This window comes from Leptosomus discolor, chromosome 2 (assembly GCF_034619465.1).
Source record: "Leptosomus discolor isolate bLepDis1 chromosome 2, bLepDis1.hap2, whole genome shotgun sequence".
Taxonomy (NCBI): Eukaryota; Metazoa; Chordata; class Aves; order Leptosomiformes; family Leptosomidae; genus Leptosomus; species Leptosomus discolor.
In genome coordinates, this window is record NC_141392.1 from 111,568,758 (window position 1) to 111,629,705 (window position 60,948).

At 42.7% G+C, this 60,948-nt stretch overlaps 2 protein-coding genes across 3 annotated transcripts; both read left to right on the forward strand.

The window, feature by feature from the left end:
* Positions 1-26,941: 26,941 nt before the first annotated feature.
* On the forward strand, positions 26,942-39,703 carry CIMIP5 (ciliary microtubule inner protein 5). Of its 2 annotated transcripts, XM_086461581.1 has the most exons (4): positions 26,942-27,000; positions 36,409-36,552; positions 38,862-38,901; positions 39,512-39,703. In XM_086461581.1, the coding sequence occupies exons 1-4, from the start codon at positions 26,942-26,944 to the stop codon at positions 39,701-39,703; spliced, it is 435 nt and encodes a 144-aa protein (XP_086317707.1). The 2 variants fall into 2 exon arrangements, with proteins under 2 accessions (XP_086317707.1, XP_009949302.1); XM_009951000.2 differs by lacking the exon at positions 26,942-27,000 and having other exon boundaries at positions 36,293-36,552.
* A 12,248-nt stretch (positions 39,704-51,951) lies between these two features.
* Positions 51,952-60,249, forward strand: SLC66A3 (solute carrier family 66 member 3). The gene is made up of 7 exons (XM_086460474.1): positions 51,952-52,097; positions 54,386-54,468; positions 54,950-55,019; positions 55,624-55,681; positions 56,904-57,024; positions 58,175-58,216; positions 60,161-60,249. Exons 1-7 carry the CDS (start codon positions 51,952-51,954, stop codon positions 60,247-60,249), a joined length of 609 nt encoding a protein of 202 aa, XP_086316600.1.
* The last annotated feature ends 699 nt before the right edge of the window (positions 60,250-60,948 follow it).

Here is a 60,948-nt window from a genome sequence, read left to right on the forward strand (position 1 = left end):
CCTTTAGTGAGAGATTAGTTGGCCAAAATAATTTTAACTTTCCCCGTACCACTAATACTGATACTGTATTATTACATTTCAAAATCACACTTAACTTCTTGCACAGCATCCAGAAGAAGTGAGATAAGAATGTAAATTACTGTGTTGAATGATCTAAAACACGGAAATATGTTTTAACTCTGCAGCATCAGGGTCTAGAGAGGTATGACTTGAAGTAGTGTGTGAAATCTCCTCTAGTGCTCATGAGGGCTTAATGACGGCTGCCCAGTTTACACATTTATCCTCTTCCAGTCTTTGTTATTCTGCACTAAATGTGTCACAGTCTCGTGCTCCTCTGGATGGCCTTTCTCATCAACATTTTTTCTACATTTCTAATAAACAGACACACCTGGAACTTGTGTAGTGGAGGGGCCTTCTGCAAAGAAAGAGTGTGGCCAGAGGCTTTAACCCTTTGTGCAAGATATATAGCATGTACAGCAGAGCTGAAAACATTTTGGAGCACAGGCCATACAGACTGCCCACACCTAGCTTAAGGCTCCCTTGAGATCAGCTGAGTGCAGACAAGAGAGTTCATACTAGCTCAGGATCTGCCCTTTCTTTCTTCTCATTCTCTTATCAATATTTTAAGCTTACTAAATTTGGTACCTGGATGCTTCACAAGTAGCTAAAATAATGATGACATTTGATCCTGCATTCACTGATATCAGTGCTAAAACTGTGCCTAACAGACATGTAATGGAAATTTGGCTTAATTGGATCAGCCACAAACTGGTGGTTTTCTGGTGGTTAAAAAATATGAATATTGTCTCTCTCTGACTGTATATGGAGTAGTTTGCACATTTTTCTTTGTCTTTTCTATGCTTAAATTTAGAATTGAGCTTGATATGGTTGGGGGGGAAGCACAGAGGAGAGTGTTCATTTTATTCAACTATTATTCAGTGACTCCTCAGGCTAGTGTCTGCAGCGTCCCACCCCAGGTGCACACAGGATGCTACTGAGCCCACCTCTGTATAGAAGGGGATGACTGAAATAACAGCAGTTCTGAAATGCAGCTACACAAATGCCTAAAACAAGGGCACGTGTTCATCTGTGCTCCACCTCCCACCGTGGGCACAGAGTGGCTGTGCTAGGGAACAGGATGAGAAGTACAAAATGGCTCCATAAAAGAGAACAAATAGACTTGGACTCTGCAGCCTGAAAAAGTCACAACTGAGGGCAGCTACACCAGGAGTGTAGAAAGCCAAGTGCGGAGAAAGGGAACAAAGAGTGCTTGTTAATTACGTGTTGTAAAACGGAATTGAGATGACAGTCTAAGAAACAGGCAGGTGGGGGTTTCAAACAAACTCCAGCTGAAACCATAGGCATGGGGTCCTTGAGGGCAATACCAGGCAGTATCAACGGGTATCATTGGCATCCTTTTTCACAGTAAGTGGTACTATACCCACCTTGTGTGCTTTCTCCCTGATGTAGCAAGGGCTGTTTATGAAGTCCTGCCCAAGCAGTTATTCCTGTAGGTACAGCCTAGGAGAGCGAGCACCTCTCTGGGCTCAGATGTGGTGACGCCTCCCAGCGTGTCAATTCTCAGCAGGGTGAGAATTCACCAGGAAAAGAGCCAATAAAGTCTCTAAAGTGACGGTCTTACAAGGTGGCAATTTGTAAGCAATTTGAAAGAAACAAATGCAGATCATTGGATCTTGTCAAGTAATTAACATCCTCCTAATGAGAACTGTCTGTAACAAATTACTTGAAAAAATGATCTGATGATTTATGTCAGAATCATTCCAACTTGCTGGGGAGTGTTTTCCTCCTGCACACAATAAACACCAAAAAGAAAGGAAAAACTTACAGAACAAAAAGCTTTGTTTTACAGCAGCTGTAGCCCTTCCCTATGTTCACAAAGCATTTATTCCATTAGCAGGAGAAAGTAAAGATTATAAATATTTTCCCGATCACTGTTATTTGGCTCATGTGAAGGCAGGAGACTTGGGTTGTCAGTCACAAATCAGCAAAAATCAAATAATAGATGACCAACCGAAGGGGACCAAGACTCCTCCATGTGTAGCAACAGATTTCAGTGCGTGCCTTAGGTGTTAATGGAAGTAAATTGGGGCAGTTTGCATTCTGATCCAGAAAGGATCTTGGTGCATTGCTGATAATCTGTAAATTACCTATTGACACTAATATGTTTGCACTTCCTCTGTGAAACTTTATACATGTCACTGAATGCCAGTGGGCCGCAGGTCACTGTTGGAATCCCCATTTCATCCTTATTTAGTGTGTTGAAGTTACATCACTGTGTTGATGAGCCCATGAATATTGTCTGGAAAACAGTAACAACTACACATGTATAGCGGTGTACCTTTAATTCCCAGTTGGAAAATATCCCTTATTTCAAGTTCTGTTGCTCTGTCTAATTTTGATTATACATGTGGATTTAAGTCCAAGAGATTAGGTCTGGAATATAAATTCCAAATGTCATGCCTAGGTGACGAGCTGCCACGAGTATTGTATCCCAGCCACATCTGTTTATTTGCATGTTCTCATCTCCTGCTTATAATCAATGGCTGGTCATGAGATTCCTCCTTGTGAAATGGATACCAAAATTTATTACAATACTCAGCTTCCGTTTGATATCAATGTTCCTTTAAGTACAATGAATTGCACTACATTTTTAACTGAAAATCACAAAATACAAAATCTTATAATGTGTTCCACTGGCGATATAGCATCAGAAGCACGTAAAGTTCTTGCAACTGTATGTATGAATAAGCAGCTTTTCTAATCAAAGTTCTGGAAATAAAAAAAAAGTTTGTAATGTCATAGTATCATGGGCATTGTGAAAATTGTGAATACTGAAATGCTGGGAAAAATAAAACCACTTTCCTATATATTTTTCAGGCCTCAAGAAGGATGGGTGAATAGTTATAACTTCTTTTAAGAAGTTAACCATACACAGAAAATGGTATCACCTATTGGAGAAGAATAAGTGCACAAAGTAGGACATAACAATTTGTGTGTATACAACAGTTTTCAAAGAAATACGTAATTTTTTTCTGTTTGTGGGTTGTTGGTGGTTTTTTCCCAAGGGATGGATTTGACTGAGATGCCATCTCCAGCAGAGGACATTTCTATGGGGATTTTTATTACAAGAAATTAAGGGGGGAAAAAAGTATCTTTTTAAGGCATCTTTTTTACCTAGCTGAAAGCCATACAAAATGACCAAAGAGAACAAGTACCATCTTTATGTTATAGGCAGCAAAGAACCATTCTGTAAACAGAGTTAGCCTTTCCACTGCTGTTCTGATACACAGAAATGAGAATTAATTTTTTTTGCCCAAATATGCTACGCGCACATTAGTGAATAACCCATTCCATGTCCAGAACATTGTCTACTTTGGAGGGTGAATGGCACAGTTTGGCTTGCACCCATAAGGCTAAACTCTGCTATCCCCAGCACCCACACTGACTAGAGGGACAGACCCTGCTCACCCAGGCATCGTGCTCAGGTGCTGCGTGGCAGAGCCAGAACTGCCCCAAGGCTGTTCCAGGGATGTGCCAGCAATCTCATAGTATGGACAGCCATGTGCCAGCACTGCCCCATGTCCTCATCTTCTTTAGTTTACTGGTAAGGACATAACTTGTGTGGCTCAGAGGGAGCTTACTTTTTCACAGCAGCTGCTCATCTGAAGGTTGGCAAAGAGCTCTCACTGTCACATTGATGTTAGGAGTTAATCCATCATGCATTGTTTGCAATTGATCTAAATCAGTGGTGTAACTGGAAGAGGCAGTGATGGAAGCAAAAGGGAAGGACTGCTGGCTGATGTCTACTCCAAAAAGATATGCCTCTGGATTCCAAGGACGTTTGCATTATAAATCTGTTTTCCTCAATATCTGTCACATTTATCAACATCAGCCTGTACTATCTCTAAAGCCCCTTGCAAAACTTGTCACTGTGTTCCTTTCACTTAGTGTTCCTGCAGCCTCTGCCTCTTTTCCACCACTGCCTTCTCATGCATTTTTAGCCCTAGTGCTCGTCTCCCTGGTCAGCTATCCTTCTTTTCCTCTGCCAAAACCAACCACATTCACATTAGTAAATTGAACAGTGTTAGGAAGGTCACCTTGATAGGAGGGTCCCAGGTGTAGTTTTGGCCAGGCCACCTACCATCACCCCAAGCAATTCCTAAGAAGGGTTCAGGGGTCGACACAGAGATATCTCCATGAGTTACTCCCAGCAGGCAATTTCAGTGCAGCTTCTGTTTCAATGCAGTGCCTATTTTGAAGCAGAAGAGAGCATGGCATTACTGACATGTCCAGGCCATGTTGTGCTATTGCACTCCCATGCTCCAAGACTGGCTCTCCTCCTCACCAAACTCAGGGTTATTCTGTGCCAGTTTTGCACAGAGCGCTGATCGTGGCACTGTTTAGCCTCTCAGATATGAGCTAACAAGCAGATGTAGCAAATGCCATCTCAACATAATGCTAGTTATGGCATTTAATTCCTTGCTGCAAAATTTTAAGGCATCAGTTATTGCCGATCTACTCTCCTAACACACTTATTCACTGTTTGGACACACTGACAAAAACCCTCTTATTCCACTACAATAGAAGGGAAATGTTTTCTTATCCACACTGGAAACTGGAAACGCTGTGGGTATGGGGGAGGAACAAGCTGAACATGTGACCATGAGCAGAGACGAGTGATGCTGAGTGCAAAAAGAGCTGCCAGGGATGACGGCATCGCCATCAGGACAGCGGCTGCATGGTGCAGAAATGGGTCCCGCTGCACGTCCCGCACTGCCATAGCAGTGCTGATGGAAAACCTGACGCCTGCCCCAGCAGAAGCTCTCCCACGCACACCGGGGAGCCGCTCTCTCACCCAGCTCCAGCAAAGCACATGTTAGGGACAACACATCAGGGAAATTACTGGGTTTTGCCTACAGAAAGAATGGTGGCAGAAATAAATATGTTCTCATTATTGTCAAATATTTTCTTTGACATCTTTCAATTTTTCTTCAGAACAACAAAACCAAGGAAAAAATTGCCCAGAAGCAGTTTCTGAAATTTCCTTCTATGTATTTTCATTAATGAATATTGTTTTTATCCCAGTTTTCCCTGAACAAAATAAAACATATTGCTACAGAAAAAAATGTGATAATAGGGATCTTCTGTCTGTTACAACAGCGAAGGGCTGTGGTTTAGTGGGACAGTATGGGATGCGGCAGAGCTATGCTTGCACAGCCCTGTGATGGGATTGCAAAAGTTTTAATCTTGGTTTTTGAAGCTGAATCCTTTCCTGTACAGCACAGGTGAGCTGGCATGTGAGAGCAAGGGTAATCCACCCATAAGCCACTGTAGTGTTGGGAGGATTAATAGTCCCAGGCAGTTTGGAAGCAGTTTGTGAAGCACCCACCATTTTTACACAGTGGAGCTCTGACAAACGACATTTGCAAGGACAGTTCATTTTCAGAGGCCCTATTTTTAAAACCAATTCCAAATTTTTCCTGTTCGAAGCCTGTCCTAGGCTTGCTGGTGTTAAAACCCTTTCCTCCCAGCACAGCACTGGCACAGATAACTGGGCATGATAGGAAGCAAAGCTGCTGATGGTTTCAGAGACCTGGGGTCATAATCATAAGTGAAATGAAGTATTTCAGAGACAGCAACAACAGGGCAATACAGAATCTGGCAATTCACACTTATATCTAATGCTATGGCATCTGATTGAGCTGACAGGGTCAGAAAGACATGTGGCTTTTACACGAGACATATTTACATTGACTGCCTCCAGAAAGAGACACCGTTTGGGGCTGGGGGGAGTATAATGTTGGGGTTGCTTTTAAAGAGATCCCACATAACTTCTGAGTGCAAGAAGACTGCATTACTAATTCCTAAAAGAAATATGTTACTGATTTTTTTTTAAAAAAAGTTTTTCAGGCTTCCATAAAATGGTTAGTAATGTCATAATCTGAATAAATATTAATTTCCTGGGAATATCTTTCTTAGGGTGCAATTTTTCTTTTGTACAGGATGTAAGAGTAACTATTCCTTTCCACAAAAACATTATTACTGTAGCTGAACAAATGACTGCAATACATAATTTATGTTGTGTATTTATTTGTTTCCATTTGTGAACCATCTAGCTATAAACTTTGCCGTTCACTCTTTGCAATTGTTTTAGAATATTTAAATTATTACAATTCACCTTGTGGATGAATAAGCAGTTGCTTATGGTAAGAAGTGAATATGTGAATTCAGTGAGTAGGCACTTAAGTCACCCAGTATCTGTTCTGCTCCCAGACCTGAAAATCGCACTTTCAGTAGGGTCTGAACTCAAATAAATCATGGGTTAGGTACCTTCAAGGTCGCCCAGTTTGGGAGGATGAGGTGTGGCAGGTTTGGGATACTTTAAAACCTTTCTCTTTCCCATGGACTTGATGTATTTTTGAGCATAGTAGAGAGACCAGGGTGACAACTCATAGGCAGCAAAGTATTCAGATCAAAGTAAAGGAGATGCGGGAGACCTCAACATACAGATTTCAGTTTTGGAAAACACTGGTGGCCACCCTCTCCCCAGACCACTTTGGCGTTACTGTGCCGTCACCATTACCCTGAAGACTGTGGATGAGACCAGGGCCCATTGGGTGCTGTATAGACACAAAGCTTGCATACCCAAGGCTGTGAATCCTAAGGAGCTTATGGCTAACCCAGAAAAAAAACAAACCACCAAATACATGAAAAGAGCCAGAGGCACAGCAGGATGAATGATTCAGCCACAGATATGTGGTGAGCTGGAAACAGAGGTATAGAGAGTCCAGGTCTCACATGTGCTACCCTCGTGGACCATGCCATGTTGCCTTTTAGGGACTGAAAGAAGTCAATTGTGCCACATCAAGTTATTTTTTTCCAGTAGAAAGGCTGGAAAGAACCCATCTGGAATCAATAATATGGGCAGAACAGTAATATAACTCGTCACCACCACCACCTATAGAAACAGGGACATCTCAAGAGCCTTCTCAGGATTATCACATTCTCACAATTTCTGTGCATGCCTTCAGACATCAGCTCCTCTCCTTGCCCACTTGTTCTGGCTGGTTTTGATCCTGAACAAGACCTTAGATCATACCTGCTACTTGAAATAAACTTAACCAAAAATGTATGTAGGATGGCTGTCAAGACAGTTTCTCAAAAAAATGTGAGCTCTTTGCAACCTCTTCCTTATGAAACCATTTCCTCTAACAAAAAAGAAGTGGGACAGGTTTCACTCTAAACCTCCAGCTAGCTACAGACAGGTTTAATGTTGCAGTGTTGCAACTATTCAGACAGCTCAGAGCCATGGGATAAGGTATAGGAAGAGCTTTGTGCTGCCTGAGAGCACAGGACTGAGCGATGTGCAGCCCCAGGGAAGGTGGCTCTGTTTCTATGACAGCACTTACTGCAACGAGCTGTGGGGTTTTTTTCTCCTCGTGTTTTCCCCTTGCAATAGTTTCCTCAGCCAGTGCTTGTTCCATGTCCTCAGTCTTTCCTGCAGGTCAGGGACCACATGCTGAACAATTTGTCAAGGTCTCCACTGGGGCACTCTCTTTGTAATCTCCCCTTTGCTCTTTCAAACCCTGGGAATCATTCCAGACCCAAGGGACCATCAACACGATACTGAGGATTCTCCCTCTAATCACAGCTTCAGAAAATAAGCCTTTTCTAATACTCTTCTGTACAGAAATGATAAACCCTGGTAAATCTTTTCCCGGTCTTATACACCCATCAGCAGTGTCTGTGCTGTTTTTCTCTAAGCTCTTTGCTGACCATTTTCCTTCTGTACTCACTGCTGTCTCAGGTATGCCTCTTCCCCATAGGCAACAGCTGTACTTGGAGAAGGACCCTTCTCCCACCTCCCACCCCACACCTCGCCCTGGGACCCTGCCATGAGCAGACTGCTCCAGCCCCACAGTCAGATGCTGTCTCAGGAAACGTTCAAAGAGAAACGCGAAATGCTCCCCCAGCCCTTGTGGGCACCTCAGAAATGGAAAGCTTGCTGCAGCCTCCAGCTACCAGCTTCTACTGGGAGCTTATTGGGAACCCGGAGTTTAGAAACCTTGGTATGTCTATAGATGTTTTCACAGAAAAGCACAAGGAATCCCTGCCCTAAGATCTGTAACTTCATCCAGAGACACAACTGTCTTGTTCTGCCATCGCTGCTAACTGTACTGCATCCAGTAAAGATGGGAAGGTCTTTGAGACCCTCTGAAGGAAGGCATAGTGCCTCTAAAATTATAACTTCAAAGCTGCTACACCAGAAGGCTGCCAATGGATCTCTTCCTTTCAGAGAGACCATTCCAGGAGGGTGGTGACATGCCATACTGTGCATGTAGGAAGGTCTCCAGGATTTGAGGTTTTCCAGAGTATGCTGCAGGTTTAAAGCAATACCATCAGATTTTAACAGTCTCCAGATTATCTGAAACATGGTAAGTCATATTACAGTTTTTGCCTCTGTTTAGTAAATTATGATGGACATTGCAAAGCAAGCCTGATTCCACAAGACTCCGGTGAAGCTACACCAGCAAAATCCCAAACTACCTATTAAATAGATCAACTCAAGTTTGGCTTTCTCCAGCTTCTGTACAATATACCTTTTCAGGCTTTCACAAAGACAGTAACATTTTATCTAAAGATCCAAGGCAGAATTTAAAGAATCACCAGCTATCCAATGTTTAAGGATAAGCATTTAAATGATGCCAATGAATAGTACTGTACATATCAATTATTGTTTTAAAAAGCATCCATTCAGCCTCAGCAGTCACAGTAGAAGAACTGGTGCTCACTATTAGGAAAATTAAACAGGAACATACTCTCTAATGTAGATCATAATTGTACTAATTGTAGAACATGACAGGACTCCTTGAGCTTGTACTGGTGGAGGACACTATTAATTATCACAGTGGAAGCAGGAATGATTTCCCACAAAAACAAACCTCACCACTTGTGAACTCACCAAAATAAAAAGTACTGAGATGTGTCATGTGTCATATTGGAAGGAATCTGGAAGGTCAGAAGAGTGTTTTGATATTTAGGAAATAAGAAAGATTAGATTATTTGTGAGATTAGATTGGTCTGACACTGAGGACGTTGATATTAATCTGCATCTCTGTAGTGCTAAAGAAATGTGTTAGAAACCACCCTCAATGATCCAAATGTTTTACAGAATCATTTATTATGGTTATTTGCATGTTACAGGCACACAGAGACCTTTTTTAAAAAGGTTTCTAGATTAATTTAATATTTCACTTTTAGATTTGGTCTCCTGCGGGTCACAAAATACAAAAAATAGCAGGACCCAGCAACATTTTGTGGGTGTTTCTGAGTGGCCAAACCTGTTTCAGCATGTACACTCTGTGCACTGGGCACAGGCATCCCATGCACAAGCAGATATATAACCAGAGGGGTTAATCTATAGCGCTGGAGCCATCACAGCCAGATTGCTGCAGAGCCGCCCTTGCAAGCAAGCTGTCAGTCACAGGTTGAGCACACACAAGTAAACTGATCTACTTGTACACCAACACCAGTCAGAACACTGGGTTTTGTTCGGAAGTGCTACTCTTTCACCCACACTGAATCGTCCATGAAAAATAAACCCAGAAAACACAAGAAAATGGAAAAGTAAATTACCAGCTGACCGCTGAAATTAAAATTCTGAAAGGAACCTGCCTTCTATCCTATCATCCTTTCTAATCATTCTCAAGACTGCAAAACAAACAAGATAAGCAATAAAATTTGCATTGTACCTCTCCACATGCTGAACTTCAGGAAGGAAGTTCTCTGCTCATCCAGCTATGGGGTGACACGATTTGTTTCCATTATTTTCTTTTGGGTTTATATTTTCTCTACCTGTTCCATGATTGGCTATAAAGTGGGGATTTGAAGGCTGAATGTTGATATAGCACTCCTTGGAAACTCAAGTGATCAAGGTGCTCTGGCAAGATCTCAAATTGCACGAGGCTGAATCAGGACAATAGCACTTGGAACTTCCATCCAACTGCTGCTGTTGTTGCTGGGAGCATTTAGGAGTTGTTTGGTTAGAAGACAACTATTTTTAGTAAAGCTTTCCTCTATTTCTGCAGGTTTTGAGGGTTTCCCACGTGGCAGAATTCACAACAGGGAAAGAAAACTGTTTCAGGGATTTCTGTGTAGGATGGTGGCCAGTGGCATGAGGTTGGGAATGCAAAAGTCATTGCATCTACACTCTTTGTAATGTGTAGAACTACGTTAGTTAAGATATATAGGGACTTAGTTAAAACTAGCTTAATTCATCTATTGCTCAGCAAATTACTTACAAGTCCATTTAGAGAGACTACCACAGTCAGAAAAGTACGTGAAATACAAAGGGCTGAAGAAGAGTAGAGGTAAGATAAAGGCTTGGTGGACTCACAAAACAAACTATCTCCCAAATGAAAACTGAGACTTGATATGACACAACAAAAAATTCTGTAGGTTACCAAGTCACCTATGCACCCAAAGAATTCACATCAATTTGATCTCTGGTTTGTCTGTTAGCTCCAAAATGCAACCATGCGCTGAGACCCCTTGATCTCCAATCAAATAAAACTAAATTTGCACAATCCTCAGCAGTGTTTGGAGAGACGACTCCATAGAAGATATGCAAGAGGAATTTTAACCCAGATAAAATGGAACTAGTCCCATTGCAGAGTTGGAGTGCTTGATAGTCTGTGGCTGGATAACAAGGATACACCAAGCTGAGTCAAAATTGTGTTGGTATGCTAACTTTAACTGCACCTACACGCCTAATAAAATTTTAGTGCTTCTTTAACTTGGAGAAACACTCTGAGCTTTTAAGCTCAATAATTTGCACTTACTTTAAATTGCATGACTTAGTTTCCATAATTAAAAGAGCCTTACAAGGTGGAACGCTAAATATTTGAACTCCTAGCATCAAGCCAAGACACAGAATCAATAAACAGTTGTCTTTTAACCTGATACTGATTATTCTGGGAAATGTAGCTCGTTCCCATATAGCTTAGTCCAGAGTGATGGGACTGGGAGATTTTCAAATATTCCTAAAGTAATGAGTCATCCCAGATGCTAGAATAACATATAACTATTGTTAGATGGCTGGCAGCAGAGACATGGCCAAACTGCCAGGGATATTCCTCCGAGAGTTTATTACAGCTACAGTGCAAAAAAAAAGCCACACGTGAAGACACATGGAGCACGAGAAAGAAAGACTTTCTGGTTCATGAAAGTCCAGCTGTAGAGACACATTTTTACAGTAGTACTGACACAGAATTGGATTAGCTAGGAAGGATAACTGGAGAGAAACCTCAGTACACCTCTATAAACTGGTGGGTAAGTCACACAGGAGACTCACGGTCAAGGCAGAAGGTACCAATACTCCTTCTCAGCAAAGGCCAGGCTCCATTTCTGCTGCCTGTAAGAAGTATGTCTGTGAAATTCAAAGGATGGAGGTAGAACCTTAGGGAATGCTGACAGAAGATTTTAAAAAAGATTTTGTTCGTGTGGCTGTGAATCTTCACTGAACAAAAGTCCTCAAGTCACTCGTGTTATCATGACCTAGATGACAAAATATAATTGAGACTATAACTGTGCAATGGCATGCTGTGCCTCTCAGTTGGAGCCTGGCTCTCACGCAAGGTCTGCGAGCACTCAGGCCTCTCAGTGAGTGCTCATGTGAACAGTATCTTTTTTTTTGAAGGGTCTTTGTATATAGGAAACCCAGTTTATTGCCTTTTCTTGTTTTACAGTGGCACAGTCACTCAATCATTGCTCAGCCACCCGCCTGCCCTGCAGATAATGAAGCATCTTGGAGAAATCTCTCTGAGCAGTGAAGAACAGCCCAAAGAGGGCTTAGAAATACATCCAGAGGCTCATTCACAGTTAGGTCTGCAAAATCAGGCAGAAGGCCTTAAGATTTTTTTTCCAATATTTCCAATGTTTCCTAGCTCATTTGAGCCAAAAATCTTGCCAAATTTTAATAATCCTTAGAGACGAGGTTTCACAACTCAAAATTTGACTTCATTCCCATTTCACTTTGCAGAAAACACAGGAAAAAGGAGGCAGAAAGGAATGTGTATTTCTAATATGAAAACTTGGGTGCATATTGCATCCAGGCTTAACCACTTGTAGCCGCTAAACGTTCAAGTGCAAACTCTTTTTTCTGTTAAGAATTTTCTTTTGGATCAAGTGGAAAGAAACACTGGGGAAACCACAGCACTTCGGCTTGTAACAGCCTATAATTTAATTTTCTCTAAGCAGCCAGATGATTATTCTTTTGTGCTTCATTAATGGTGGCCCACCAAAGGCACTTGAAAGGCTTAGTCAACCCACGGAGAAAGGCTTTCTAACCTGGCTTGAGCAAATGACATTTGCCCTTTAAAAATCATCTGCAGTGGATGAAGAGGGGAGCTAAAATTACTTTCCAGAAGGAATGATGGGTATGAGCACTGGTACTATTTCTATATATCTGTGTGAGTATCTCTCTGGTTCCCAGACACCCTTAAACAGAGCTCACTTTGAGGAGAAAGAGAGAATTTAATAAAGAATGACAGAAAGCAAAAGATCAGTGTCTGTCTTCTTCCCCATTCAGCATGTACACTTTGTCTTTCCAGAGCAGGATTCCCCTGAACAAAAGAAGAGTTAGAAACACTTGTTTGCAGCTAGAAAGCCTCTCCAACAGCAATCATGAAGCCCCACTGATGAGGTCAAAATGTGCAGCAATCCAGGCAATCAGAAGCAGGTTAGCTGACACTTTGGTTCCCATCCTTGATCTGAGCGGCTGTGGCGCTGTGCCAGTGGCTGCAGAGACAACCCCAGCAGCCCTGCGAGGGAGTGCTTTAGTCCTTCAGCAAAGTTATCTGTGGCTCCTGGGGAGAGAAGACCTGCCAACTTCCCCGTGGGGCTGGGGACGGAAAGGGAAGGGCTGGGCAGTCACCCCTGCTGCCCCCACCCCAGCTGAGAGGAGAATCACCGCTTCATCTTACTCTCTGTATTGATGACTCTGGTATTTTAGAATGAAACAGACCTTATTCCTTCTGAAATAGTTTCCTCCTTCTTCCAGTGAAGCAGTTTTTCCACCTTCTAGGCACAGCTGGTTTCTTCAAAGCCCACTGGTCCTGCTGACTACAGCAGGGCAGCATGTTTTTAAAGCAGTAATTGTGGTGTTTAGTAGGAGTATCCTATCAAATCTCAGAAAGCAAGGGCAAGTCTGAAAATAATAATGATAACAGTGAGAATAATAATACAAAACACAAAGGGAACACAGCCCTCCTGGAGCTGATGGGCAATTTAGGGCAGCTGACTGCTTGCTCTTGTAAAGCAAACACTGCATTCCAGGAACCACATTTATCTGGGTCTGAGCAGAGGCTGTGATGTAAAGCTCTTCCATGCTGTAGGATACTTCACTTCTCATTTGATTACACCTGTGACAAAGTTTGTACAGAACGACAAAAGTGTGCTTCAAGTAGGTAAAACAGAAGTTTGCTGCTACAGCAGGGATTTAGGCAACAGAAACATGGATGCAACCACATTAAAGTCAGAAGAAATGCTACACTTCCTCTTCGCTTGTTTTCATCTTTCTTTTTCCCTTGCATAGGTGCAAAGATCTTGTGGATGTACAAGCCTGAGCTCTCTGGGTAACTGGGTTTTTTTTATTATTTTATTATTTGTAATACAGCAGTTATATCTACACAAAAACATTGCAGTAAGAGACAGAAAAGCCCTAATCAGACAAGGCAGAGAAGGGGAAGAGAAGGTGATGCCAAAGTTTAGATGATCTCATGAGGCCCCTTCCAACCTGAGTAATCATGTGATCCCATACAGTCAAGCCACTCCCATTTCATAAAAGTCAAGCTGAGGTACAGCGAGAGCTGAGAAAACACACTGCCCTCAGGCATCGGGCAGCATCAGAAACGTACACTGGTTGGTTCTTGTCTTGCTTTTGTTTTTCATTGTTCATCCTCCACCCTCTCACTTTTTGATCTGCCTTCGTTCAGCCTTCCACTTTTTTAACCTCGCTAATCTGTGTTCTCCACCTTCAGCTGATATCCACTCCAAAAGCTGCTGTCAACAATGTTTCTGTTACTCCCTTCTCTCACATCACTTCTCTTGCCTTACTAAGTGCTTTTGTGAAAGGCACATCCTCCCTTTCTCCTTTGATGCTGCACAGTAACCACAGTCCCTGTACTCTCTTCATCTCTAATCAGTGCTCTTGCTCCATCATCATAGAAAAGAAGAATCATAGACTCACAGAATGGTTTGGGTTGGAAGGGACCTTTAACGGTCAAGCAGTCCAATGCCCCTGAAGTGAGCAGGAACATCCTCAACTAGATCAGGTTGCTCAGAGCTCCATCCAGACTGACCTTGCATGTTTCCAGGGATGGGGCTTCTACAACCTCTCTGGGCAGCCTGTTCCTGTGTTTCACCACCCTTATCGAAAAAACGTCTTCTTTATATCTAGTCTAAATCTGCCCTCTTTTAGTTTAAAACTGTTACCCCTTGCCCTGTCACAACAGGCCCTGTTAAAAAGAGTGCCCCCATCTTTCCTATAGCCCCCCTTTAAGTACTGGAAGGCCACTATAAGGTCTCCCCGGAGCCTTCTCTTCTCCAGGATGAACAACCCCAAGTCCCTCAACCTCTCCTCATAGCAGAGGTGCTCCAGCCCTCTGATCACCTTTGTGACCCTGCTCTGGACTCGGTCCAGCAGGTCCATGTCTGTCTTGTGCTGGGGGTCCCAGAGCTGAATGCAGCACCACAGGTGGGGTCTCACCAGAGCAGAGCAGAGGGGCAGAACCACCTCTCTCGACCTGCTGGCCACACTTCTTGTGCAGCCCAGTATATGATTGGCCTTCTGGGCTGCGAGTGCACACTGCCAGCTCATGTCCAGTTTTTTATCCACCAGTGCCCCCAAGTCCTTCTTGTCAGAGCTTCTCTCTATCACATCATTCCCCAGCTTGTATTGATGTCAGGGATGGCCGCAACCCAGGTGCAGGACCTTGCACTTGGCTTTGTTGAACCTCATGATCTTCACACAGGCCCACTTCTCGAGCTTGTCCAGGTCCCTCTGGATGGCATCCCGTCCCTCAGGCATGTCAGCCACACCACTCAGCTTGGTGTCATCTGCAAACGTGCTGAGGGTGCACTCAATCCCACTGTCTATGTTGTTGATGAAGACATTAAACAGCACTGGTCCCAGTATGGACCCTCAAGGCATGCCATTTGTCACCAGTCTCCATCTGGACAGTGAACTTTTGACCACTACCCTCTGGATGTGACCATCCAACCAATTCCTCATCCACTGAACAATCCACCCATCAAATCCATATCTCTCCAACTTAGAGAGAAGGATGTTGTGGGGACCACGTCAAAGGCCTTACAGAAATCCAGCTACATCCATAGCTCTTCCCTTGTCCACTGATGTAGTCACTCCATCACAGAAAGCCACTAGGTTGGTCAGGCAGGACTTGACCCTAGTAAAGCCATGCTGGCTGTCTCGAATCACCTCCCTGTCCTCCATGTGGCTTAGCAGAGCTTCTAGGAGGATCTGTTCCATGATCTTCCCAAGCACAGAGGTGATGTTGATAGGTTGGTAGTTCCCAGGGTCCTTCTTTCTACCCTTTTTAAAAATGGGTGCAGTGTTTCCCTTTTTCCAGTCACCAGGGACTTCACCTGACTGCCATAACTTTTCAAATGTCATGGAGAGTGGCCACCCACCCATACTGCTGGAGCTTTTCCTGCCACTGCCCTCCTGCCTTCTGCTTCCGCTGGGAAAAGACTGTGGTTTGAGAGCAGATCAGGGCCCTTCTGCTACCCCTTAAATCTAGTGGGTGATTGCAGGCTCTGTGCAGGCTAAATCTGCCAGTAAAACAAATCAGAAACTTCTAAACCAGCTGAAGAGGAGGTAAGACTCATCACATAAGCAAGGGACAGAAACAGCCTGCTAAATTATATTTTCCAGTCCATTTATGTCTGGCCCTTTATGGTTTGTGATGAAGAGACACTTGGGATATTCCAGTAGAATAAAATCAGCAATCATGTGACCATCAGACCTACAGTTCTCTCACAAGATCCTGTCTGTAATGCTGGTTCATTAACCTGCTGTTTTATTAAAGCCTCATTTGGAGGCTCTGAGACAGTTTCATGTCATGTGTTTTGTAGTATAAAATGTTTAGGGCATGAACGTGTACTGTTCAGTATTTTGTGAATTCACATATATTTATGTTATCAACCATCACTCTTAAATTTCCTAATTCACTAGAAAGCCCTTTTCCAGCACCTCCAGAACACAGCAGGGAACTAAAAATCAGAGCATCTGGGAATGCGAAGGCAGCCATTCACTCACTCCCCTGCAGCTTGTGCTTTCTTGCACCGGGCAGGGATGGATGCGCGGCCGCCGCCTCCCCTCTGCTGGCCGGTACGCGGACACGGCATGGAGCCGTGGCCAGACCTCCCCAGGGGCCGTTGTCCGCCAGCTGAAAAGCCACGAGGTCCCAAACTGCTAATAATCATGAAATGATGTTTTTCTAGGCAGGTGATCGGGACTTGCACGACTCTGTGAAAGGGCAAGCGCACCTGAAAGCAATTTTCACAAATTCTTTACAATATTATATTCTTTACGACCAATAACTTATTGCAGGGGGAGTGGCTGTACTGCCTGGGGTCAGGACGTCTCGACCTTCCCATTGCAAACATCAGGTTTTCTGTGATTGTAAATACTGTGCCATATTATAAATTTCTGTCATTATAAATTCTCTGATTATAAACTTTATCCATTATGCCTGAAAATTTCCCTGGCAGATCTCTACCTCAGACTGATTCTTTTTAACTTTCTACCAAAACAGCTCAGCAATTTCTGAAAATTAATTTAGGGAAGAGCAGATTTTTTTTTTTCTCCTTCATATTATTTGGTCATTGGTTTGGTTTTTTACAACATTTTCCAGCAGAAACTTGTAATTTGGCAGCATGTGTTCGGGAACCTCTTTATACCACCAGCTAGAAAGTACATAGCCATGTTATAAAACTCAGAATCAAAAAATGCCTCGCTGCCCATGAGCAGCAAGAGACTTCAGACTTTGGCAGCAAACCTGTACAGAGAGCCTGCCTGTGCCGAGAGTACACTGCAGTCTTTAGCCCTTCTGTGAGATTGCACATCCAGCATCTTGTCAAAACACTGCCCAAAACGAGCTAGTAACACCCTTCCTAATGACAACAGCAACTCGAAGGACCTGCTGGGACAACAGGCGGCAGCAACCCTCCCACCCAGCAAAGCTCCAAGTGCTTTTGGTGGGCGCTGCCCAGAGAAGGAGCCCAGGATTGCTCACAGCTTGCATCCTGAAAACAGCGCAGCCGGATCAAACCTTGCTGTAGCCTTAAGCGACAACTACAACTCAAGCGTGCCGTTCTTTCACATTATCTGGTTTGGGATTTGATACTTTTTTTCTGATCATGGGAATTCTGCTACTGACTTCAAGAGAACAGGGCATGACTTTTTAATAAAGAAAGTGCTTAAACTCCACTGTGTACGAAGGGCATTTCTTTCTAAGTACAGGAGGTCTGGTTTGAATCAACTCTGATACCACAAAATTAAAGAAGTCTCACTTACGTGTCTCAATACCAAGTACGGAAGATGCTTACCATTATGCATATTATTACTATTATTTCTATTAAATTATGTATGCCCTGAAAAATAGACTCTTAAAACTTTCAAACACCAGGGATAAGGGTGTCTTCCAGAGGCACATAGATGCAGTCCAGAGCTCCTAGTGTGTTTTCCCAGCATAACACATCACCTTACAGAATAGCAATAGCTGAAGAGCTGTCCCGTGTCCCATGAACAGGGTTTCTCAGAGCAGCTTTCTACCTGGGGGACCAGATGCTGCCCCTTTGGCAGAGCTCTTCAGCCCAGGAACACACCTGTGATCTTCCTCTTGTGCCTGAACTAGCTGGTGGGGTCTGCCTGCAAGGTATCCCTGACACTCAGTGAGCATCTTCTCAGTGGGAGCCCAAATCTACAACAGAAACAGTATGCAGGCACAGAACTCAGTGTCTCTCATTTACCCACAGGGAAACGAGAATAAAGGCTGCTTCGATCCCAGCATCTCCTTAGATTATGGTCAAAACCTCTTTTGTTTCAACATTTTTTGTGTAATATGGGAACGTTCACGCATAATGCATGTGTCCAGAAGTATTCATACAACATGCATGTGTTCAATTGCATATATGGAGTAAATGACATTTTTAAAAAATCCATAACATTTTGTCAAGTAGAGATTTCTATTTTTATTTCTATTACATTCTAATTGTAAAGAATTCTAATTTCATCAGTCGCCTGAACATAAAATAAGGCCAGCATTATGTACAAGGAAACAAAGAAAGAAAAGAAAAATATTACAAAACACTGGGGTGTTTTTTTGAATCAAGATTTCATTAAAATGATTAGATTTATGTAAAATCATAAATAGGCTACAAATCAAGCCCCAACATAAAAGCACACAGAAAGACAATGATAAATGGCTGGCCATTTGGCTTGCTGTGTCAGTTACACAGTTATGATCCTGTTACCAATTACAGGCAAAATACACGGTATGGCCATAACGAATGGTGCTGTTGATTGATAAGATGGTACGTTTCAACAAAGCGGCACTTTGCATAGTAAACAGAAAATAATGGGGAAATGGTATATGTGGATAATACACCATAATAACTGCCTCTAACGATAGATCTTGCAATAACTTCAGATCCAATTTCACCAGCCACTGACTGCAGTCTCATGGCTGATGATTTGCTCAATGTGTTACGTGATGTAAAAGTCCATTTGCAGTAAGCGTGTGATTCCACCTCCCTTGCACACTCAGCTGTGGGTACGGATGCCTTGTGAAGAGACTTAAACCAGCATGGGAGGAAGAGAAGCTGAAATAATTTGAAAACCGCTTCCACCCCCCTAAGTGGCCCTCAGGACTAGCAACCTGTGGCAACGTGAAAACCATTTGGCTATCTTCAGGGACTTTCCTTCAGCAATGAAAGTTTTCTCAAGATGTTTTCGAAGATCTGATGAAATTTTATTTGGAGAAGATTTACAGCAGAGAGGTTGGCCAGTGGGGGCCACCTTGTGTCTTCTACTAATGATACGATACAGCAAGAAAAATGTTTTCTGTTCTTCCAAACACCTACTTAAAAATGGCTTCTTTTCAGTTTCATCAAACCTACATCAAGACAAGAGACCCAAAAGCTCTCTTGGACATAAACTGGGCTGTTCACATGCTTGTTACTGGGATGACTATTCACAGGCTTCAAGAGGACAAGTCTCTTCCATGCTTTCCTGGGGCTGTCAGACACAAGATAACCAGAGCCACTGGCTACTCTGCATAGGGACATTTAAAAATAGGGCTGTAATAATTTTACTTAAGTTATACCTTACACTCACCCTCACTAGGAAGATGAATAACTGAAACATTATTAGAAAAACTGATTACAAGTTAGCTGTGGGCTGCCAGTCAGGCTGGGAGGTGTTGTCATTTCTTCTTCACATACAATTAAACCTACTTGAGAAAATTCTTTCAAAAATGAGGGGAAAACCTGCACTTTCCATTAGCTTTAGGAAAGGGTACACAAAAGTATGCACACAAACCCAACTTTAACATTTCTACTTGCATGTCCACCTCTCAGCTTCCCATGGGAGGCTCCCAGTGCTTTGCACTCACCACCCGGAATAAATTAGAACCAGCATTTTGTCTTGCAATTCCCAGCAAAGTTGCAGAGCAGCCAGTGGTATGCTAGGCTTGGCAATGCCATGCACTCTCCTGGCCTGAGACACTGGCCTTCCCAGTCCCAGCCTCCCAGGACAGCCGTATTTCCCCTGGGAGACTGCAATTGCTCATCATCTGAGGGCAACAGTGGGCATGGAGAATTCGCAGGTGACCATGAGAATCTGAGGGAGGGAGTACCCACGGGTTGCATGACCAAAAACCTTTCTAGTCCCACAGCTAAAGCCCAAATCTGATATTTTCCTCAGTTTCCCCTGCAAAACAAACTCATACTCTCTGGTGTTCCTGTGTTTTTATTTATACAGTGGGACTCTGACAGGGGGGAGGAGGAGGAGGAGGAGGAGCAGGAGGAGGAGCAGGAGGAGAAGACAGAGGCGGAAGCCTTCATCCACCTGTTCAGTCGCTGGTTCCACAGGGAGATGGGATGAAGAGCCCTTCTGGCTTCCTTCCTCCCTACTGCTACTGCTGCCCTAGAGCTGTTTGTCCTCCAGCAGGTCCCTGCCACTGTCCTCTCTGTCCTGCATCTCCTGAAGTCAATCCAAGAGACATCACCATTATTTCCCAAGGCTGCCAAGCAAACCTGACCTGGTCTGTGGTTAGAAACAAAGTTCTCCAAAGAGCTCCTGCTCATCCCCTAACACAGCTCCTCACAGTGTGCGTGCTGCTGGCCATCAACAAGAATTTCATCACCATCTCACTCACCTTAAAATTGACAAGGATTACTTTTCTTGGACTTGGATGCCCCTTTTTCTCATTCCTATCTGCATCAATAAGCTTTTCAAGAAAAGCCAAAGAAAGCATTCATTTGCATGATTACTTTTATTCAATGTGCTTGTTCCATTTCCTTCAGCGTAGCTTTTTTTGTACAGTTTTATGTCTAGATTTCTGCACTGGTAAGCCAGCTGATTTTGACAGGTATGTGACTACATCAGTGGACAAGTGAGGAGCTACAGATGTCATCTATCTGGACTTCTGTAAGGCCTCTGACACGGTCCCCCACAACATCCTTCTCTCTAAGTTGGAGAGATATGGGTTCAATGGGTGTTCTGTTCGGTGGATGAGGAATTGGCTGGATGGTCACATCCAGAGGGTAGTGATCAGTGGCTCAATGTCCAGATGGAGATCTGGTAACAAGTGGTGTCCCTCAGGGGTCTGTACTGGGACCAGTGCTGTTTAATGTCAGTGACATAGATGGCTGGACTGAATGCACCCTCAGCAAGTTTGCAGATGACACCAAGCTGAGTGGTGTGGCTGACATGCCTGAGGGACGGGATGCCATCCAGAGGGACATTGACAAGCTCGAGAAGTGGGCCTGTGTGAAGATCATGAGGTTCAACAAAGCCAAGTGCAAGGTCCTGCACCTGGGTTGCGGCCATCCCTGACATCAATACAAGCTGGGGGATGATGTGATAGAGAGAAGCTCTGACAAGAAGGACTTGGGGGCACTGGTGGATAAAAAACTGGACATGAGCTGGCAGTGTGCACTCGCAGCCCAGAAGGCCAATCATATACTGGGCTGCACAAGAAGTGTGGCCAGCAGGTCGAGAGAGGTGGTTCTGCCCCTCTGCTCTGCTCTGGTGAGACCCCACCTGTGGTGCTGCATTCAGCTCTGGGGCCCCCAGCACAAGACAGACATGGACCTGCTGGACCGAGTCCAGAGCAGGGTCACGAAGGTGATCAGAGGGCTGGAGCACCTCTGCTATGAGGAGAGGTTGAGGGACTTGGGGTTGTTCATCCTGGAGAAGAGAAGGCTCCGGGGAGACCTTATAGTGGCCTTCCAGTACTTAAAGGGGGGCTATAGGAAAGATGGGGACAATCTTTTTAACAGGGCCTGTTGTGACACAACAAGAGGTAACAGTTTTAAACTAAAAGAGGGCAGATTCAGACTAGATATAAGGAAGACATTTTTTACTCTGAAGGTGGTGAAACACAGGAACAGGCTGCCCAGAGTGGTGGCAGAAGCCCCTTCACTGGAAACATTCAAGGTCAGGTTGGACAGGGCTCTGAGCAACCTGCTCTAGTTGCAGATGTCCCTGTCTACTGCAGGGGGTTTGGACTATATGACCTTTAAAGGTCCCTTCCAACCCAAAGCATTCTATGATTTTATGATTCTGTGTGTGATACCAGCTTAGTGAAGAGAAAATAATTATAACATCCGATGCTTTTTGTGAGAGTTTGTTAAGAAGATCAATAAGGACGGGAGCACTTTGACTTTTCTTATTATGGTTTCTTTGGCAACCAGAGGAAATAACATAGGCAAAATTATAGTCCCGTCATGCTCCATGTGCTGACAGGACATAATACATAATTGCATGCTTCCCACCAGAAAGCTTACTTAGTATAATCCTATACAGTCTTTTCTCTTGTACTTTCAGGTGTTTCATCATTTTCACAGCTTGCAAAGCCCTGGAAAATTAAAGAAGAAAACAAAACCCCTTGAGTTGTTTTTGCTGTTGCCTGGTTTTGAGAGCTTATGACAGGACTAATTTAGTTTGTCTGGCAGCAATAATCCTAGATTATTCAAAACTAAGAAGTGGGTGTGTAAATCATGCAGTCTTTCTAGAGAGACTTGGTTTTGCAGTTTGCCAGAATACTCATCCTACTAGAGGATGAACTTTGATACTTCTAGAGTATCTTTACTTCTGAGAACACCTGACAGAGGGTACTGATTTCAAAGAAGAGGTGGTGGGCCAGCATCTTTCTTTCAGCACTTTCCAATAGCTTGTGTATAGCAGTTTGTCAGACCCATGTGTCTGTCTGTCTGTGTTGTGAGTTGTAATTGTCTCCCAATTCAAGAATACTCTGGGCTTGCAGAAGGTACTCAGGGGTACTTGGAGAAGCACCGACACTTTGCTGTGACATTTCTTCCCTTGCGACATTTCTTCCCCAGAGGCAAGGCTGATGGGCATGTAGCACAGCCTGTCCTAGTGTTTGAAAGCAGAGGAGCTGGATAAAGCAATGTAAAAGCTTGCAGAATTAACTTCTAACTTGAAGTAGAAGTTAGGATTTGAAGCTCTCATTCTTCCCCTCCACAGCAGCTCCCCAGTCATCCTACACAGTCCCTGCCTTGCCTTTGCCCCGCTCAGTCCTTTGCCAGTGGGACACTGAGATTACTGTTTTGGAACCCAGAATAAATTCAGCTCCTAAATCTGCAAACAAGTCTCTGTCAAAATAAGCAGACTGATTTCTTAAACTCTTTACAGGGTGCTCTGTGAGGCAAAGAACACGTAAAACCTAATGAAATCGCTCGGGGCTATAGAAGTCAAATGCAAACTCTTGCTGAGGCCAATGGCACAGCATCAAGAGCCGAATTTTAGCCACTTACCTCTGGATATTAGTTTCGGACATCCGAAGTAGAAAGAAGTAGATAACAGCAAAATGAAGATAAACTTGCTGTAAGCAGACGATTACCTCCATAGAAGGTACAGATCCTCTAGAGGTGAGTGCGTCTCTGTGGAATGGGAAATGATGGGAAGAGGAGCAAGTGACAGCTTTGGGTACCACAAAATACTTGTAAAAATCTTTAGGGCTTTTTCTCCTCCAGTGCCAAAAGGTGTTCAATCAATTACTTGGTACTGGGAGTCAACCAAACCCTGGTGCTCTGCAACAAGCTTCTGTGTGCGTTGCTAGGGAGGGTCCCAGCACAAGGCTGGGGCAAGGCTGTTTCCTGCACGAAGTCCTCAGCCTAGCAGCCGCTGGGCCCTGGCTGGGTTAATGCACCCGGCTGGATCACAGGAGGCGGCTTTGCTAAGCCAAACACAGGTGGGACCCGCCCTACCTGTCCATTAGGTATCTTGCTGACACCACCAGCCTACAGCTTCCCTGCCCATACTCTGGGATGTTTCACATGAGTTAAATATAGTGCAGCCACTGAAAAAATAACTCAGAGGGAAAAAGAAATGGTGGGTCTCTACCTTGTTTTGCTCACTCTGCAGGATAGGAGGCTAAAGCATGAATAGGAGGCAGTACTGGTGATAAAAGCAACCAGTTTTTAAACCCTGTCCTTGTTGTCTATCCTCCTCCTCTTCTCCTTTGCAGAAAGCTCCTGTTTGGGTTTCCTGGACATCTATTTTCAGTGAGGACACACAACACATGACTGTACTCAAGACAAGCTAACACCAGTCATCGAAAAGAGAACTTTATTTTGTACTGTATCTTCCACGTTGTTTTTTTTTTTGTTCTCACCAGAGTACTTATTTGCAGATCTGTTTCTCAGCTAAATGCTTCTGAGATACTGCCTCAGCTGTAACATCCAGAATTTGGATTTTAATAAAGCAGCTCTCTTTTCCTTCATCTAGAGATTTTATAACCTCTAAAGAAGCAAGCACATCTATTGCTTTAATACACTTCATAAATCAAATCTCCTTTTTACTTTTAGCAGAGAGCACTTCAGATGTCTTTGGGATGTTCTACATTTGTTTTCTCCTTGTTCTGTTTGTTTTCTAGTGACAGAAATGAGAATTACAAGCATTAGCAGGATTGTTCTATTGACTGAGGATCAATACTAGATTGATTTTCTCCCCTCATAGCTGACAGCTCCATCTTCCTCTGACTTCAGAAATATTCGTCAGAGTTACAGTCATTTTACAGACTTTTTATCTTAACACTATCATGAAAGGTTTAGCAGACACAATGCTTTTCATATATCACCTCCTTTAATACTGCCTTTGCTTTCCTGTTGGAGAGACACAGAAACGGCTGAAGGTGACTTTCTGGGGAAAGTTACAGCCATAATTCAAACCAGCAGAGGCTTAATGTCATCCACACGTTGTGACAGACTTAAAATAGCAGATAAACCTTTATACTACAAAGCTATGGATTTCTTTTTTTAGAAAGAACAACTCCAGACATTTGGCATCTTTATTTCCAACATTAAAAAGCTACATGTTGCAGAAGTGAAAGACACAGAGTGGTTCAGAAGGCAGCTGGGCTTTGGTTGAAAATACTGACAACTGACAGTGCAGGTTACGGCATCCCCTGGTCCGGAGCTGCGGCTGGCTGTGCCTCCATAGCAGGGCACGTCGTCACAGAGCTAGTGGTTTCTATAGCAGCGAGCACTATATAAAAAGCTTGACTTTTCCCTCACCTAGGTAATCTTTATGTGATGAAAGGAATTTGGGAGAGAAGAGGCACAAACATGCACCTGTGCACGTCGCAGGTGGGCTCTAAGCAAGCATTGCTCTGGAGGCCCTGTGGGGATCAGCTACCCCTGGATTTCAAGACTCAGGTTCCATTGTGGTTCTGTAGCTATTATTTTTTGTGATCATTTCTATCATGGAGGAGGTACCATGAGGATTTCCAAATATCCCAGCCACTCCATATTAAAACTACCTCTGTTCCTCGGCTCCCTGTGCTGATAGGGGCTGTTCCTGGTGTTCACGCCTGCAGGCACGGCCCCCCCATGGATGCCACATACCACATCCTCCAAAATATTCATCAGTACCACCCCTGCTGCAGTATTAGCCCAACACCTCCACACCTGCCTCCCACCACTCAGGTCACACCTCACCCCACAGCTCCCTCCAGGCTCTCTAGCCCTCCTAGGACTGCCCCATGCTCTGCACCACAGGCTTCCCTCCTCTCCAGTACCAGCCAGCCAATACCACCTCTGTGCCAACACCACACAGAGATACACTGTGCCAATCACCCCCAGCCTAAAAAGTGACCCCACTATGCTGAGCTCATGAGAGTGTGCAGATATAGGGTATCCTATATCTGGTGGCCCCTGGTTCCTATATGCATAGTCCCTCTGCTCTATGTGCTGTACAGAATGAACGCAAGGGTTGCACCTCACCCTCAATTCTTCAAGGTCAAAATAATGTTCTACAAGGTACATTTCATCCGGTTCATTTGAGGACCACAGATGTCAGATTTGCTACTTAGATGATGTTTTTAACTTCCGACCATGCAATGGCACATTGCTACATTTAGCACGTTGCTTAAGAACACCAAACAGCATTGCAACACAGCTTCTCGTGACAAAGCAAATGTTTTTTGACCAGTGAACCCAGCTCACAACCACTGGATCTGCTGGTTAGCCCAGTTTTGATTGGGATTACGCATGCTTCATTTCTCCAGTGTTACCATCAGAAGCTACGCCATCACCTGTCCAGACACCACATTTGTATTTAAGTTAAAATATGGATTATCCCACAGCACACACAAACGTTAGCAGGAACCAAATCAAAAGCACATCAACACATACCTAACCCTGTCCTCCTAATCAACTTCTCCAGCCATTCCCTGTTCCAAAACCCACGAGGCCCTCACCAGATACATGATCCTCCAATATGGTGACTCCATCCCAGACTGACCATGCTTTCTGCACCATTGGCCAAGTATAAAGGCAAGCCAGCTGAAGGACCAACACGTATGGGTGAAACCTCTAAGGAATAAGGAATGTGTACACTTTGGAATAAATCTTGCCGATCTGCATATTAAAAAAAAACCCCAAACCTGAAGCACTGGTAGCAACAGTGTCTTAGTATCAGTTGCAGAAAGGAAAACATGTCCTTTCCTGGGATATCATTTAAAGGCCTAAAATCCCCCTGCAGCCAGGATTTTCAGAGGCACGTAACACTCCACGAGCTTTACTCAAGCAAAATGTCCAGCTCAGTCAATAGAAGTTTTGCTTGAGTAAAAGCTACTTCTTTAACCAAAAGGTGAGGAAATTATAAACCAACAGGTTTGGGTTTTCAAAACACACACAGAGTTGCTCCCATTACACAAAGCAGGGGGTTAATATTGATTTCAATGGGCAAACTCATATTCTGCGGAGTGCTTACATGAACCTCTCCCTCAGAACTGTCATGCACTTTCTATTATGATAAATAAGTCAAAAAATACCCTCTCCCTACTGAGTGGCTGTGATATATTATTTACTGGCAGCTTTTAAAAAATAAAATTATTCACCATTTAAACATTGAGTGTAAATTTGTCTTCATCTTATCCGCATTAATCCTTTTGTTATTAAACCAATTAGTGTACTGGTTTAGAAAATTCCCGAGGACATACATTTCCACGTTACAGACGTTTATTTGAGCTGTAAACAAAGCTGAGGGTTGCTATGGTGTGATCTTTTCCTCATAGTCTATTTACTTCTCCCAGTACCAATAGTGGAGTTCATAAAACAGAAAGTATAAAAGCAGCCGTCACACACCATGGCGCTGAGAAGTCCTTATTCTAAGGAAACGAATTTGATTGCTCACCATAAACAAAGGTATGTAGAAAAGCAAGATAAACTTTTTTTTTTTTTTTATGAGGGGGTTAAAAATGGTATTTTAATCTATATTTTGTCCTGAAAGCTTTAAAAAGAAGATGTAGTTGGAAAAGTCTGCTTTGATTGTTGCTGTTTTCTAGTTCTCTTGAACAATGGTAGGTTTGTGCAAGTTAAGGTATGCAGCCCAGGTGAATGTTCACGTTACAGCAAGTTAAAGAGACTCTGGAGGAATGGGGACAAGCAAAGAGCAAAGAGCAACCAGATACAGCACAAAGCACAGATACTTCTTGCAAAAGCCCTAAATCAGCCTTTTGCAAGAGTATGGTACAATTTTAACTACGGAGCTAGTGCAAGCTATTTCCAAAATGGATATTCTCATTCACCAGTAAAACTTGCGGCTCCTGTGAACTGCTCTCCTACTGGAACAACAAGCATAAGAAAGTTTCTGCTTTTTATTTTATGCTAATGGCACAGGTGGTTTCCATAATTAGACTTGCAAAAAAGGCAGTCAAAATACATCCTCAATTCTCCAATTGTCAGGTTCAAGTATATAAACAAAACTCTTATCAAAGAAGAACAGCTGGAAGTAGGAAAATAAATCATATCAAAAGGAGAAAACCCACATACTTTCCTCTAACACAAGATGGGAAATTTATTTTTCTACAAAGGCCCCCACCCAACTCCTCCCTTTAGTCCTGGATAAGTCCCTTTTTAAACAGCAAATAAGTAACAGAAAATACCACACAATATAATGTAATCTCTTAATAATAAACCTCTTCCACCAAGGTGGGCAATGCTTCTGCTTCCCACCCAGAGAGCGGGCTCCAGCACTTTCTTCCTAGTGTAGGTGTAGTTGTACCTTTCCTTCATATTAAGAAATCTCATTTTTGACATCTGCATGTAGGACTCCACAAGGGTATCTCCACTGACCTTACAGGTAATGGAGGTCTAGAGAACATGTCTGAAATAGCAGGTAGTATGGATCTGTGGAGTGAAACCAACAGTTGTTAAGGACTCACAAGGACATTTAACCCATCCTGTGGGCCAGGGGCTGCCTGCTCTTTACTGGTCCGCAGCGTTAACACCCATGAGCAGCCAGACAGCGGGTGCAGCTCGCCTTCCCCAGCAGCAACCCAGGAGTCCCCACAGCCTGCACGTTCCAAGACCACCCTGTGGCACAACCCAAAATACAGCAAGTGGAGATGACTGGAAGATTTGCTTGAAAAACACTCTTAACTGGACATCAGATGTGAATATCAATGCACTTATAGTCACCTAGTGCAATCTGATAGCAAGATGTTCCTGCCCTTCCCTTCTGCTATCATAGAAAGACATAGATCTCCTGCAGGTTTGTGATGGATCTGCTGACCCTCCATGGATTTCTCAAGTATCCTAGGATTTTCTAACTCACAGTAGATGTCTCTGTGTGTGCCTGACTCTACTGACCCAACTAATTTTGCACAGGTTAGTCAATCTTAAACAATTTACAATACATTTAAAGGATTCTTACCATGCATAGCAGGCAAGAACCAAGATTTGCAGAATGTTCTTTCAATGGTTTAAACTACCAATGACCTGGAATGCTGCAGCAGGCCATCAAGAACAAAAAAGCAGATCTGAATATCCCTATTCTGGTCGCTATCTTTTCCACTTCTTTAAAAACATATGGAAGCCTTGAGTAGTCTGGCCAGAAACCAAGGATGTGGATAGCCCGATATCCCAGAGCTCTGAGATTCCAGCAGGAATGCTGGAAGCTGTAGAAGACCTCACCTGACATGGGGTTCTCCATGCTGTCAGGCTTCCGGCTTTACTCTGCTCTTTGTCCTGGGACTCCAGATCCTGGAAGCATTTTGGAAACCCTGCTTTTCATTAACCAAAGATTCACTGATCTTATTATATTTCAAGCCAAAATATCTCAGGTTGAACAGGTCAACAATTTTCCATAGTCTCAGTTTTGCTGAAAGTTTTGTTATGATGTCTACGTGTAAGAGGCTGGTAGGTGCACTTATGTCAGCACTGTGATCAAAGATGGATTTTTAGAGAGGTATATAATCCATATACTGCACATGTGTAGATTATGTGGACCATTCACACAAAAAGTAGAAGAAGGTCTTGCCCTTTTCTCATTAGCTGGTCAGCTGTAAGCAGGATTTTATCCTAATGCTGCAACTGTATTTTTAATTGCATAGCTGTCTACTGCTTTGGAAGCTTTCTAAACTTAAGCACGAATCTAAGCAAAAGGTTTCCTAAAAGCTGGGATATAGCCCATCCTAACAGCCAGACTCCCATTCTCTTCATTAAACTGTAGCAGGATCTTTAATGAGGCATCTGGTGTAATGAAAGTCCTGTCTGGAAGCTGTGCAAAGTGTGCTTGGTGGCTCTGGCCCTAAGGTCTAGCTGTTTTCCTTTCGGTTTTGCCTTACTGTTAAGAGTATTTGCATGTGAACTGTTGCACAATTGAGCTAAAAATACAAAGCTCCAAACACATCCAGGAAGATTTCATATTGTTCCGGCTGTCCATGTCTTCAGGGAGCAAAGTTTTCCAGCTCCATAGCAAAACTAAGAAGCTCTGTACAACCGTAGAAGGAATAAGGCCCAACTGAACCACAGAACAGGGGAGGTGATCCAAGAAAAGAATGGCAAAACAGACTGTGCTTTCCCTGTACACTTTGTTACTTTCCATTTAGGTCTCATGGAGCATCTGCCCCGCTGGGCATGAGCAGTGTATGGGGTCAGATCAGGCAGAGATAGAGAATGGAGGGAGTTAGGTAAAGGTCTGACAGATATGTGTAACATAGGCAACACGACCGATGATCAAATGCTGCTCAGCCTGGGGCAGAGAAGGCTGTGGGGAGCCCCAAGGACCTGCAAGAAGGTTATTGGAAAGACACAGCCAGGCTGCTTACAGAGGTGCCTGGTAGGAGGAAGAAATAAAATGGTCACAAGTTGAAATGAGAGAGGTTCTGACTGTATCATAAGACACAACTGCTTCATCATGAGGACAGCTAAGTGGTGAGATGCCTTACCCAAAAAGGTTGTGTGGTCTCCACCCTTGGAGGCTTCCAAGACCAACAGCATAAAGCCCTGACCTATGGGTCTGATCTCATAGCTGACCCTGCTCTGAGGAGCAGGTTGGGCTGGAGACCTCCTGAGGTCCCTTCAGACCTGAATTCTCCTACGATCTCAGGAAACTTCCCACCAGATTCTAGCGTATCAAAAGAAAAGACTATACACAAACTCCCTACATCCAGTTATGGGAACATCCTGCCTTTAGGTAGAACTTCCTTCTAATCCTCAACAGTCAGACTTGGCCAAACATCAGCCTGAAGTGCGATTTGACACTAACTTCTACAGTTAAGGAAACCTACACTAATTGCTGCAATGAAGATGCTAAAAGCTTTGCTGAAACCAGATAAAGCTTGTGATTGACACGTTCAGAAAACGCTTCCCAATTTTAGACTCCAACAGTTATATTGAAAAAAACTAAAAGGAAGTAGCTCAGTTCTCAGCCAACAGACCTTGCAAAGGTTAAAAACATTTGAAAAAACAGATCCCTTTCATTTAACAGGCACAGACACAATTTAAAATAAATTTTAGGTACCCTGATTTGAAAACTGCCTAACTTGCAGCAGAGAATTTTTGGTATCTTGCTTCAAAACAGAAAGTTAATGTCCTTTCTGAATATGGTGAGCAGATGGTAAATGAAACACTTAGTGTATTAACGTGCAGATCAACAAATAGACTCTTAGCTGCTGGAGGAGACAGCTAAGAAACAGAATAATCCAAAAAATTACTGAACAATATCTTGAGCTTTGAAATACATAGTGATACACACCTGGAATACTGTAATTCACAGGATAAAATACTCCTGCAAGTACCACAGTGACCGAGCCAACAGACAGAAAACTAAATCTCTGTAGTATTTGTCAAACAGCTTCTCCCGGGCTGTTACAGACCGACCTGTAAGCTGATACTGTTAACAGACGCATACCACCGAGCACAGAAAAGCAGGGCTACGCCAGACCTCAGAGGTCAAGCTGCTGCCTTAGGTACTTAAGCAGTACGAAGCACAGCCTTTCAGAAGTACTTAATCACTTTATACAGGGAAATTCTTTCAGACCTGTTAACGATCTGTGCAAGAAAACAGCGAGGATGAACAGAGCAAAGCCAAGCCCCACTATGCAGTTATCAGAGCTCCCTGCCGTGGTAGCGATGTGACTTGAACAACTCTGACTAACAGAGACAACTTTGGCTGTCCACACAATATTGCATTTCTTGATGGGATCTAGCCTCTAAGACCAAAATTATGTGAAACAGCAACTGAAAACATTCCTCAGGCAGTGAGGAACACTTCTTACATTTTTAGTTCCTTCTCCTCAAACCAGGTACTTCTAAACATCCCTACTCACACACCAGCCCTGCAAGCACTCCCTTCCTGAAATCCCATCACCTTGCTCAGGCAGCAGGTTTAAGCAGAATACTCTAATGTATCAGGCCTGCACATCCTATGGAATAGCTGCTGTTTAATATTTTTTTCAAGTAAATAATATTTTTTCAAATAAATAATTTCTGTTTCAAATAAAGCAAACCGCATATGAGTAGCTAACATTTTGTAACACTAGAATTTACATTATAAGAACAGGACGGAAAAAATCACGACAGGTTTCTTACAGTCTGCATTACAGCTTTGATTTTATTTTGAAGTGTCAGACTCTGTGTCACTGGAAGCAGACATTCCCTCCGTGGTATTTGTACGCTGCCGACGCAACAGACGCTCAACTTGCCAGGCTCTCTCAGCAGAACTCTGTTAAGACAAGAAAGAAGTTTGTATTTTTTCATGAAAGCTACAGCAAAACTTAACACGAGGCCTTTAATCAAGCAGCTACAAAATCTTTTTAAAGGAGTTTTACTCCAAACTGATAGCTTGCAGGATTTGTTTTCATTTTGGCTGCATGCAGCTACCTAATGCACTCTGCTCCTGCCAGACAAAGATACAGCTCGTCAGCAGGATCTGTCACCTCCGGGCTTTCTAGGGCCCTTGGTGGTTAATACCCAGGGCAGGTGAGAAAGCGCCGCAGTAATGCTCTGCCATCCGTCACTTCTCCGCTGGGTGCTCAGTGTCCTCTGACCGATCATCTACCTCCCTGCTCTGCTAACCAGCACCATGACCCACCTTCCAGCCGGCAACCTTGACTGACTTGACTGATCTTTATTCCTTTCGGGAAGATGATGATGACAATGCAAATGCCATATTTGAGGCAGGAAACACTGCTCATATGGAAAGATTTCCATGGGGGTCTCCATCCCATTCGTGAAATGGCAGAGATCCTCTGAATGGTTATCTGCTCTGAAAGGCTGGTCTCCAGAGAGCTGCCCTCTCTGCCAGCTGACAATTTTGCTCCTGCCTCTTATTCACACGACACCTACACTGCACCTGTGTTTTTAAATGTGACTCTTAAACCTCTGCAATATCTCACAAATACAAAATTTCTTATATGAAAATTGCTTTGCTGTCCATCAAATCCCTACCACACCCCTCAGAAATTTGTTCTTCATCGATAATGTGATATGGCTGCGATCCTCCTCTTGTTGAGAGACAGGCAGGCATACCATGCATCTTCTAAATTCAGCAGCAGATCTAGCAGACACACGAATCCAGAAATCCCTCTAGCTCCCTCTTCCGCGGTCTGAACTGTACAAAACATGGCATGAACATTTGGCAACACAAATTCCTTCAGATTTAGAAGATATAACTTTTGTAGGAAAGCATCCTGATACAATACTGATTTATGAAAAAAATTGGATGTACATTGCAGAAGACTTAGATATAAAGGAAAAATCTGGGAAACAGAAATGAGCTAAAAAGATATTTCAGACCTTATTTCTGTAAGTAGGACCACACGGGAAAATCAGATCAGAGTCTCACTGACTTTAATATCACCCATCCTGGACAAACATGCACTTCCAACAAAAGCAGCAACACACTCACCTCCTGTTATTATTTCCCTTCTGTAACTGATGTATTCTTGCATTTAACCAAGCAATTTCCATTAAGTTTTTCAGTGTTTCAGAATAAGCCTCCAAAGTCCCTGTCTTCCAGTGAAATCTGTGAGAACTTCTTGAGCTTCAAGAAACTTGTTACTATAAAAACCCAACAAATTTTAGAAAAAAACAGGTCAGAAACTGACAAGGACATCAAATACTGGCAAACAAAATGTGATTTTCTTAACTACTGCCTAATGTAAATGATCAATTTCAAGAAATATGTATTTTAAAAATAAGGCAGTGCATATAAAGGCAAACATTAGCTCAAGTCTTGCATAACTGATGCTGCAATACCCTCTTGTGGTCAAACAAAAATGTCTTGTCTACACACCTGAAATTTCTCCTCCATAAAAATCCTCTCTAGACTTCTTTTCCTTTGACAGAGGGAAATAACTCACCTATTTCTCACAGATTAATCTGTAATGCATATCATCACTTGTCTGGCAACAACAAAAGACTAACCTCAATCAAGTTCTTCCTCAGGATGATGGGCACTGACACCACTTGTCATATAAACTAATCCCAAAACAAACTCCTAAGCAAAGGCACCGTCTCCTACAGTGACACTCATAACTTTTTTTCAAGCTTCCTGTCCCAACCAGAAAAAAACAAAGATGCTATAATCAATTTACATAGATACATATGGCATGAAGCCACAACAAACATCAACTTATTCTACTACAGGGTTAAAAGAAGTACATAGTAAATCAGTCGTACCAATTCAAATGAGCTCCCTGTTTAAGCGCCCTGAGTTGTTATAGCGAACAAATAAAATGCCAAACTTGGAGATGGTAGTATAAGAGGAAGGAGTTCAGTATCTGCAGCAGGTCTGCTGAGCTGTTAATCTAGTAAATGGCCTAAATGGGCTACTAAGTACATCCAGTAAGGAATCCAGAGTAACGCCCAGAAATGTCATCCTTGCACTCACCTTGATGTGCTTTAATGATGCACAACCGCTCCCTTAATGATTTCTGGTTCCAACTGAAAATCGGATAATTTTTACAATATCAGCTCTTAGTGATCTGGTTTTGGAAATACAGCTACATTTTAAAGTCATATTATTGAAATATTTTTTAAAACCCAATTTTTTTAAACTTTCCCATCTATTATTTCCAGAGAAAGGCCTTGAACACTATGAAGTGTGCAATACCTGCATGTAGACTCATAGCTTACTTTTGTTTAGAGCCTAAAGAAGTCCTGAACAGTTAAGACTTCCTTCTTTTCTGAGGCTTTGGGGTCTCAGACCAACAGATCTGGCTTTAGCCTATGAGTTCACTTTCAGTAAGATGTTCTGAGAGGCACTTCATAGCCCTACACCTGCATCAAATCCAGGGTAGTTACCACTCAATGGCATAGACTTTAAACATCTGCTTGTAATCTTTCTGTCCAGTTCATTCAGTGGCCACAAGTAGTCATCTGGAAGCTATGTACTCAGCTCAATAACCATTTTTAGTTTATTATTATGTTTAATTTGCAGAAATTGACTTGAAGGAAGGATTAGAATTAAAATAACACAAGAACTTTGTAAACAAGAATTAAAAAGCATTCCACACACAGAAACAGACTCCCCATCAGATCCCCTCCTGACCTGATCAGGAGCTAAAATCCCATGCGTACTGATTAATGCACTGGGTCTTCCAAACATGCCTCAGCTTCCTTTTAAAGCAGTTAGATGCTGCTAAAACCCCATTCTCCAACCACCTGCACAGGCTCCAACTTGGAGAGGACCCTGGAACAAATGCAGCAGGATAAGCAAGTTCCACAAGAGGAACAGAGACAACTATCAGGCCAGATTGGCAAACAGTTAATTTCTTCAGTCCATGGTAATGCTGTGTGGATACATGACTTTTTTTCACTTTTTGGCTGAAAGAGATGAAAAACACTGTTTAGGTTCCAGTTATCTCAGAAAAACAAACAAACAAACAGTCTACTAAAATTTCATTCAAACCCAAAGCAAACACTGTGATTTGAGGTGGTGTTTACCTCTTCTTAAATCAAGCTATTGCAACCTTCAAAGTCAGAATAATTTTTCCAAATATAGAAGTATTTCTGCCTCGAATACAGCTACGTGAAGTGTTTGGATTCTTGTATAGTTGCAAGTATTTTAAAAGAAACTATTTGCCAAATTCAGCATGTATTTCCCAATACTGCAAGCAAATAAGTTTGCCAACAAAGCCCTAAAAAAAAGTCGAGCCAAAGTTCATTAGCATTTACCAGGAAGATGAAGCAAGAGGCTAGAATTCATCTGGAGCCAATCCACGCTACTCAAAAACAAGTCACTCAAGAATTTCAGAGGAAATTTATACTTAAAATACTCCACTTTCCTACAAGGTCATAAATACTTGAGGAAGTGACTTCATACCACAAAAGCCCAACAGGCTGACTGTAAAGACAAACACTGGCATTTTGGACATTGTCTTGAAAATTCTCACTTTGTATACTAATAACCCTTTAAAGTTACTTAAAAACTACTTCTCATAGTTGCTTAATACCTTCTGCAGAAATCTCTAAGTACTTAAAAAGGACTTTTGATGATCTCTGGCTGCTCTTTTTTTTAAAAACTCTGAAAATATGGAGCTTTCAAAGCACAGATTCATTGAAATGCTTTAAACAAACAAGCTCTGCCCCAAACAGAGTTCGAGGCCCCAGCAGCTGTCCCACTGGGTCTCTGCTCCCTTTCTGGTGAATATTCACAAGTCAGACTCGTTTCCAATGGAGACAGTAAACACACCAGGGAAACCAGCAGCTTTCAGGTTTTGCTTCTGCTGCATAATCACAACAAAAGCCCTCCTGACATACTCAGCAGCAATCTCCACAGCACTCTTTGCTACTAAACCAGACTTTATTGTTACGAGGATTTTGAATACAGGGTGGTCTCAGCTGCGAGCAGCAGTAATCACCTCATAATCTGAGAATTTGCTGGTTACAGCTAGAGATATGATGGCTCTCAGTAACAGTCATTTCTTACAAAATTGCTGTTACCATGAGAACTCCTTCAGTGTTCAAGCAACGGAGCAACATAAAGCAGTAGGAAAAGAGCATTAAATGAGAGGGAAGTAAAACAGTGCTGAGCACTGCCTGTCAGTGCTGCCGCGCACGTTTGTTTTCTGAAAGCACTCCAGCAGCTAAAGCAGCTAAATGAAAACATTAGGAGAGAAGGAGCTTTGAAAGTGCAAACAATAGCAGGGTTATCTTTCTGAAAAGTCGCAATATACCTAACAATACTGGGGATTTAGAGAGTCTCAAAATGGACAAGTTGGGAAAGGGTTCTGGACTCAGCAGAAATACCTTAGTTAGATCTCGGCAACCAGCAACCACACCTCTGGGACAACCAGCCTCAGCTCCATCTGTGTCTCTTGGCAGCACCCAACCCAGAAGACCTGTTGCTGCACAACCGGCTACTCGGGCCTGGGCAGATGAACAGGCAGCACTGCAGCAGGACCAGGTTCAACAGGATAAGATCTGGAGAGAGTCTGTGGAGGCTGAACAGAGAAGAAGAAAAATCTGGTAAGTCACTTGTTCCAGTTCATGCCTCTTCTGCTCATCTTGACAATGGTATTGATGCTCCTTGACAGTCTTAGGGCTTGATCCAAAGCCTATGCTATCAAAGGAAATTTTTTTCTGCAGGGACTTTGAATCAGACCCTAACACCTCACTTTCTAAGATTATATTAGCTCTGTTTTCCTTCACTGGACAAAATCTATGCTAATATCTCCCGGCATGCTGGGCTTAAGCTTAAAGAGAGATGTGAAGAATTGCATGCTAAGTATCTTTTAGCTTTATAGAGATTTCCACAATGAAGATATAAAGGTGCCAACCTTTATAACTTATTGCAGACACACTGATATTATCATCTCTTTTCATATTCTTGGAAATGGCTGAAATGGAAGCTGAACAGAGTGTTCTGCCAAAATACGATTTTGTATTCCCAATCTGTAAATCTACTGAACATTGTTAGAGTGTTTCAGCAGACTGAACTGCACACATACAACCTAAGCTTTGACTGTGTATACACCAGTGACCTGAAGGAATCTGAAAGTAAGATCTTCTCTGTCTCTGCCACATATCTCAAATAAGTGTTTATATTCATACTTCAGTACACAGCATGAGCAGGCCTATTAGAAGTATATCCTTTTAAAAGTAAAATCAGAACCAGTTCTGACTGCATACTAGCTAAGGAAAAGGAAAGGGAGGAGAAGGAAGAACATCATACTTAGGATTTTTAGAATGGGAAAAGAAACCACCTAAAAAACCCTGTCCTCCTCAGCCTTCTGGAGGAGACATAAAACACAGCTCTGACTTCCCCATAGGCACATTTGCACTCTTGTCTGGCTCCTTCTACCTGAGGGAAATGCAAAGCCAGGGCCACGGTGGCAATGTTACTCTCTCCCAGTTGTGAACTCAGACTCTCCCCAAATGGGCCCAGCATGTTCCATACCCATTCCCTAGCTAAGGCAGCAGGAGGGACTTGTCTGTCTGTGCCTGCCCCCTGGGGTTCACAGTCATGGCTATTGGCGCAAACTCACTTCCATGGATAAGTAAGGTAACACATCATACAGCCAGTGCACATCCTGCTTTCCAGTCCTAGCTACAAAGACAGAAACTCTTGTAAAAGGGTACGACGGAGATGTGAAGAGCAGATGTCCACAGCTGGATTCATCTGACTACACATGCTACAGCCTGCAGAGAACTGTCCTTCAGGCCCACATCCCCATCCCAAAACCAATGATGGGGAAAGGCTGCTACACGTTGGTGGTCTGACTTGATGTGGATATAGGTAAATGTCTGAGACCCAAACATTTCTCAGTAATTAGCACCATCCAGTAATGCCCAGATCTGATACATCCAAATAGTGCCTGGCATAGCAAAACAAAAAATTTCAGGACCCCTGTGCTGTGCTGGTATACCAAGGCACATAGTGATAAACACAACAATCATAAATTAGCTTTTCTTTGCACTTAGGGCATATCTGCACTGGACAGTGGAGTGCAGCACCCAAACCCAGCCCTCCTAGCTCCACGTGGTACAGGGCTGTGCTGTACAGATGAGCTCAACTTGGAAGGATGCACAGCTGCAGCACTGTATCGACGAACTTAGGTGCAGCACTGTATACATACAGGTAACCAGTTCAGAGAGTCAACTCAGGTGTCCCTTGAGCCCTGCTGCAAATACAGCTGTAGGTAACTGTTTCCTCTGTTGACCTCAGTACTTCTACAATAGCTGGTGAATTTTCCTTTTGTCCATTTCAGGACAGGGAAAGCAAAGGATAGAAAATCAAAGGACTTGCCATGTAGTCCCACAGCAGGTACAGAACAGAGCTGAAGAGCAAAACTCAGGTCCTCAGACCTCCATTTGCTCCTAGCACAGCTGCCTATCTGCGCAAAATACGCCGGTGGGTGTTTGCCTGCAGCAAATACAGCTCTGGAATTCCTACCAGGGACTTGTACCAGCAGAATATCGGCCATTTAAAAAATAAGAAGCTGTGTCTAACTCAAGGCATGGGACAAAAGTTTGCTAGAATAACTCGGGACTTTGCTAACTTACCTACATTTGCACAAGGATTACATCATGGACTATACTCACCTTCCTTTAGCAAAAAACTCCCCATTCTTCATGTACTATGGGCTCTATATGGAAACAAAGAAAACCCTGGGCTTCACCACAGAAAAGACAGGTTTCAATATAAAGAGTCTGCATGTGTAAGGGCTGGGCTGTATCAAAGCAAATGATTAAATAAACATTCAAAATGACCAACACTTAACTACTTTAAATAAAGTCAGAAAATTTTACACTGCATTTTTTACTTCTATTCCAAGGTACCAGAACTGGAGTTTCCTAAAGGACTATGATCAGATGGTAAGTTTCAAACAAACAACTGTAACGCAGGCTCTTTTTAGTTTTCATCAATTTGAGCTAGGCTAATATTTCAACTTGAAGCATACTTAGGTATAATCGGCAAATCCTTTAAGGCCGTAACCTTTAGGAAAAATAAGAGAGAACTGCAGTGCCTTTCATCTGCTACCTACGCCACACAGAAATACAGTACGTGCGTGTATTCAATCTGTTTCAATATCAACAACTCCACAGAAAGGCAAGTGCTAGAAGAACCAGCTTCCTAGGAGAAAATTTGTAAGATAATGTCATCATGCTGAAATACAAGCCACTTACTAAAAATGAAAAAAAAAACCTCCCACTTCACAACCATTCTAGAGCAGGTTAACTTCTGTCCCAGCTGACATTTTATGCAGTGCATATGAAAATTATTCATTTCCCTGCATTATCCAATTCCCATGTAAGATGAGAGGAAAAACCAATTATTTTCCTTTATTTCTTCAACACTTTCATGTACGTTCAGCATGACATTTTTAAGTACATTCAAATTCTAAGTTCAAAAGCAAAAGTTCTGATAATAATAATCTCAGTAACTTCTATTTTTCTAACAAGCAATGGTCTATGTTTTATCCAGGGTAAGAGGAAGGAGCAGAAGCCACTGCCGAACTACATGCCTGTGTTCTCAAGCAAAGTTCCCAACTCAACCAACCAGACTATTGGCAGTCGAATGAATACTGAACTTGGCAGAGCTCTCATAAACATGGATTACTTCTTCAGCAGTGGAGCACGAAAGAGGAAACTTGAGGGTGAGCTCCATCTTTCCTAGTGCTTCAGTAAAACTGTAACAGTAACAAAGTGAGTTGAATAGTTCTAGTCAACAGACTCCACAGCACGTAAAAAGTTCCTCAATCTTCTTCTCAGAGAGAGCAATACTACTGTCTAGCACTGATTTTCTTTCAAGAGCAAAGATGGATGTCATCCAACAATGCCATAGGAGACAATCCTCTTCATATTTAGGGTGACTGGGCCATATACAGAGAGCTAGCACTACAGATCCCATCCATCTCTCCATGCAAGTCTACAGTACAGCTGCCACTAACATCAGAAAGAACAAGATTACAGCCAAAAGGCGATTTCTTCCTGAATTTTTTACCTCCCGAAAACAAACAATTAATGGAGACCCACTCAGATGAGTCCCAACATAAACAACACACTTTCAGTTCTGAGAGTCGGTGCAATAAAATGCAGCAGCTTGTTGCATTTCATGTAGTTAGCCAAGGATTCATCAGCTTCTGCCATCTGCATGTTTAAGCTTGCTCTAAAGAATAACATTTAAGGCACGTGAGACATGTTCTGTTCTTTTTCATTCCTCCCTGCTGAGGGAGAGAGACCAAATTTTTTCACACTAGTTTTCATTTTTGTTTCTTTAGATTCACTGCTCTCAAATTCCCTTCTCTTTATTTCTGGTTTAGCTGATGGAAACCCATTGACAAGGAAGCAGGCTTTCACATTTTGCTCTGAAGGCGTGTTGGCTCAGCAACCTATCTTATACTCTTAAGATCATCAACTTCGAATTTAACAGGTTCATAGTTCCTAAAATCTGTGGTTGCCCAGGGAAACCATCATCAAGCTAAATCGACACAAAAGCCTGTGAATCTTCATTACATAGGTGCAAACTTTATGACCTGTTGTTCTGTAAAGAAAAAGCAGTCCTCAGCAGAGCACGGAGAGTGCACCTACAATACCTGCCTTTTGAATTGTATGTAGCTTCTGTCGGATCATGCTCAGTCCTAGGTGGAGATCAACTTAGACGTCATTAGCATTGCCTCGATACAACAGCCTGCGATCGCTCACCAGACTGAGGTGGAGATATGTAATACTTATGTTTTGCAACTAAGGCTATTTGTTTTTATGATTAGACTGCAGCAGCAGAAGGCACTACAAAAGCGCAAGGGGTGGTATGGAACAGTGTGATCCCTGTCAACATCCAAGTGGTCTCTGGAGAAAAAAAAAAAAAAAGACACTGTAGAAGGAAAAGCCAAACCCCACTCACTGAAGTGACGACACCAAGCAGTTCTCCTCCTGGCCTCCTCGACACAGCAAGAACTGGAGGATTAAGGCTTTCAGGATGACAGCTAAGCTACATAAAGAAGGAAGACCACATCATGCAATCAGTCCAAGCGAGGAGGATAGATTCTGCTCTGTGCAGACATGAATTGTCATAGACAACTGTGTTCAGACACACCAAATGGGAACCTACTCTTTAAACAGGCACCTTCTTATTCAGCTAAAATGCTTTCTACTCTCTCTGTGAGCAGAAAACTCCATCAGGAACTAGTTTGTCTTCTAACATCTGAAAGAGGGAAAGGAGAGAGCAGATCAAGCCTTTCCTTGTCCCTCTGTTGTCCAGACAAGCCCTATTAAATACGTCATTCTTGACGGATGTATGTGTTTAACCTTCAAAGATGGAGATTCCTCAGGGAATCTATTCCAGTGCTGTGTATGTCCTTGTCCAAAAACTGCCCAGGCCACTCAGAGGTTACATATTTATTGGTGATTGCATAACACTGGAAGTCATTACACTTGTCGGCCTTACTCTGACATACTGAGCAGCCTCAAGTCTTGCTATGGGTCATAAACGCTATCCTAAGTCGCAGATGTCCAGTATCTGTCAGGCTCAAGCTCCTATTCATGTAAGAACATTTCATTTATAAAGCATGAGGATATTGTTTTTCAGCACGAAAGCATACAGGGCTGCATGTTTCCTAACCTCCAGATGGCACTCACTCCACATCAAGTAATCCACCAAAAAGAACCCTCAGTTATAGCAAGGCAGTGTTACACAATTCCTTTTTAATTTCAAGAGACATTAAATAATTCCAGATTCTTGATTCTGCTGTGTGTGAACCCAGAGAATCCCTCTCCCAGAGAGTTCCTGCAAACTGGATGGTATGGGAAAGAGGATGGTCTAAGCAGTGCACTATTTAATCCTTCACTTCAGCGCTGGCATTGTTTCAGCTGAAGCACTTTGCCCAGTTTTGGATAAGACCTTCCATGTCTTACCCTAAAGATGTGGGCCACTAAGCAGAGTCTAGAGAAGGAGTGACGGTAACTGGAGTATGGGAAGATATGTCTTATGACAAAACATTAAAAAGACTGTTAAAGTTTAACCTAAAGAAGAAAAAGCAGTCTGGGAAGAGGACTGCAGTCTTTAGATACATGTATAGCTCTGGAATGAAAAATCAGAATCATTTGTACTTCACGTGAGTGGCAGACAATAGTAAAAACAACAAACTTAAACTATAGCACGGAAAAATCATGTTAACTTTTTGGGAAGCTAGTGGTAATGCTAATACAGCACTGGAATAGATTCCCTGAGGAATCTCCACCTTTGAAGGTTAAACACACACATCCATCAAGAATGACATATTTAACAGGGTTTGTCTTTTAGTGTATAAATTGAATGACCATCTGAAGAGCTTTTCACCAATTCTCTGACCTACTCCAGAGTTGTTGGGATCAGAACACACTTTGCAAACATGATTTTTCAAACACATTCAAAAAGAATACAAAAAAATCCTATTTCAATTGCACCAGGTTTAAATAGACTGCACCTCTAAAATGCAGATTAATCACCTAATTTTTTTGATAGAAAATATTTCTGATTCTTCTAACTACTCATATAGAAAATGCTTTTCACAAAGTCTAGACGTGCCTCTTTTAATCACACACGTCTGAGAGGCTTGGCTAGTGCCCTCCTCACAGCCACATAAGAACAGTTCTCAAAGCGCGCATTCATGTCATTATGTGATGTATATGAACAGTGACAACTAATTTTCTTTCAACAATTTCAGGAAGCCTTTACTAATGAAGTGTAGTCCTGATTGTGTCCTTAATCAGTAAAAGCACCCGTTAAGATGCCAGGCAGTTCCTGCAGTGGGTACTCGCAGTGATTGCACATATACAGCACAGTAAGACCCTTACACACCCCTGCACTCCTCAGCTGTACTTCTTTGCACAGGTCACTTCAGTCCAGTAGATCACAACATGAAAGGGAAGACTGTAGGTAGACCTGAAATGGAGCCAAAATATGTAAGGATTTTTGGCTTAATCATCGAAGTGTGCAACCTTGGAAAATACAGCTTTGCACCTTGTTGCAAGATCACAACTGTGCTGCCTCTTTTGATGTGGAATTAATACCTTGACTATCTGATTAAGCTAACTGAAATGACTCTAAAATACTGGTGGGCAACTGCATAGGAATAGCTCTGTTCACCCCCAAAACTCTAGTTCATTCCTATTTCCGGTTGAAATCAATAGCAACTCTTAAGCACCTGACATCTTAATGACTATCTCTAAGGGGAAAGTGACTATTTAGAGAACAAAAGTTTCCCGTGTGGAATAGATCTGATAATTCATGTGATACAGGAATATTCTGTTGAACTGGACACTTTATTTTGTTCAACTATTACACTTTCCTTGGAAATGCAAATTATTTTAAGCTGCTGCAGTCAGCCCTCCTCTGGTACCCAGCGTCATGTTTCTCCAAGTTAATTTGGATCTCTCTACCATGTACAGCAACCTCCAGAAAAGACTTCCTGGGAATTCTGAGGTCCTAATCAAAACTGCCTTAGCATCGGCGAGTAGAAGGCAGCAAACAGATATCCTCTAGGTGTCATTTTCATCCCAAGTTTAACAACCATTTTTCTTTTACCATAATTAATTTTGCCAACTAATCCTTATTTACATAAACAGAGTCTTTTGGAAAGACTGGATGAGATGGTAATAGCATTGAAGTCTGTGAATAATCAGTAGAAATTCCACTTATGAAGGGGACTGTGTAGACACTAAACTGTGTTGTAAGCTTCTTGTAAAGAGTTCTCATGATGTATAACTTGTGCTTCAGTTTTATAAGATTTTTTCCCTTTTTGCTGCCAGATCTCAAACAAGAGATTATACATGTTTAGACAATTCATTTTCTGTATTTCTTTCAGTTAAAGAGCACAAGCGGGTAGCTATAGTTAGATGCACTGCTTTCTCTAGTGGACTTTTAAGGATTGTTAATATGAATTGTAACTTGGTGCACAGATGTTTCCTGTGCCTCCAAATTTTGTGTCTTCTCATTTTGAGTTCTGCTTATAACAAAAAAAGTGTGAAAAATATTTTTTTTAATAAAACATAACATATGTAAGTTCATTTCTCATACTTTTAGATTAGTCTTTGTATACAGTTCCCAGGTGGCATCTTAACTCTAAAGTTTTGTTTCATGGGATCAGTGATGACCGTAAATCCAATTGTGTTTCTTAGAAACTGTATTTAAAACTGTTTCTTGATTTTAAATTACTCTAAAGTAAAAAAACCCTACTAAATGGGTTTTCCAGCAAAGAAGGTCTCATCATGCTGTGAAAACTACTGCATAAACAATAAGATTCCTAAAACAAGGAAGGGAGAGGATGATTATGTATGAACATTAGATGGACAACACCGCCAGTCCAGGCATCGTATGTTTGTATGCATTATGCACGTACACATTCACACTGTTTGCTTTCTATAAAGAACACTCTATAGAACAAAATTTCTGAACTGAAGTTCATCTTAAAGCACTAACAGTTTTCTGAAGTGGGGTATTTTTTGGTTTGTTGGCTTTAGAAATCACCAATAATTTGTTAGGGCCTCAAACTGCTTTTCCTAAATCCTGGCCAGACAGAAACCAGTAAACCCTTCCTAAAGCAGGATATCTCTTACAAACTGAGCTCACTACTCTAAATCCATGTCAGGTATGCTTTTCCCTCCTCAGAAAACTTTTGTGTTTGCTTGGATGAATTCCTTGAAACACAGATGCTTCTGCAAGAAACTCAGAAGTTCTGCCAAAGGCTGAAGGGGTGCTTGCACAGCTCTGTCAATCACAGCCCTGCCCACAGCCCTCTTCTGCCAGAAGGCACAGATGCCATAGACTGACTTCAGCTTGTAACCTTCTCAAAGTCTCTCTTGGAAGCTGTATGTATCCATAAAACCACCAGTACTTAGAAATGGAATTTCCAAGTATCTGGGGTTACAGCCCTTCCTCAGCACAAGACCTTTATGCCAGGTCGATGGAGCAAAGCCACCACAAATGTCTCTTACCTGTCTCTTAACCCAGGGAATGCCCAGAGGAAACTCACAGTTGGCGTATACTGACTGATAAAGTGCATTAAGAAGTAATCTGCAAATATACAGGCACAATAGCTATAAAAACGAGATCTGGTTTCACTCAATGACTTTGACCTCATCACTTCAAACTCTGTGCCTATTTTCCCCATTTACTAATGACCCTTTATAATTACAGAACAGAATCACAGAACGGTTTGGGTTGGAAGGGACCTTAAAGATCACCTAGTTCCAACCCCTCTGCCATGGGCAGGGACACCTTCCACTAGACCAGGTTGCCTAAAGCCCCATCCAACCTGGCCTTGAACACTGCCAGGGAGAAATGGACTGAATATATTTTATACAATCTGTGAATTAACAAATGTATGCACGCAGTAACTCTTATTTCTACTACAGGTATTGCTGAGAAAGAGAAACAAACCAAACCAACGATGTAGCTTAGAACCACCTGCAACTATTACAACAGTTATTAGCAGTTATAGGATTATATCTCTTAAAAGCCAAATGGACTAAAACATGTTTATATCAACCCACCTTTAGCAAAACTTAACAGAATGCTGACAGGTTGCTAGCCCTGTATTACCAAAGTCTACTCAACTGCTTTTCACTGAAAAACATAAAAGCCACAGGGCGAAACCAGCACATGGCGGTGTTTCAGATCTGGTGAGCTGACTGTCTTCTTTGCTGGAAGAAGTATGATTGTACTGTAGATGCTTCTTGGTGCTGGCAGACCCATTTGCACGCTCTGGGGGAATCATAAGACCCCTAGCAAGGATGCAGGAAGCTTCGTATACCAGGAGCTCAATAAAGGCAGCCATAATGTACTCACACTCTTAACTCTTACTGGAGTCTTTTATTTGAGTAATTCAGATGTAAGCACAGGTCTAGAACAATGCCAATTCCAGGCCCAAATGCTACAGCTCAACTCCGTCTCTGGACTACAAACTCAATGCAGATTTTCTACATAAAAGGGACAACTCGAAATTTAATATGAAAATCAATTTAAGGAGTCCCAGTACAAACTAGTTAATATATTTTCTTTCTCTTTTGCTCCTCCCAGTTCTTTGGCTCTGTTCAGTTTTGGGTTAGGGTTTTAAGTCTGTGTTTGGTATTCTAAGCTCTTTCAGTACTACTTTTCAGCTAACCGCATTATTTTAGATAATATGCCATTACCCAGAATGGCCTTCAGTTAACTGAATAAACCATTTCACAGAGCAAACACTGAGTCAACGGGATTTAGGGTTTTTTTGCTTACAGTACTTTAATTCAATTTGTGATGCTTCTGTTCAGCCTAACATCAAGTAAACCTTACATAAATACAGCCATATTTTCAGTGTGCCACAAAGACATATAACATACTGCACACAAAACCAGTGAACTACATGCAACCTCCAATGTTTCTTTTATTCTCCTATCACACACACTTGTACAACATAACCTCAAATATGAAGTACACAGGGATCCATTGGACTTTTTTAGTAAGAGGAGGTTCTTCAAATCAGAGTTGAAACACTGTCATTCTGCCACCAGGGAGTCTCTCAGCTCAGAGATAACCTCCCTCCTCATGGCGAGCTTTTGTGACAACTCTGCATCAGCCTTACTACCCAAGTCAATAGTAAAACTCCGAATCCTTGGGCACTACAAAAGTGTTCAGCAAATACAACCAAATATGAAGAATGGCTAGAATCACACCCATCCTCTTTTTTAGTCTTGATCATTTTTTACCACAGCTATGTTGGCCAGAAGGGACCTCTGGAGGCCTCTAGGCCAATCCCCTGCTCAAAGCAAGGCCAACGCTGATGTTACATCAGGTTGCTCAGGACCTGGTCCCACTGAGTTGTGAAAATCTCTAGAGATGGAGATTCCAGAGCCTCTCTGGGCCCCTGTTCCAGTGTTCTGCAGTATTGCAGGTATGGTCTCACAAGTGTCAAATAGAGAGGAAGGATCACTTCCATAAACCTGCAGGCTACGCTTTGCTAATGCAGCCCAGGATGAAGTTGTCCATCTTCGCCAGCAGACCACAATAGGGACTCACATTCAGCTTGTTGTCCCTTAGGACTCCCACATCCTTTTCCTTAAAACAGCTTTTGATCCTGTTGGCCCCCAGCCTTTACCGATGCATGGGGCTACTCTGTCACAGGCTGCAGGCTTTACTTTTTATTAAACTTCATCAGTTTTCTGTCAGTCCATCTTCTCAGCCTGCCAAGATCCCTCTGAGTGGCAGTTCAACTGCCCAGTGTGCTGAAGGCTGCCCACAACGTGGTATTGTCCACAGACCTGCTGAGAACACACTTTACCCCTCGGCCAGGTTGTTAATGCAAAACTTAAAACAGTATTAGCCCCAGTATCAGCCCCTGAGAAACACCATGAACAATCTGGCCACCCACTGGATGTCAGTCTGCTAACCACTATTGTCTGAGCCCAGCTGCTCAGTTTTCCACCAACCGTGTCGTCTTCCCATCCAGCCTGTATCTCCCCGCTTTCACTACAGGGATGCTAAGTGAGTCCATGTCAAAGACCTGGCTAAAGTCAAGGTAAATGACAGCCACTGCTCTTCCCTCATCCAAGCCAGCTCTCTGAGAGAAAGTAATCAGGTCAACTCAGGTTCAATTTGCCCTTGGTAAATCCAAACCGGCTGTTCCCAATCACCATCTTGTTTTTCAGGCACCTCAAAAGGGCAGAAGAGGAGGCCATTATGGAGGACTTTGTAATTTTCCTTGGAACCGAAATTAGGCTGTCCAGTCTACCATGCTCTGTTACTTCCTTCTTGCAAAAAGACAGGAGATTTGCCTTTTTCCAGTCATATGGAAATCTCCTCTGATAACTACAACCTTCCAAAGATGAAAAACGGTCAGAGGCCTTGCAGTAACAATTCAGCAGTAACAACCAGCTCCTTCAGCTCCCCCAGATGCATCCCAACTGGTCCCACAGAGGAGTCTTTGTTCAGTTTGTTTCTGTAGTCCCCAACTCCATCTTCCTCTATCATGGTTAGTATTTCACTCCCTCTGACTGTGCCACTAGGCTCAGGGAACCCAAGAGGCTTCTTAGCCCACCTTGCTAGTAAGAACTGAGACAAAAAAAGGCACTGAGCACCTCAGCTTTTTCCGCAGCATTCTTAGGTACGTCCCTTAACCCGTTGAACAGTGCGCCCACCTTTTCCTTCATCCTTCTTTGTTGTCAAAGCAATTACAGAAGCTTTTTTTGGTGCCATTCACATCCTTTGCCAATTTCAACTCCAGCTGAGCTTTGGTTTCTGAACTCCATCCCCTCATGCCTGGGCAATGCTTTTGTGTTGCCTGGGTAGTCATGCCTGCTTCCATCTTTCAAACTCTCCCTTTTGGTGTTTGAGTTCAGGCAAGTGTAGCCCATTCAGCCAAGCTGTTCCTCTGCTGTGCCTGCTCGCATTTCAGCTCACTGGACAAGACTGGTTTTGTGCTATGAGCATGCTGTCTTTGAGTATCAATGCACTCTCCTAGTCTCCGTTGCACCCCCTGGCAGTTTTCTGAGAGATCCTGACAGACCGGTTTCCTGAACAAGCCAAATTCTGCTCTTCTGAAGCCCAGACCCTTTAGTTCGCTATTTGCCTGCCTTACTTCTCTTGGGATCTTAATTCCAAGGTCCTGGAGTCACTGCTGCCAAGGCTGCCCTTGACCTGTACATTGCCTACTAGTTCTTCCTTGTTTCTGGGTAATAAATACAGCACCTGGGTCAAAAAAAATGTTCTTGATGCCCCACAAAAATTGGTTGGCCTGCTTTTACCCCACTGGGTGGCTCCTCCAGATGTCAGACCGATTTTACATTCCGAAAGAAGCCTGGGTCTATGATCGCGAGCATTCTCCTAGTTATTTAAGGCTTCATCTGCTTCCTCCTCTTGATCAGGCAATTTATAGCAGGTGCCCCCACAGTGCTCCTCACGCTGGTCTCCCCACCGATCCTGACCCCTCAGATCTCAGTTGCCTCGTTGCTCGCTCCAAAGTGGAGGAAGGCTTCAGGCAAAGAGACGCTTGTTTGTGTAGAACACAATTTCCACTAATTTTCCTGCCTGCTTTTCCAAAAAATCTTGTATCCTTCCCTCACAGCACTCATCATGAGCTATGCCACCCTGTCTCTGTGATCCCACAGAGGCCACAGCTCTGCAACTGTGCTGGTATGTCCAATTCCTCCAGTTTCCTTCCCAGGCTGTGGGTGTTCACAGTGTCACACCCCCTTCTCAGGGCACGTGAGTGAGCCTCCTGCAGCCTGCTGTCCCTGGCCAGTCTGTCCTCCCCCAGCCTGCCTCCACACCTCTCTTGGGGGTTGTCTCCATTCCCACAGGTTCCCCAGTTGTGGACTTCCTTTATTTTAACACAGAGCTTAAAACACCAATTATGTATAAAATGAACTATTCCCTGTTAGCATGTAGGCTGTGGAAATAATGAGCAAGAGAACGCTCTCTGCATTCCTTGCAAAAGCACAAAATTCGAGGCATTATTTTGCTTAAAAACTCAGCTATGATAAGCCAGCATCATTATTGGAAAAAAAAATTTAGTTTGGCTTTTTGTCTTTGGTTATTACAGAACGATTATTTTCCTTCCCTGTTTTTTTTTTTTTTTTTTATAGGAATCAACATTTGCATTCCTATTTGAGGTGCAGCAGTGTTAAACCACTGCCCATCTGCTGCGAAACAGGCAATCTGCACTGTAGATTTGAACGCAATGAATTTATTGACTGAGCTGTAATTTAAAGTGGTTCTGCACTCTGCTGCAACGTACCAAGTAAAAGAGTCTGAAATTTGATATAAACCTAAATAATTTAAACAGAACAGGAATAATTTCTTATACTTTTCATAGACTAAATTTTGTCATAACCTTGAACAGGGCTGTCCAGCACCAAGACGTCTGTTCTTTCCCTAAGCTGCCGCTTAAGCCAAAAGTAGCCAGTAAACAGTTGCAGAGCAACATCATGACATAGACAGGGCGGGGGGAGGACAGTAGATCATTTTGCTTAACTGAGTGCTTGCAATGCAAAGCAGGATGTATTTTTAAAAGCTGAAATGCTGACTAAAGGTAAACATTTCATGTCTTCTTTAAATATAAAAATAGTTGAATGAAAACATGCTCATGGACCTGCTCGATAGCTTGAAGTCAGCCCAGCCTCTTGATTATTCCAGTAGTATACAAGGCAGTGCACATTACTGCTAATTTTACAGCATTTTGTTGGATCAGCATCCACACAGTAATAAAGATACACAACTTCTACCTTAAATATTTCTCTATTATTCTCTGATTATCTGAAGTGACAGAATCATCTACACCTCAGACCTAATTTTAAATGAGATAATTTCATTGCGTGTGATGGGTTACTCAACTCTTTTTCAAGTACACAATACTCCCACAAGGCTGAGAACACAGTTTATCAAGGAAATCTTGGAACAGTTATTATTTTAAGATAATTTCAAATTTTCTTCTTTTAGAGTTTATTGTCTTTGAAAAGCTTAATTAATTTGAATTACCTTTACAGAAACACAGTTTTTAAATTAAAATACTGTATTTGGGGGGACATTTATTTCAATAGAAGTTTTAAGATTTTATGTACTCCTACACACCTGCTTCTTATTTTTATGACTGAATTACACAGAGGGCAACATGATTTACAAATTAAACATTAGTAATATTGTTTTAAAATACCACTAAAGGTATGTGGAATGAATGCAATAAAACTGTGTCAAATTGTGTTATCAAAACAACAGAAAACAATTTGTGAGAAATGCAGAAGAGCTGAAACCAAGCTGTGTTAGGAACTATTAGTCATACAGAAATGCAACTTTCCTTAAAATGAAAAATGAGAAATGTTATGCCTGCGAATTACCCCTCGTGTTAAAGCAATCGTGCTGTAGGTAAAAATCTGAATTAATGGTAAGCATTTGGCACTCTGAGCAGTCCTGGCCATATGCAGGCATGAAAGAGCAAAGATTCTGTATGTGTGTGAGCAGCACAAATGTATATTCCTTCGATAATTGTTCCTATTTAGTTCTGACAAGCTGGTAAGTACAAAAGCTTTAAAAACTGCACCTTACTATTTTTGTGTGTATCTGTGTACAGTGGGTAGGTGTATGTTCCGGAGAAGTCGCTCCATCTCCGATACTCTGACAAGTTCAGCATTCGGGAACTTTAATTTTGCTGAACTTTCTTTCTGTGCAACCTGAAGTGCTGCTGCCAACCATCCCTGCTGCAGAAATTAGCACCGCAGCCATCCAGACAGCGTGACCAGAAAAACACGGGAGCTGAAGCACTGGAGACTCCGCTTTGGGGCAAAAAACTGGAAGCCAGCCTACAGCTCCAGACCCAGAGCTAACCTGCTCCTAAGCGGACACATCCCGCGGTGAACCTTTTACACCAACACAGCACCTGATGACCACTGGTTTGTGGGTTTTGTTTAAGGTGACAAAGAGCAATTTCAGGGCTAAGGCCCTCGACCAGGCGCTTAACGTTTCTCGGCCCTGACACCGAGGAGCGTCAGCCGTGGGTAGGCCTCACCCAGCGGCCCGGGAGAGCCGGCTGCTGCCCGCCCCGCTCCCCCGGTCACCGCGGCGTTCGGCAACCCGCCAGCGCGGGGACGGGGGGGTGGTGACCGGCCCGTTCCCCCCGCAGGCGGGGACTGGGAGCCCTCCCCGGGGTTGCCAAACCGCCCGCAGCCCGCTCGGGCCCGGCGAGGCCCGAGGCTGCCGCGGAGCGGGGGATGCGCGCCGGCGGGCCCGGCTCTCCTCTCCGCACAGGCCGGGCGGCCTCCCCGCCCCACGCCGCGGGCAGCGCGGGCGCCATGAGCGCCCCGTGAGGGCTGCCAGCGGGGCCGGGCCGGGCCAGGCCGGGCTGCCCGCCCCACCCTGCCACGCCGCACCGCACCGCGGGTTCCCCATTCCGGGCTGCCGGGGGTGCGCAGCGCAGCGGGATGGCGGCGGCGCTGCTGCTGGAGCTGGCCCACTGGAGCACCTGGGCCGTGTGCGCGGTGATGAAGCTGCCGCAGCTGGCGGCGGTGCTGGCGGCCGGGTCGGCGCGGGGGGTCAGCGTGGGCAGCCTCCTGCTAGAGCTGGCCGGGTAAGGTGGCGGCGGGGCGGGAAGGGGACACGGGGGTGACACGGAGCCTCCCGCCCGCGTTGGGGCGCGGCGGCAGCGGGTCGCCTCAGCGGGGAGAGGGGCCGGGGCCGCCTTGCTGCGGCAATTAATTAGTTAAGTTGCTTCCTTCGCAGCTCTGGTGAGGCGTGAGGACGTGTGGAGTGGCGGTTCGAAGGGGGCGGCGGGCAGTCCGTGCTCCCCCCCGGCTCTAAACGCGCTCCTTTTCGTAGCTGGCGGTCACCCTGCCGGGCCCGCCGCCACGCCGTGTGCGGTGCCGCCCCTGCCCTCACCGCGCCTACGAGCCCTTTGGAGCAGAAACTTCCTATTTTACAGCGTTTCCGCGCTTTGGTAAAAGGGAAACGGCTTTTTTTAACTTGCCCACGTAGCCGGAGACAACACCTCCAGTAGTAAGCTGAGTTTAAGCCGTGTATGTAGGTTATGTGATGGTCCCTCTGCCCTGTTGTGCAGGCAATTGTACCAGTTAGACAGGCTTCTCTCACCCCACTAAGTAAAACATAACCAGTCTTTAAGAAAATTACAAACCATGTCAAACTCCAAAGATCTGGCAGTCAGTAGTAAGCTTACATGGGCTAGACTTACTACATCTTGCTTTGAGAGAATCATATGAAATGAAAATCGAGAAACTGCATATGCAAATGTGGGTACAAGCATGTGAGAGAAAATACCTTGAAGACCCTTGTATTTGCTCAACCTGGTGATGGAGGTGGCCAGAATGTCCAGCCGATGGCTGCTACCTCTCTGCACCAAGCTAAAAAAGGGCACTTTTTTTCAGAAAAATCACCTCACAAAAATGGCATGTCATTTCTAAACATGCCTGTGCCTTGTCTTCAGCGAGGGGCACTGCTGTTGACCCCGGTCTGGCGCTGTGGAGGGTTAGGCGTACAGACACCTTTCTGCATGGAGCTGTGCAGAATCCCCTTGGTCTCCGCCATGGCTGTTCGCCGCCTGTGTCCCTTCGTGACACTGAACTCCTGTTGTTGCTGTTTACCCTTAGCTCACCTCAGAGTAAGTGAACTAAATTCTGGTTGCAGCAGAGATAACTCACCCCACAGCCCCGGCCAAAATGCAGTGCTAGTATTTTAAAATCATTCCTGTGTGTTGATGTGCACTGAAAAGTCTTTATAAGTAGTTTCACATGAATACGGGGAAGCCATAAATGTCTCCTCAGCACCTGTGTGATAACCACAGTACCCGCTGCAGGTTCTGTGCCTGCTCAGGGCAAAGATATTTTGAAAGAGATGCAAGGAGGCTTTTTTGAAACATTTATTGGGACTGTTTTTTTATTTAGTAGACTATTCATCCTACAACCTTTAAAGACTTCGAGTCCATGGAGTTTTGGGGCTACTGGTGCAAACTGTGATGGTTCTGCAGAGTCAGCATGCAGTGACGTGGCACAAGAGTGACACAGAAGCATGGTGCTGGTGGCAAGGAGTCTCATTTGACCCTTCAAGAAATAAGACTTCGAGGAAGTTCAGATATTTAGTTCTGAATACTGAGATATTTAGTTCTGAATACTGTAAAACCCAGTTTCTTACAGGGTAGGCAGTTCCTGATGCCATCTTTCTACGCCAGAAACCATCGATTTCTCCTTACATAAAATTGCCCCAAGACTCCTTTCTGTTTTCTCTGTGGCCTTGAAGTTTCTGTCTAACCTCATGGACTTGCATTAAAATTGAAGAAAGTAAAGAAAACATGGTAAAAGTTCAATTCCCTTTAGATACTATATTGTGGAATGGCAGGAAGGAGAGTTGCCATTGCTTGGTGCATTTAGAAACAAACTCTCAGTTTGACCAGTACAGCTACACTGGGCAATCTTGTAATGGGGTAGTCTAGACAGCTTGGAAGATGTAAGACTTGCTTAAAGTACAGACTGAACTACAGACATAAATAAAGAAATCAGAGTTATCCCAGAGGTCCCAAGGCAATTGCAGAGAAGGTGTCTTCTAGGTCTGGAAGCCTTTATTTCTTTCTCATCAGTTGTAATTAATAAAATTATGCCTTATACACTGTGACACAAAGACCTTGACAAGAAGTGTGCGCAGCTTTCTACATCTTACTCTATTTGAGGGTAACAGAAATAGACTACAGAATCATCACGCTTGCACTTTGTGTTCATATTTTTTTTGATCAGTTTGACAGCTACATCCGTCTGGAGCCTTTTGGCACGACCAAAACAGTAACAAAGGAGTTGTGAAGGAGCTGTCCTGTCCCTTCCTGCAGTCATGCTCTTTTGTGTCTTTTCTGTTCAGCTTCCTTGTGTTTCTGAGGTACCAGATCTATTATGGTTACCCTCTGCAGACATACCTGGAATATCCCATCATCATTGCACAAGGTAATTTCTTTAAGCCGTGCTTTGGAAATAGAACGGGTCTCATTCAGCACTCCGAGGCTCTGCATGTAGGTACAGTACTCCACTGCAGTGATGTGAATCCATCGACCAGTTCTAGCAGGAGTCAGGGGGAAGAGGGAATGAACATCTCAAATATAATTGAATTCTTATAAATTTTATGAAAATAGATGGTCAGGTAGAGTAGAAAGATGTAATTAATACACACACAGTGGAGTTGCAGTGTAAGCTCATCCTTTATCTGGTGACTACGTATGGGAGAGAAACATAAACATTCCAGACTCTAAGAAAAGCTTCATTCTTCATTTTGGAGCTTGCAGTGTTTTGGACATCAATCAAATTTGAGAGACAAAACCTCTAAGGAACAGGTTTCAGTAGACATGGTGCCCAGTGGAACTGTCTAGGATTGCATTTGCGCCCTTTCTCTCGCTTCTGTGACGAGCAATCTTTTTTTTTTTTATTTCAGATGTCATTCTCCTTTTGTTTATTCTGAGTTTTAGTGGAAACACGAAACGAGCTTTGTTCTATGCAGTCACGTATCCTTTGAAATCTGGGAATTTTGGTTTATGTAGCTTGTTTGGTAGTTCTTTGCATAGCAGCTATGTCATCATTTGTTTTGTGCTACCATTGTAAATCATTTTCAGCCACCCCTCAACATGCATTCCACGTTCACATGCTGATTTCTGGGGATCACAATAAAATCTCTACGAGAAGTAAGTTTTGTATGGAGCTGCACTTTAGAAGGCTCACAACCAATAAGGAGTAAGACCAATTCTTAATTTACATCTTTGCTAGAGATGCAGGGTGGAAATGATGAATCTTTTTCCTTTGATTCCTACCCATGCAGCTTGTACTTGCAATGATGAACACAGCATTGTTTGTTTGTTTTTTTTTTAAATAGGACTTGGGCTTAAATCTCAAGTCTTATGCTTTGGAGCAAATCTTGAGAAACTCCAGGCACTGTTACAGTGTGAAAAATAGGAATACTTAAGTGTTTTAACCAGTGCTTAATATATTTTATCTAGATTGTATAGTCTGCTAGAAAGTTTCAATAAGATTATTTCCAGATGTTTAAAAAAAATCTAATTCCCCAGGCAGTTTCAAGAGCTTTCAGTGCTATGAAACTTAACATAATGTAAGATTTGGGGGGGGCTGGTATGTGCTAACGCTGCGGAAGTGGATAATAGACCTGGCCATGGTAAGTGCTGAATGATTATTTGAAATTAGGTCCTCATACGAAATGGCTTTTTTCTGGAAGTCTTTATCAATGAAATCTCTCCTTATGTTCAACTTTGGAAGAGTTCATCATTTAGGTTAGCTTTCAGAACAAGCCGGTTTTCAAATACAGCTGGTTCTCTCTCTGCGAGTGGCTGGAAAACACAGCACTTGCAATAGACTCTGGAGGAAAAAAAAAAAAAGTATGTTCTGAGGTAAAGTTATTAATTGTGGTGCCTTAATTAAAACTAGCAAAGGTTTAGGATGTTGAAAAAAGATTGCCTCTTTAGTCCTAATGTCGTAATCCCCATTAATAAGCCTTTAACGTGAGAGGAAAAGAACAGACCATTGGTCAAAGCATTTGAAATAGGGAATGTTAAATATTTCACAAGATCTTTTTTTCCCTTTAGTCCTAGAATTTTGCAAGAAAAATAGCATCTGATAATGCTCTACGTAGGTTAAAGATGGTCTGTGCTCTTTTTATCAGAAGAGAGAAAGTTAAAATTCAGTTGAGATGAACGGGAGTTGCTAATGCAAAAATGATACAAAGGGGGATAAAAGCTTCTAAGCCTAACACGGATCCTTACTTGCAAGGGAAATCTGGGCATGACCACAGGAAGGTCCCCTCTACCCGCTGCCTTTGCAAAATCCCTTTTAAAAAGATGACAGAGTGAATAGTCCATTCCCTTCGTTATTTTTTCCCACCAATTGGACTCATTTTCCACACATTCTTGTCAGTTTTTTCATTCTTTTATGGCTCAGCTTGCCAGACATAATGGTAACAGATGGTCTGAATCAACCTTGCTGTTTAGACTCGATCAGTCTCATTTTAGCCAACTTTCATAAACAGTTTTATGTAGCAGGTTGAGAGGCTTTTTTATTTCTTTGCTGCTTCTTGCATTTGCCTCTATCAAGCATTTGCCGACAGCAGTAGCAATCGTTGTGCTCTTTGAGCTTCTTTCTGGGCAGTACCTCAGAAATCAGTCTCTTGCTTCTGGCAGCTTCAATTTTTTTCCTTCACGGTTCCTTAGCAAGAAGCCGAAATGCTTGGGTTGCCACATCCTGAAAACGGTTTTTATTTTGTTCTAAATGAAAAAGCTAGTCCTGGATTTTAGTCAGTTACATACTAACAGCTGTAAGCTGAACACTCGGATAATACAATGGCCGAGGCAGAGGTTCTTTCTCTTTTTTTACCTGCTTTTCAGAATTTGTGCACACTCATCAGTGCGGCCAGTAAGCTGGCTCAGCTGCGGTGTCTCTGGCAGACAAAAGATTCTGGACAAGTGAGCGCCTTGACCTGGAGCATGTCTGCGTATACCTGCGCAAGTAAGCCACGGGCACCTTGGTGCGAAGCACTGAGCTCTCCTTGTTTAAAGCAGTATCTCCTCCTAATGCCTCTTTCAATGGGTCTCCATCACAGTAGGTAAAAACCTTGCCTAATGTAGTTTGTCTTAGTGCTGACTTCTGAGACTCTGACAGGCTCTTGGAAATCAAGTTTTATCGTTGACACCAATGACACTTTGACTTAGCAAACATGCAGATACAGTCAAGGGAACTGAGAGAGCATCTTTGTGAAGAAAAGATTTTCATATTCTAGGGTTTAATAAAATTGCTAGTTATCCAGCATGAAAAGGTGCTAAATTTTGAGTTAATCAGACAACGCTAATTCTGAAAAGTCATCTACAAATAAATGTGCACTTAATGCTAAATAGCTTTAACTCTAAGACTTCGTGTAAATACATTTCTCAACAGAGGAGAATTTAAGAACGTACCAAGAATAGTGATTTGTGCAGTTCACGTGCTCATTACCTAGTGCTCATTACTCCATGAACAGTCTTTCTGCAGCTATTTGTCAGAAGTGCCTTTGTCATATTCCAAAACTCATTTAGAATATTCTTCCTACAAAACATAGTGATGCTGGATCTATTTCCCCATGAAACAAACGTTTTCAAGTCAATAATTAGAAGTTTTGGTATGTTCGCTGAACAATGGCGATAAACTCTGTAAATGGTTTTAGTTTGCTGCAAATGTGAAGTAATTACTGTGTAGATTTCTTGTGGGAGGGAAAGCTGAGCTCCTCATATTTGCAGAAGCCTAAAAGCGTGCATGTGAACATGCACAATGGGTAGGTCATGCTAACTCCATTGTGGGTGTAGCTCCCTATCAGCTATTGAACAGCAAGAGGAGCAGTAAACTCTGACCACATCCAATCTAGTGAGGTACATAAATACAGATATAAAAACTCTTGCCAGTGATTTTCTCATTTAAAGAGGCCATTAATACAGTGTCACTTAGCTTTGAGAGCTTGATCTCTGACATTAGTAGTGAAGAGCAGATGCACTAAAGGTGGGAACGTCTATACTAGGTGTATTTTCATGCGAGATTATGCTCTACTGAAAAATAGATATTTCATCATTTTTTGAAGGTATAAACATGTTGTATCTAGTGAACTAATCAGAATTCATTCAATTTACAGCAAGAATAGTTACAACTGTAATGACTACAAATGATCTCGCAGGTGAGTAAAGCAGAATTGCCTGCCTTTCCAAGGTAGCAGCTGCCACAGTGTTTTTTAGCTGCTTTGTAAAAGCAGTTCTCTGGTCTGAGAAGAACAAACTATGAACCTGGAGGGTTAGCACAGTGAGGGAAGGACTTACTGCTAAAAAAGTAGCACAGGATTACAAATCAGTCAAATACCTGGAGGAAGCAAAAAACCCTGCTTTTGTTTATCACGTGGTGACAAGTTGTCCAAAAGCCATTATTTTTTTCAAAAGGCAAAAGCACTACAAAATTAACTTAATTATGAAAATAGCAGAATAAAGTATTAAAAATCTTTACTATTTAATTAAATTCATTTAGAAAAATACAACTTAAAAATCTGTAATAACTGAACGATAGCTTTTCAAATAATAAGCGTTTCCTTTTCTTATTGGGGGTTTGTGCATTAAAAAATTCTTCTAGAAAACTATTTAAAAAGTTCAGCTTAGCACATGAATGGTTTTAGGCACAACATACAGAAAGTTGGTGGCAGGCCGAAAGTGAAATTGTAGGCTGGTGAGAAACTCACCAAAAATAGCTTAAAATACATAATTTGCAGCAGATTTCATTATAAAGCAGGCTTATTTAACAGCTTCTTACCATCCTGACAAAACTGAAATGGCTAAGGAGTGCAGCAGATTTGTCAATAAACAGTTGGAAATCGAGGCTTGGTGGATGTAAGAACAGTAACAAAATCACATTGTACTTCATTTGGTGGTTCCTTGTTCTAGTTCAGAACTGATATTTCATCAGAAACATCGTATGAATGGCTTCATTATTTTTTTTAAGCAGTCCTCTGCAGCACAATAAGGCTCTAGTTTCACAAGCAGTTCAAGTGGCTCTTTCACTGGAAAAGGAAGTCCCCTTTTCTGTCACTCATTTTCACCCCCGTGCTTGCTGCTTTCCCTTTGCTGGAGTAGGAGTTTCTGGGGCAGTTGACTGGATCACCAAAAAATTTGAATAATGCACAGGCAGAAATTTAGTCTGGGTCAGTTGTCGAGTCCAGTTCACCCACAGCGACACGCTTACGCTGATGAGTAGCAAGAGAGGCATATTGAGGGAAGGAAGGAAGAGAGAAAACTACCATGGAAGTAAAAAGCTGGCTCTTGAAAGTAAAGCTGGCCCTGATTAAGGCTGCTTTTAAACATACAGCACAGTACACTTCGGAACATGGAAGAGATGGCAGCAAACATTGGTACTGTGCTGCCCTAGTGGAAAATGTTGCCAGTCAGCTTCTAACTGACAACTTCAGCATGTTCATGTTGGTTTCATACACCTGCATGAAACGGTCAAATGTCACGTATTTCTGAAACAAAGTTTTGTGTACGTTTCTGTGAATATTCCATTTATGGAATAATGGATATTAGATATACCTGTACTTCAAACTGTGGTCTCACAGGTAGAGATGCTATGCTTATTAAAAAAAACCCTTAAATTTAATCAAGATACTGGAAAACTGCTTTTTTTCTGTTGTCAGACTTCCTCCCATTAAAATCTGTCAGATACAACTATTTCCTGTCTCCCTGAAGTCTAAACTTAACAGACAGCAGTAGAGAATGATCCTGTTACTATAAACAAAACACAACTATAAAGGACACATGAGCTGCGGCTCCCAAGTTTAATTTAGGTGTAAATTTGAGGTTACTCAAAATCGTACTGTTCACCTGGTTTCATCACAAAGGAATTAAAGGTGCTGTATTTTTTTCAGATACCACTTGCAAATGCTAAATGCTCTTCTCTGCTATATTTACTTCGAGAATTTCTCAGTTCCTGTACATGGTAATTTAAACTAATTGACTGAAAAAGAGTGGGAACCAGCCTGTTTGTACACCAGTGAAAGTTTACAAAACAATGTCTCTTCTGAAAATGACAGCAGTTGATTCTTTTGGATTTATGCTTACAAGATTTTTTTTTTCCCTTGTAGTTCTCATCCGTTTCATAACCATGCTCATTCTCAATATTTGGGTCACAGCCACAATCCTGCACTACAGGAAAACTAAAAAGACTGATTAGACGACACTCATCAGCACACAACATAGTTACCACCAAAAAAAACCTGATATAATTGAGCTTAAACAAGAGAGCAAAGGTTGTGAAGCTCGCTCTCTCTTAAGCCTAGTATTTATCCGTAAACATAATTAGTACAGTCATGCTTATTTTATCTTAGAAATAATTCTGATAAGATACTTAATTTAAGCAGCATATTTTTATTGGTCATTTAAGACAAGTTTCACTGATACCACATTTTCTCTGGACTTTTTTACTAAATGAACAAGGTATTTCGTATTTAGATGTTCACGTATTACCATATCACTCCAGTGCTTTCTGGTTACATATAAGCAATTTTCTTCAATTATACAAGAGCAATTTTGCACCAGCATATCAACTCATCTTTCTGCATCCGCTGGGAGTTTGAAAAACAACAGATGTTTGTCGTCTTCTTGCAAGCAACTCCATTAGTTAGACATTAACTATCTGTATTGTAGGATGAAGAAAATCTGAGTCAAGGCCCAATCCAAAATGAGGTTCTAAACGTGTTTTACCAAGTCACAAATCCGGTTGGGATTGTAGCGCTTACATGCAACACTTAAATAGTACAATTTATACAGCTGATACAGGATATCCATGGTCGCTTCCTTCAGTATATCCAGTTTTGATTAGGATGAGAGCAAAAAATCAACTATGAATTCTTCTTTTTCAACCTGAGTTCTC

Coding starts and splice junctions, on each gene's coding strand:
- CIMIP5 (XM_009951000.2), top strand. CDS start 36,293: ATGGACAAGTTGGGAAAGGGTTCTGGACTCAGCAGAAATACCTTAGTT. Junction 36,553..38,861: donor CAGAGAAGAAGAAAAATCTG/GTAAGTCACTTG, acceptor TTCTATTCCAAG/GTACCAGAACTGGAGTTTCC. Junction 38,902..39,511: donor TAAAGGACTATGATCAGATG/GTAAGTTTCAAA, acceptor TGTTTTATCCAG/GGTAAGAGGAAGGAGCAGAA.
- SLC66A3 (XM_086460474.1), top strand. CDS start 51,952: ATGGCGGCGGCGCTGCTGCTGGAGCTGGCCCACTGGAGCACCTGGGCC. Junction 54,469..54,949: donor TCCCATCATCATTGCACAAG/GTAATTTCTTTA, acceptor TTTTTATTTCAG/ATGTCATTCTCCTTTTGTTT. Junction 58,217..60,160: donor GACTACAAATGATCTCGCAG/GTGAGTAAAGCA, acceptor TTTCCCTTGTAG/TTCTCATCCGTTTCATAACC.